This window comes from Jatropha curcas, chromosome 1, assembly GCF_041381405.1.
Source record: "Jatropha curcas cultivar XTBG-Jc1 chromosome 1, XTBG_Jcur_1.0, whole genome shotgun sequence".
NCBI classification, from domain to species: domain Eukaryota; kingdom Viridiplantae; phylum Streptophyta; class Magnoliopsida; order Malpighiales; family Euphorbiaceae; genus Jatropha; species Jatropha curcas.
Genome location: NC_143151.1, coordinates 11,045,079 through 11,109,071, shown reverse-complemented (window position 1 = coordinate 11,109,071; position 63,993 = coordinate 11,045,079). Strand labels below are relative to the sequence as shown.

General features: G+C 41.7%; 3 protein-coding genes across 4 annotated transcripts; all 3 read left to right on the top strand.

The window, feature by feature from the left end:
* Positions 1-7,547: 7,547 nt before the first annotated feature.
* Positions 7,548-10,425, top strand: LOC149498999 (uncharacterized). Of its 2 annotated transcripts, none has more exons than XM_089725995.1 (3): positions 7,548-7,985; positions 8,391-10,065; positions 10,147-10,425. In XM_089725995.1, exons 2-3 carry the CDS (start codon positions 9,418-9,420, stop codon positions 10,264-10,266), a joined length of 768 nt encoding a protein of 255 aa, XP_089582121.1. In that variant the 5' UTR covers positions 7,548-7,985; positions 8,391-9,417; the 3' UTR covers positions 10,267-10,425. Both variants share the same exon structure in this region; 1 of them encodes a protein (XP_089582121.1).
* Positions 10,426-11,048: 623 nt separating this feature from the next.
* LOC149498998 (uncharacterized) lies at positions 11,049-12,427 on the top strand. Its single transcript, XM_089715401.1, has 2 exons — positions 11,049-11,711; positions 11,788-12,427. The coding sequence occupies exons 1-2, from the start codon at positions 11,076-11,078 to the stop codon at positions 12,421-12,423; spliced, it is 1,272 nt and encodes a 423-aa protein (XP_089571527.1). The 5' UTR covers positions 11,049-11,075; the 3' UTR covers positions 12,424-12,427.
* Positions 12,428-25,924: 13,497 nt separating this feature from the next.
* LOC149498997 (uncharacterized) lies at positions 25,925-29,156 on the top strand. The gene is made up of 2 exons (XM_089721570.1): positions 25,925-26,302; positions 28,650-29,156. The coding sequence occupies exons 1-2, from the start codon at positions 25,925-25,927 to the stop codon at positions 29,154-29,156; spliced, it is 885 nt and encodes a 294-aa protein (XP_089577696.1).
* The last annotated feature ends 34,837 nt before the right edge of the window (positions 29,157-63,993 follow it).

Here is a 63,993-nt window from a genome sequence, read left to right as displayed (position 1 = left end):
CCGGTGTGGACACCGTGCCTCGCTCCGGGGGCCTTTGTGGGAGTTCCGGACCTCTGAAAAATATTCCGGGACCTGTTCCGCGATCCTCGCGATATTCCGGACGTTTTAAGTACCATATTGGCATACTTCCAGTAAATGTCCAAAATGGCCTTCGGTCCGGCCGGACTGTTTGCAGTCCGGCATTGACATTGTAGAAAAGTCAAATTTACTGTAGCAAGGTCAAAATTTGAGTATTCACAATATCCAGGACGACTACATCTACCCAACTCTCTATAGTCCCCGTCGAAATCTTTGCCCTGAAAGTGCCTCTAGCATTGCGCATGGTATTGTCATAGGCCTTCACTACCATGTTAGACGGTTCAAGTTCCGATTCCTCAATCTTGAATTTGGATAGCATTTTCAGTGGGCATACACACAAGGCCGACCCGTTGTCCACCATTACATTGCAGGTTTCTCGCCCGTTAACAGCAACCTGGATGTACAGAGGCTTATAGTGGTTCCTTCCTTCTGGAGGGAGATCGGAATCAAAGAAGGTAATCTCACCAATCCTGCGCTGTAACACATTGATCATGTCCACGCTCTGGATTCTGGCAGGCACCCTAACAAATGTCATAGCCTCTAATGAAGATTCTCTATGCTCCTTTGAGGCTATCAGTAGATCCCACAGTGAGATGTTAGCCCTAGTCCTCTGTAGCTGACTCAATGCTGAACTTGCTGTTACGCCGCTTGGTGTTTTGTTTTGAATACTTTCGCCCACTTCAGTAGTCTTCTTTTGCACTTTTCCCATTTCATCTTCTTTCTTCTTTTCCTTAGGCTGTTCTTCACCCTTGTCTATTGCCTTCTTTCCTATCCCCTCGACGACAACTCCCTTTCCTTTAGACTGAGCATTGTTATCTGGATTATACACACGTTCGCTTCGGGTTAAGCTCTGGATGCCAACTTCATTTACATCCTCATCACTGCTGTAGTACCATTGATCTTCCTGATCAGCCAAACTTTTCTGAATCGCAAGCTGAATCTGCTCATCTTCACTTTCTGGTACTTCGGCAACTTTAACTGTGATGCTCTTCTCAATTTCAATCTTCACAGGCCTCTTCTCTTCTTCCTCCTCATTGATGCAATCATCCCAGATGTTCAGCATGGCACACATCCTTTCCTCCCACTCGGCTTCTACCAATACCCGTTCTTCCGGCAGACCACTCCTAATTGCATTAACTGATCCACCCACTTGAGACTTGTGGGGTGGATAGTTATACTGGTATTGTGGCAGTGGATTATTCTTTGTGCTCGGCTTATTCCTTTCAGAGGGTTTGGTAATCTTTCCACTGTCTATCAGATCCTGTATATCGTGCCTTAACTTAAAGCAGTCATCAGTAGAATGCCCCTTACACTGGTGGTGCTCGCAGTCCCGATCTATAAACCTACCCCGAACAGGTTTAGCTAGATTAACAGGTAGTTTGGACAGCACGCCGTTCTTAATGCAAGATCTTATGACCGTGCTCAAAGGTTTGCCCAAGTCAGTAAACTCCCTTCTTACTTTCTCGTTAACAGCTCCCACCGTGTTACTATTCCCTGACTGGTTCGGGGTACTACTTCCGACATTTCTATCAGTGTAGGAGGACCGGTAGTTACCAAACCCTCGACTCTTCTTCTTCTCATCCTTGTACAGCTCTTCAATATTCAATCCAGCCCTTTGAACTAAAGCAAAATCAGTGAGAGGTTGGGCCAGCATTCTCTCTTTGAAGAAAGGTAACAGGCTTCTACAGAAAATCCTGATCAGTTCTTGGTCCTTTGGCCTTGTCTGGACCATGAACAGTTTTGTCCTCCACCTCCTGTAATAATCCGAGAAACTTTCATCCTTTTCCTGCCTTAAGCTCTCTAAGTCACGCAAGCCAAACTCATCACTATCATCCGTTTTGAAGTGCTTCAGAAAAGCGGTCTGTAGCTTGACCCAATCTCTCTGTGTCACTGTATCCAAGCCATCATACCATCTCCTGTAACTCTTGTGCAGTGTTTGAGGAAATGCCCGTAAGACATCTTCCTCGTTATATCGGTTCATTTGGGAGACCCAGAGGAATTTAGACAGATGGGATCGCGGGTCATTGTCTCCTTCGAATATGGTATGCTTGAAAGTCTTGAATGAAGTGGAACTTGAAGGATGCAAGACATACTCAGCTACGTGGAAATTAGTGACTGGGTCCTTTTCCTTTACAATAGACATTTTCTCCACTTTATCCCTCAGCTCTGCAAACTGTTTAGCTAGATCATTCTCAACTGGGACAACATTACCAGCGGAGGCTTGATTATCCGAAGTGGGTTCTGGAATTTCCCTTTCCTCGACCGTAGGCTGGTTGCTAGAAGCAGGAAGAACCTGGTTTTGTGCCCTCTCTTGGGCAAAGGCAACAACTATTATCTCAGTGATGGTCGTTATTTGGGCTGGAGAGAACCCGGTCTCATTCACAATGTTGTTAGCCATTTCTACCAAATCTAAATCAGAAACAAAATCCGATGAACTTGAACGAACCACAGGACTAACCGGAGCAGGTTCGGAGATTGGGGAAACTCTGACCAAACGTTGACCAGGGCGTCGGTGCCAAGCTCTTGAAGCGATTTCTCAGGAAGGATCAATTCTGACTAATAGATAGAAATACCTGAGTTAAAGTAGGTCCTGTATGTATGCATGAGAAATAACAGCACATAGGATGAGGAATGCAGTTCTAATGTGCTAATGATCGGTATGGAAATAAGATCTCGATTTCAACGACTGTACCCAAAATTCGGTGTGAATAACATGGCAATAACTTATTTTGTATTCAAACATTTCTAGCATTATCTGTCGTCGACCGTTCCTTTTGGATTTTACGGTCGACTATTTTCTCTCAAGTCCCTAATTTTTGCCTTGGAATGAAGGAATTTCCAAGCGAAACTTTTTTTTGTTATTTTTTGTTTTTGTATCCTTACTTTTTGCCTTGGAACATATGGTCCCAAGCAGGATCTCATTTTGTTTTGTTACAAATTTTGTAATCTCTCTCTTACTTTCAGATAATGCAAGAAATGTGAAAATACAAAGGAATCGCAACCCCCTTATAACTCCCTTTTCTTTTGGGCATAAATTCACTATAAATGATTGCATTATATTATTCAAAACGAATTTGAGGTCCAGTCTCAAAATCAAGGTCAAACGTCCATACCGAAAATTAGCTCTTAAATGTATGGCTGAAAAGAAAAATATTACGTGATGCATGAATGTCACAACATATGTACAGTTTATAACATACAGGGGAACGGGAGTTGGGAAATGTATGCCTTCCAACCTTATTTCTCCCACACACGGATTCCGTTGGTATAAGTTCCGACATCTGTTTCCTAGGATTTGGTCTAATCTCGACAACCAATAGGGGGTTTTGAGATTGACGATATAAACTCTCGGACATGAATGCAGCATAATAACAGTAAACAGAATCAGGTGTTCCTTAAGGGAAGTGACTAAGGCTTTTGACTACATGCATGGGCTTTAGTCCATTGGGTTTTACAAAGTCTGGGCTCCGCAAACAGGATTCGGGCTTTTTATGGGCCTACTCTTTTTGACGCACCTTTAAAGGTACTAGGCTTGCGGTTGGTAATTTTGCTAATTCTCGGATGGATGTGCTTAAAACGCGAGGTTTAGGCTGGATCCACCTTCAAAGTTAACAAAATTACCGAAGGGTAATATGGGTGGAAAGTGATGAGAAGAGAGAAATGCGGTATGAATGCAAGATCCTAGAAAGATAAAGGAAAGCAAATAAGCACATACGGACGATTTAAAGAATTTTCCATTGGCTTTCTAATCAAATTTTATTTAGAAAATGTAGGCTTTAGAGTCAATTCCTAATTGCAACCATTTAAAAATAACCGGGGATTAGTGGTTGCTTACTCCCCAGTGAAGTCGCCAATCTATTTTCGCACCGCCCCCGAGCGACCCGAAAAATGCTCGATTTTGATTTGTTTCTTGGAAATGTGATCCTTATTTTAACAAATGGTGATAAAACCTTTTTACTGCATGCGATGCCGATAAATCGGTCTTATAAAATATTTTTAATTGCCACCCATTTTTTCGACAATGGGACCGTTTCCAATTTTATTTTAAAAAGTGACTTCATTTTAAACCCAATTTTATTTAAGGCCAATTATTTTAAAAGACTGGTCATGTGCACCAAGTGCGATTCTGGATAAGGGAATTAGGTACATCGGCCCATTGGAAGCCGACGCCCGGAAAACCGGCCTCTTTTAACCTATAATTTCTAATTTATTTTAATTTAGAAAAGCCAACTTATTTATACAAACCCAACCCGAATAAATCGAACCGAGTTCCTATGTGGAAAATCATTTAATCGTCCCAAATAAATCCATTCATTGCATTCATAACCATTCAAACCACATCAACCATTCAACCCACAGCAGTTAAGTTAAAATAATCAAAAGACCCGCTCTTGCCTTATGGTTAAAGGCGGGTCACAAACTGAACCTAAAATATATTCTACCCAATATAAATTCCAGAAACCCTAATAAGCTCGAAATCATGCATAACAATAAATTAACCTACTTGATTTGATTAAACCGCAATCTGCCCACTATTGGTTGTTTCTTGAATTATAAAAAAGAATTGAACATTTATTTAATTGTACAGCATTATTATTTTTATTTATTTTTTTAAAAGAAAAGATAAAAATTATTCTGGAACCCTAGAACAGTCGCGTCACGCAACTGTTCTATGGAAGAACAGTTGCGTGACGGACCTAATAGTTGCGTGACGCAGCTGTTCGTGGCTTTGGAAAAATCTTCAGATTCATCAGTTGTTTATCTCAAATGTAAGATTAAACAAGAAAATAAAAGTGAAATAAAATCATGAACACGAACAGTTCCGTCACGCAACTAGTCGGGGTAATGTTAATATATTTTGGACATGAACAGTTCCGTCACGCAACTTGTAGTTGCGTGACGCAACTACTCTGGTCCGTAACTACCTTTCAAACAACCCTTTTTACCTTTTCTTTTTATCAAAACTTGTTTTAATATAACTCAGAAATATCCAATAATGGGCAGGGTACCGTTTTATCAATATCAAGCTACTCAAACATCAACAAAAATAAACAATAACGAATTAATAACTAAAAAAAAGCCAAGAAAAGTTTAGATAATTACCTAACCCTCAGATTGAGGATTGTACACAATCTGAACGTCTTAGGAGTAAGGTTTCAAGGTCCCAGAAATCTTTGTTCACCAAGTTTTAACAAAAATCTTTTTTTTTTCTTTTCTCTCTTTTTCTCTCTTTGTGTGATTTTTTTTTTTTTGTTTTCAACCTAATTAATTTCTAAGGCCGTTTTTCTTCAAGATGACTCAAAGGAGTTCTTGCAGAAAGCCTCAGCCGCCAGTGTATATTTCTTAGCCCTTAAAATTTCTCTCCTCTTCTCCAAGATCTGCCTGCTTAAGATAAAAACGCAGTATTTATATGGGTAGGGCAACAGAGGATAGCTGTGTCGCGCAGCTAGCAGTCGCGTGACGGACCCGAGAGCTGCGTGACGCGGCTCACTTTCTGGACCGTTGCCATGTACCCAAACAGAAAGCAAAACCGTTATTTGTCGGCTTTCAGGGTGACGTCACCTTAATTGGAGTTGCGTGACGCAACTACAGTGCTGTCACGCACCGTATAGCTGCGTGACGCAACTCTAATGCAAGTCAGACTTCCTTGAATTGGTTTAAATTGATCCTTGGTTTAAAGACTTCCAGATAACCATGATTCCTTATTCCGCGTCTGTGAACCCCTCCCCAAAATGCCATAGGCATGTGAATGCATGTGACTAAAGGAAGAAATGCACGTGAATGAATGAGTCGCCACCTTGTTTAATTGTTTTAGGGTAAACTAGGAAAAACCCTAAGTGACTCCAATTTTAATTAACCTAGTTACTAGATTAATTAGCCCAATGTCTAAGGCATGGTCTTCGAACCCGAGGTGGATCCCGAGACTATGTCATGCTGATGAAACTAGGTTATGTGATTCGACTTGCCGCCCGGGGTTAGATCCCGAACGTGCCTACGTACTTCCGTTTGAATGGAAGATCAAAGTCAACGTAGTTCGATAGGCCTCTTTTGGAGGGCTTTGAATGGGATGCTTTATGCATGAGTGTGTGTATGCTTTGTGCATTTTGTTTAGGCATTTTGCCAAAAAGGTTGAAGGATTTAGGCACTTGGTGCCAAAATGTTGATTTTGAGGCTTTTAGCCAAAAGAATTTAATTTGGGCTTATTCTTGCCAAAAGATTGATTTTTAAGGCATTTGTACCAAACGAATTGTTTTAAGGCTTTTAAAGCCAAAATATTGGTTTAGGCAATTAATTTGCCAAATGATGCTAATTGGGCGATTGTCGCCAAAGTTGATTGATTTAAGGCAGTTTATTTGCCAAAAAAAATTGTTTGAAGGCTTTTAGCCAAAGAAATTTAATTTAAGCGATTTGTCGCTAAAAAGGTTAATCTTCACTTATAGGCAATTTGTTTGCCTAAAGTGATTAATTAAATTGAAATATAGGCAATTTATTGCCATAATAAAAAAAGTGTTTAATTAGGGCCTTTTAGTCACAATTATTGATTAATTAGACTTAAGCCAAAACTTGTTCGAAATAAAGGCAATTTCACCATAGTTATTGATTAACTAGGCTTTTAGCCAATATTGTCGAATTTAAACTTTAATACCACGATCATTAATTAACCGGGCATTTAGCTTAAATTTATTTAATTGAGGCAATTTATTTGCCTAGTTAATGGTATGAATGCATTTATGCAGTTATAGAATTTAAGAGGAGTAGAAAAGAAGCATGCATGAAATGCTAAAATTAAAAAAAACAGAGTTTAGTTTTGCGTACCTGATTTAGTCGACGGCCACTTCTTAACTCCAGGTTAAGCTCCTCGTTAAGGGAAATTAATTAATTTAATTTTAATGACCACTTAACAAAGAAAGAAAGCAATAAAAGCTAAATTAAAATGCAAAAAAGCAGTAAAGAATTCGCAAGGAGCGAGAGGGAGAAGGAGCGTCCGTCAACACAGACTGAGTCAGGAAAAAAGGAGGCCCGAGGCCTGTATTTATAGGCGCAAAATGGACTGTTTCCGGTGGTTGGGTCGCCGGATGGACTGCCGGCTCGGCGGCCCGCCCGGCGGCCGGGCCGCCAAGTCTCGGCGGCCGGGCCGCCGGATCGGCGGCCCTCCCGGCGGCCGGGCCGCCGGTTCGTCGGCGGCCTGCCCGGCGGCTGGGCCGCCGGGATGGGCCGCCGGCTCGGCGGCTGGGCCGCCGACTCGGCGGCCTTCCCGCAGCCAAGCGCCGGTCTTTCGGCGGCTGGGCCGCCGGGTCGGCGGCCTTCCCGGCGGCTGAGACGCCGGGATGGGCCGCCGGCTCGGTGGCTGGCTCCGGTGGCTGAGCCACCGGGGCAGGCAGGTTTATTCCGGGGGCTTTTCCGGGAGTTCCGGACCTCCAAAAAATATTCCGAGACCAGTTCCGAGATCCTCGTAATTTTCCGGACGTTTCAAGTACCATATTGGCATATTTCCGATGAACTTTCCGAAAGGCCTCCGGTCCGGCCGGACTGTTCGCAGTCCGGAAGAAAACAGGCTTTTGAGCCTCAAAATTTGAGTGTTCACAGTTGCCCCCCACCGGCAACCATAAAAATGATTTATGGGCGTCGGTGGTTGTTTGAAGACCAAATTTTAGAGGCGAAAATCAGACGCGTCCGGAAGACCTGCCTTTTAGCCTTTTCCTTATAAATAGCTTAAGAATTCATTTTTCATTCATTCCAAACTTTCAAAAAAAACAAAGAGCTTCTCCAATTCTCTCAACTTTCTCACCATGGCAGGCTATAGCAGTGATGAAGACCTTCTGGAGTCTCTGGGGATCTCCCTTGATGATGCCAATCTGGCGGTGGAAGCTGATACCCACGCCTCCGTGACCGGCATCTTTGCCCAGGTAAGCTCATTTCTCATTTATTTATTTGGGCCTTGGGCTAAAATGTGAATTTTTATTGGGCCTTTAGGCCAAATTGTGATTTTTTGGGCCTTAGGCCAAAGGGGAATTTTATTGGGCCTTAGGCCAGATGTGATTTTTTTTGGGCCTTAGGCCAAAATGTGATTTTTTGGGCCTTAGGCCAAACAATGAATTTTATTGGGCCTTAGGCAAAATGTGAATTTTATTGGGCCTTAGGCCAAATGTGAATTTTTTGTTGGGCCTTAGGCCAAATTGTGATTTTTTGGGCCTTAGGCCAAAATTGTAATTTTGCTCATTATGTTTATCAGTATGCATGCTAGGAAAGCACTAAGATATTACCCTTAGTAAGGAACCGAGGAGTAACTCTTAGGTCATTTTACCTTTTAGGATTGCCGTATTAAGTTGGATGTCGGCGAGAGTTCAATAGCTGGAATTCCGCCCGAAATTCTTGATTACAGCCACCCGGTGGGTGCAATTATCCGCCCGTCTTATCTGGGTTATCTAAGACACCTTGACATGGCTCGGAACAATCACAAGGAATTATTGGGTGCTTTGGCCGAGAGGTGGTGGGACACTACCAACACCTTCCACTTTTCTTGGGGCGAGCTGACAATGACTCCTACGGATTTTTCTGTGATTTCCGGGATCCCTTTCGGAGTTCGACCGATTGAGCTGTATGATGATTGGAGGTCTGAGATCTCCTCTGACCGAATGTTGGAGTTGATTGGGCTGGACCTGCCCCGGATTGTCGAGCCTGGCACGGTTTCTCCCGCGTTGAGCATTTCTAGGCGCTGGTTATCCCTCCAGGCCCCTGACATCTATGCTAGATTTGGGCGGGGAGAGTTGACGGCTACTCAGGTAGCCAGATTTACCTTGCTGCTATTATTTGCTTCGACCTTCTGGTCCAACAGAAAAGAGAGATTTAACCCCTCTATCTTGAAGAGTTTGGAGAATCTGGCCCATTTAAAGGAGTATGACTGGGCTGGTGCTATTCTGAGCCGCACGTATGATGATATGTGTGCTCTGAGTCGAGGTCACTGCAAACTCAGCGGAACTTACTACTTCTGGGAGGTAATGTAAGGAACATTCTCCTTTTCCTACATCTGGATTTTTCTTTTTTCACTGACTCTTCTTTTTTTTTTCTTTCTTCTTTTACACAGACTTGGGCATTCGAATACTTTCCTTACACTCGCCCCGAGCTGCTTCAGCCTGACCTTGAATTGGGGCTGGCACCTTTGGCTTGGAGATGGTACAAATCACGTCTTCACGCTGTTCGGCGCAAGAAATCGCTGAAGGAACTGAGAGCCTTCTTTGATACATGCTCTTTGGAACTGGTATGTGCTTTAATGATTTTAGATATGTTAAATAAAAATGATTTATTAACATAAAAATCTTGTAGGCTGAAGTGGGGCCAATGACTGCCCGTCTACAGAGCTGGATTCAGGCTGATTCTGGCTTCCAGCGGTCAGACACTTTGACTCAGCGGAGGGTGGTTCTGTCGCATCCATTCTTACGCCGATATTACTTGGGCGAAAGAGTGGACATCCAAATAAGAGGCTGCCGTTCTGTCCCTTATCCCCCTCCCACTGACATGCGAGCGGGCAAACAGATGGTGCTCACTGCTACTCATACCGAGGGCATTCCATACTTGGAATTCGTTATGGAGGGAGATTATGATGAATTCTGCCGCATTACTTTAATGCAGCCCATTGGATCTCGTCTTGATGATTTCCAAGGACCGGCTCCTTCTCAGCCGTTCGGCACTCGTTCTTCCCGAGCTTCGGGTCCTTCAACTAGGACTCCAAGGAGGAGGCCTGTGACTGATCCTACTTCTTCTACTCCGGTTGGGGGTTCTTCGCAGGCCGGGCCTAGCCGACCGGCAGGCCCTTCTAGGGCTCCTCGGGCCATTCTGGAGGCTACCGGGCCGCTTCATCCGGATCTGGTTAATCTCCGCCTACCCTACAGTATTTCCCACTTTGTACCCGACGGCCCTCCAGCTACTCGAGAAGTCTCCCTGGAGGGTGTGGATCGCCTGGCTCTTCCTTCCGAGGACATTACTGAGGTAAAACCTGATACATCTCTCACAAAAAGGATTTGTAAGAGCTTTGATATTGACTCGTGTCTTTCTCTGTATAACTTTCAGGTTCCTGTCGGGTTGGTTAATCAGATGATGGAGCTGATTCTTGGATTGCAGCAAGAAGTGGCTGTGGCCTGGACTCAGATGGCCTTTGATGATCAGAGGAGGAGGAGGCCCCGCCGCTGATAGCTTCTGCTCTACCTTTTTATTGCTGTACTGAACTTTTGTCTGTACCTGCACTTGATATGTATCTTGTACTGAACTTTTGTACCTGCACTTGATATGTATCTTGTACTGAGCTTTATCTGTACCTGCACTTGATCAGTACTAACAAAACTTGACAAAAAAAAAAAAAAAAAACATGTATGCATGGTTTATTAGGTCTGAGAGGAAAAGAGAGAAAAAACAAAAAGGATTTTATTTCAGTTTCTCTCTCTCTTTTTTTTTTTTTTTTTTTTTTTTTTTTTTTTTTTGGGGCCGGCGGTTGGCCGCCGGGTGGGGCCGCCGGCTCGGCGGCCGGGTCCGGCGGCTGGCCGCCGGGCTGGGCCGCCGGCTCGGCGGCCGGTTTCGGCGGCTGGCCGCCGGGCTGGGCCGCTGGCCCTCGGCGGCTGGGCCGCCGTTCCGGGCCGCCGGCTCGCCGGCTCGGTCGCTGACTCGGCGGTCGGGCCGCCGGGTCGAGCCACCGGCTCGGCGGCTGGGTTGCTGACTCGGCGGTCGGGCCGCCGGGTCGAGCCACCGGCTCGGCGGCTGGGCCGCCGGGCCGGGCCACCGACTCTGAATTTCCTTCTATAAAAGCTGGATTTCAGCCCCTTTTTTTTCTCTTCTCGAATTCTGTGCCAGAAAAAGTCCAATTTCGGTCAGTTTTTATTATTTTTTTATTTTTTATTATTATACTTTTTTTATTTTTATTTTTATTTTTCAGTCTTTCATTATTTTTATTTATTTATCATTTTTCTTTTTAGGAAAGATAACATAAAACAAGAAAGAAAAGAACAATGAATCCCTTCTATAACCATAGCATGCACAGCTGGACTAGGAGTCTCTCCAAAGTTGAAAAGATCAATCTGGGGAGGTACGGTCTTTCTCCTGCCATTACTCTCAGAGGTGTGGTAATTGATTGGGATTTTTTGAGGGCCTGCATTAGATTTTGGGACCCCGAGGCCCACGTTTTCCGGTTCGGGGCCATGATGGAAGAGATGTGCCCTCTTTTTGAGGAGTTTTGTGCCATTGTGGGATGTGACCCTAATGCCCCTTTGGTCAGGCATGAGATAAAAGCTGGGTATATTAGATCGTTTGAGACCCTGTTTCGATTCAGCCGGCCCCAAGCTAGAGCTATGATCGTTAATGACCAGAAAGCGATCCTGCTGCCCCTGATTGATGAGTTCTCAGAGGCTCAACCAGATGACCCAAACCGGATGAGGCTGAGGATGCGGGCTTTAGTTTTCTGTTTGTTGGCTGGCTTCTTGTTTAACCGGGATCCAGGCTTCGGGGATCTGCGCCTTTGTCCCATGGTTTGGCAAATGGAAGACATGGGTTGCATCGGTGGTCTCGTACTGGCAGAGACTATTAGGAGCCTCGACAGGGCTGCTTTAGGGTTTGAGGAATGGACAGTCTCTCCCATCATTCTCCAGGTATTTCCCTTTACTACCTTTCCCATTTCCTTTTCCTTTTATTATTTCATTGTAATAGAAAGGATCCATTACTCAGGTATGGTTGAGGGACCATCTCCAAGTGGTTGCCGCTCCTACTCTTTTACCCTACAATCCTTCTCAGTATCGTACCCGGAGGATCTTAATCACACGCCCTTCTACTGATGCATGGACTTCATGGCTGATTGAGTTGGGCCCCGATGAGATATTGTGGTTCGTTCCTTGGTACAATGTTACCCGTTTCATCCAGGTCAGCTTTCGCCATTCTCGGGTTTATCTTCTGGGCCTCACCCATTGTACTTGGTACTGCGCTTTGCGCGTTTTAAGACAAATGGGGATAGATCAAACTGTTCCGGTTATAGATGACTTTTCAGCTGATTCGGCCATCACTCCAGGTGTTACCCGAGCTGTCCTTAGGGCTTGGGTAAGAGATCATCAAATGGTTAGGCCTTTGCCTAACCCTGCCAGTGTTCAGACTTCTCCTGAGTATCGGGCTTGGTTTATTACTACTGTCTGGCCAATTGAGAGACCAAGGAGGACTGCACTGCTGAGCGTACTCGAAGGTTGGGTTCAGGCTGATGCTGAGGATGAGGTTGGGACTGGTGAGGAGATTATGTTGGCTCCTCGGACCGGCGAGGCTGGGCAGATAGGAGACTCAGAGGATGCCGCCCCGCGGAGGCGACGGGATGCCTAGACTTCTATAGGCTTTTTGGACTTTCATTGTTGTTTGATCTTTATTTGGGATTTTGGATTTTTGGATGTATGTTTTATACTTTTGTCTTGGACTTAGCTTTATTTTGGATTCCTTCATTTTCTTGACTTTATTGCTTAAATTGAGAATGTTGTTTAGCTTTCCAAGCATTTTCCAACTTTATTTATTTAAGCTCTAATTTTTGCCTAAACCGCCCTTTCGGGTTTTCAGCTTAGCGAGCTACCCACTTTTGCCTAAGCTGCCCTTTCGGGTTTTCAGCTTAGCGGGCCCCGACTTTTGCCTAAGTCGCCCTTTCGGGTTTTCAACTTAGCGGGTTTTTTCTTATTTTCCTTTTTCTTTTTTTTTTTGGCAAAGAAGCATGAAATTTGTGAAATGACGATTTTTTTTTTACTAATGCTTAGACCGCACCCAATGAGGGTTGCCTACATATCTCCGATATATAATTTCTTTTTTCCAAAGAGAATCAGGCCTAATGTAGTTCATTTACATCATGCAATGATTACACATAATATCTTTTCAACTGATCTAAATTACATGGATTTGTAAATTCCAAACCATCTAAATCAGTCAAGACGACGGCTCCGCCGGATAATATCTTCTTCAACACATAGGGCCCGGCCCAATGAGGACGGAACTTCCCACGTGGGTCTATGATTGGCTGTCTAATTTCTTTCAGAACCAAACAACCTTCTTCGAGTTTCCGATTTTTAACCTTTTTATTAAAATGCCGCGCTATTCTCCTTTGATAAACTTGAGTCTGGTGGATTGCTCGCAATCGCTTTTCGTCCATACCCAAGAGTTGCATATGATAGTTCTCGGCCCAATCTGCTTCGCTGATCTGGCTTTCTCGGATAATTCTTGCCGACTGAACTTCCAGCTCAATAGGCAGCACTGCTTCCATACCATACACTAAGGAATACGGGGTTGCCCCGGTGGGCGCTCTGATGGAGGTCCTGTATCCCCACAAGGCAAATGGTAACTGTTCGTGCCATGCCCTATGCTTCTGCACCGTCTTCTGCAAAATGACTTTTATGGCCTTGTTTGCAGCCTCAACAGCCCCGTTTGTTTGTGGACGGTAGGGAGAGGATTTATGATGCTGGATCTTCTTTCGCTTCAGCAGGTCTGAAAACTCGTTTTGAAAATGAGATCCATTATCAGTGATAATCTCGAATGGTGTTCCATACCGACAAAGGATGTTGGTACGAACGAACTGTGCTGCCTTCTTGGCATTCAAAACCGAATAGGAGGCTGCCTCGATCCACTTTGTGAAATAATCAACAGCAACCAGGATAAATTGGTGGCCATTAGAGGCCTTCGGATGGATCTTTCCAATTATGTCTATGCCCCAAGTTGCGAAAGGCCATGGCGAGGCTATGGGATTCAGATTGATCGGAGGCTGCCTTTGCAGTTTAGCGAAGATTTGACACTCGTGGCATTTCCGTGTGTGCCTCACACAATCTTCGTTCATAGTTGACCAGTAATAACCCAGGTTCATAATTTTCCGAGCCAGGGCCATCCCATGCATGTGTGGACCAGATTCCCCATTATGTAAGGAATCCATGATGGTTTGAGCCTCTTCTTCGTCTACGCACTTCAGGTGCAAGCCATTCCAACTTCTTTTGTACAGAATTCCCTCAGTAAGGAAATATCCAGATGCTAACTGTCTCAATGTCCGTTGATCAGTTTTAGTGGATCCCTCCGGATAGGCTTCACTCTGAAGATAATTCTGTATATCCCAGTACCAAGGCTTGTCATCCACCAAATTCATAACGTGTGCTGGCTGTTTCTGTAGCCGGACTGTCAGAGGTCGAATGACTTGGTCTCCCTCTACATTAACCATGGAGGCCAAAGTAGCTAGGGCATCGGCAAACTGATTCTTGGCTCGCGGCAGGTAGTGGAACGATAACTCTTCAAACTGTTGAGCCAATTCGTCCAAACGTTGTAGGTAAGGAACCAAACGTTCTTCTTTAATCTTCCATTTCCTTAGGGCTTGGGAGACTATTAGGTTGGAATCTCCGAAAACCCTGAGGAATTTTATTCCCTTTTCAAGGGCCGCTTCTAACCCCTTGATGCAAGCTTCATATTCGGCTTCGTTGTTGGTGCAAGCGAAATCTAGTTTAACTGCAATTGGGATGTATTCTCCACAAGGAGTTTTGAATACAACTCCAACCCCATTTCCATGATAGTTCGAAGCTCCATCGAAGTACATCTCCCAGGCTTCGCTTTCCAAGCTTAACAAGTCCTCATCGGGAAATTCCACCTCCGGCATTTGGTCTTCGATCGGTAATTCCGCTAATTGATCAGCTAAAGCTCCGCCCTTCACTGCCTTTCTTTGTACAAATTTCAGGTCATAGGCTGCGAGCACTGACACCCACTTAGCCATCTTACAGTCTAGAACCGGCCTCTCCATAAGGAATTTCAAGGGGTTCGATTCAGAAATAACATGCGTAGTGTAAGATGAGAGGTAATGCTGCAGCTTTGTACGTGCCCAGACCAGAGCCAAACACAGCTTCTCTATTTTATTATATTTCAATTCGTATTCTAGCATCCTCTTGCTGAGGTAATACACGGCATTTTCTACCCTTGTATCTTCTGCTTGCTGAGCTAACATTGCACCCATAGCTTCCTCTGTCACTGATAGGTACAATAGCAAAGGCTTTCCTAGCCTTGGTGGTTGTAAAACAGGTGGGGATAGCAGGTATTGCTTGACTTGATCAAAAGCTTTCTGACAATCCTCGTTCCATTTGACCGCTACTCCTTTCCTGAGTAGTTTGAAAATAGGACCACAAGTATCAGCCAACTGATTGATGAACCGACTGATGTATTGTAGCCTACCCAGAAAACCTCGTACTTCCTTCTCGGTCCGTGGTGCTGGCATTCCTAAAATGGCCTTGGCTTTCGACGGATCAATTTCTATGCCCTTGTGACTGACCAAATGCCCCAGAAACACTCCAGATGTAGCTCCAAAGAGGCACTTTGCTGGATTGAGCTTTAGGTTGTACTTTCGAAGTCTAAAGAAGAACTTCTCAAGTGCTGTTGTATGTTCTTCAGTTGTTTTTGATTTAACCACCATATCATCCACATACACTTCTACCTCTTTGTGAATCATATCGTGGAAGATGGTCGTTGCCATTCTTTGGTAAGTTGCCCCGGCATTTTTGAGCCCAAAAGGCATAACCCTGTAACAGTAAGTTCCCCATTCTGTGATGAATGCCGTCTTCTCTTTGTCTGGCGGATGCATCATTATTTGGTTATATCCAACTGCGAGATCAGTCAAGGAGACCATCTCATGTCCAGCCATTCGGTCCACCAATAGATCGATATGTGGCAGGGGAAAATCGTCCTTCGGACATGCTTTGTTCAAGTCCCGGTAATCCACACACATTCGCACCTTTCCATCCTTCTTAGGAACCGGCACTATGTTTGCTAACCAAGTCGGGTAGGCAATGGGTTCTATGAACTTGTTTTCCAATTGCTTAGCTACTTCCTCCTTGATCTTTAAGGACCACTCCGTCTTTAGCCTCCTTAGCTTTTGCTTCACTGGCTTAGCCTCTGGATATACTGGAATTTTGTGCACCACTATTGCTGGGTCAATTCCCGTGATGTCACTTGCCCTCCACATAAAACAATCAGCAAATTTCTTCAAACATTCACTGACCTGTTCCCTGTTCATGCAATCAGATGCAATGTATGTGTGTTCATTTTCTTCTTTGCCGATTATTATTTTTACTTTTTCATTTTTTACTTCATTTATCTGATTATTTTTGCTTGGAAATGCTTGGAAAAATAAACACACGGGGTAATCAAGAATTTGCAGGCCTTTATTACATATGACGGAATCGTCTTCAAAGGTTACATCAAATTTGACATCTGGATCTTCTAGATCCGACACTGACGACTCAGAAGTGGAACTGGTTCTTGACTCGGTTTCCGACTCAGATTCAGACTCAATACAGGACTTGACAACGGACTCTGGTGCTAGGTTTGACTCGGGAAGGGGTTTATCAGCAGTGCGCTCCTCCTCGATGTACCAATTGGTAAGAGGCCCTCTGTTCGGCTTGATCAGGCTGAGCAGATCTTGATTCCCGTCATTTCCTGTGATGACTGCAACCTCATCAAGGAGACTAGGCTGCATGAAGTCTTCGATTTCCAGTTTAGTGATGGTTTCGGGCCCGTTGCCCCAGACATCGGCAAATACTTCTAACCCAGGCAGCATCTTCTTAGCAGTCGGGCAGGGGAATGGCTCCGGGAAGCCACAATAAGGAATTGTTTCTCCCGGTTTACAGAAATAGCTATTCAAAGTCAGATGATATGGCCGCATTTGTATGCCTCCCTTCTTCCTTCGCCTTATCCTTTCAGCGCGGTCTTCCTCGGTAGGCTCATAACCCAGTCCATAAGTTCCTTCATTTACCGGACATTCCCAGGCCTGCAGTACGGGGTATGTTTTTCCTGACCTTGCCATAATCATTCCTGGCAGGTAGGACATCTTCAGCATCAGAGGCACTATGCAGTTTATCTGTACTGTCCCGAAATCAAAGAGAATTCGAGAATTGGCAGGCTTTCCTTCTATGCATTGCACGGTGTCATACTGAAATCCTGAGAGAGGTAGGTTGGCAGTTTCAGGACTGACCTCAAAGAGAGGCTGGCCCTTTGGCTTTTTCAGCTGATTGTAGTCATCCCCTTGGATGGTGACAACTTTATCTTCATAGGGAAACTTGACCTTTTGGTGCAAGGACGAGGGTATTGCCTTGGTGTGGTGTATCCATGGTCTACCTAGAAGCAGATTAAAGCTGGTTGGTACATCAATTACCTGAAATGGAACTTCCATCACAGTTGGCCCAACTGTTAATTTCAGTGTGGCGACCCCCAATACTTCCCTCCGGGTACTGTCGTATGCTTTCACTATTTGATCTGATGGAGTGAAGTCTGTTTCCTCCAACCCTAAACAGCTGGCTACCCTTAGTGGACAGACATTCAGAGCTGACCCATTGTCAATGAGAACCATGGGCACCGTTTTGTCTCTGGTCTGGACTGTGACATACAGAGCATTATTATGACTGCCTCCCTCTTTAGGCAGGTCCTCATCAGAAAACCCGATGCTTTGTACTTTGGATGACTGGGTGAGGGTGGAGACTAGTACTTCAGGGCTAACCTCCACTGACGTCTGTAATTGGCTCAAAGCCTTGCAAAGAGCTTGGCGATGAGGAAAGGATGCTGCCAACAGTTCCCAGATTGATACCCTAGCTTGTGTCTTTTTCAATTGTAAGAGTACCGGGTCCTCTTTTGGCTCCTCTGCCTTCTGGTAGGGCTTGTTGTGGATTTTATCCAAAACCAGTGGCTCATACTGTCTCCCGCTTCTGGTAATAGCATCGACCTCTTCACTTAGGTCGTTCAGATCCAGGACACATATGTTATTCATCTCTAGGAACAGTTCGAAAGGATCGATCAGTTCCTGGTCATCTATAATAGCATTTACCCCATGATTTGGTAAGGGGTTAGTACTAATGTTTGGTTTACTTCTCGGGATGATTGAGCCATTGTCCACCAGATCTTGTATGCGGTTCCTAAGTGTCCAACACGCTTCAGTCTTATGCCCGTACCCCTGATGGTATTCACAGTATTCATCTGCTTTGTAATTCCTTGGTAAAGGATTTGGTGGGGGCCTTGCTTCCAAAGGCTTGATGTAATTTGCTTTGACAGCTTCTCGGAAAACCAAAAGGATTGGCATCCCGAGATCAGTGTATGTTCTTCTTGACTGGCTGCCATTTCTCATGTTCCCCACACGTAACGGGTTAGTGGGGGTAATGCTTGCCACTTCGTGGACTTTGCCAGCTTGGCTGGGTTTCTTGTACTTAGAGGTTCCTGCGTCGTCTTTCAGTTGCCCCATTTGGATCAGGTCTTCTACCTTCGTAGCAGTAGCAATGAGCGACTGAAACGTTGGCAAGTACTGGGTTTGTAACCGTTGTTGGTAGACAGGTTGCAGATTCTTTATTATTATGTCTACCTGTTCTTGTTCTGAAGGCCGGTTAATCATTTGGGCGGCCTTGGCCCTCCACCTCGTAAGGAACGAGGAAAAAGGTTCATTATTTTTCTGCTTAGTAGTCTCTAATTCCCTTCGGGTAACATCCACCTCCATGTTGTAGTGATACTGGGAATTAAATGCATTACAGATATCCTCCCAGGTCTTCATCTTAGACCGATCTAAGCTGACAAACCATCTCAATGCAGCACCGGTGAGAGATTGTTGGAACAACTGAGCAAGGAGCTCACTGCTCAATCCGAATGGGTTAAGGGCACCCACATACATCTTCAGGTGAGTTTTAGGACAAGTGGTTCCATCAAACTTGTCCATGTTGGGCATTTTGAACTTAGTTGGTAATCTGGCTTTAGGGAACAAAGACAAGGAGTCCATGTCCACCACTTCCTTATGGGTCTTGAGGGCAGTGATTGACCTTTCTAAAAGCTCTAGCTTCTCTCTCATTCTCTGAGCTTCCAGCTCAGAAGCAGTTTTGGAGGGTACGTCATCCAAGTTCAAGGCAGGGTTTGTAGGTTCAGCAGCAGCAGGACCCTGATTGGAAGCGGCAGGCCCACTTCCTCCGGCCGAGGCCCCATTTCCGTTACCATTACCATTCCCCAATTCAGCTATCAGGGCAGCCCTTTGAGCGGCCAATGCCTCATTCATTCTGGCCTCCATTCTAGCCTCCAGTTGTTCAATGAGGTTTTGGATGTCAGACAGTGATGCCATTGGTGAAGGTAAAATTGCAGGAGTCGTAGGTGTAACCGGTGTAGCTGGTGAAGCTGGTGAAGTTGGTGATAGCACTGTAGGTGTGATTGGCACTTGAGTAGGCACTCGGATTGTGGGCACCTGTAAGGATAAGGGTAGTTGGATTAGGTATAGTGTTTGGTGTATCATGGGAGTGATATGAGGTAGATTGACTCTTTGTCCAACTGTGCATGATTGAAGATAAAAGGTGTTTTCTGCTCTCTTTGTGTTTACCCAAATGTTTATGATATGCCATGAATGCGCACAACAACACACCATAATCTGTTTATGATATGATTTTCATCATTGGGTGCATACAGTCCTAAAGGATAGGTTCTATAGGCTATGACACAAATAGAGAATAGGCTTATAAAGGGACCCTTGAGCCTTGAGCATGGATATACCTAACCACATGTGAAACAAAGAGTTTCGCGTGGGTCCAACGGTACGCATGCCCATAGGCCATCCCCAAAAGGATTAGGGATGGTTTGCGGCAACAGGGAGGACGCTTTGGCTGTCCGTCGACATAATCAAGGAGACCTGCCGATCAGCGCTACTTGCTATCCAGACTCAGAAGTTTGAACAGAGAGAGAAGAAATTCATTTGAAATTCATTTTTTATGCAATGGAGAAAAGGATTCTCAATTCGTGCAAATAAATCAACAAATTAAAATGTCTTAATCAATTTGTACAACTTGAGTTTAAATTCCTCATCTCGTATTCTTAAAGAAAGAATACTTGATTTGTGCTAAGGTACCCTGCAAAACAAAGTATTGTAAAATAATGCCCTAAAGAAGGACAGGTTAGTTTACACAACAATAGTAGTCCACTTTATGCAAAATGATTGCATTACTCTCCCCAGTGAAGTCGCCAAACTGTGAACCCCTCCCCAAAATGCCATAGGCATGTGAATGCATGTGACTAAAGGAAGAAATGCACGTGAATGAATGAGTCGCCACCTTGTTTAATTGTTTTAGGGTAAACTAGGAAAAACCCTAAGTGACTCCAATTTTAATTAACCTAGTTACTAGATTAATTAGCCCAATGTCTAAGGCATGGTCTTCGAACCCGAGGTGGATCCCGAGACTATGTCATGCTGATGAAACTAGGTTATGTGATTCGACTTGCCGCCCGGGGTTAGATCCCGAACGTGCCTACGTACTTCCGTTTGAATGGAAGATCAAAGTCAACGTAGTTCGATAGGCCTCTTTTGGAGGGCTTTGAATGGGATGCTTTATGCATGAGTGTGTGTATGCTTTGTGCATTTTGTTTAGGCATTTTGCCAAAAAGGTTGAAGGATTTAGGCACTTGGTGCCAAAATGTTGATTTTGAGGCTTTTAGCCAAAAGAATTTAATTTGGGCTTATTCTTGCCAAAAGATTGATTTTTAAGGCATTTGTACCAAACGAATTGTTTTAAGGCTTTTAAAGCCAAAATATTGGTTTAGGCAATTAATTTGCCAAATGATGCTAATTGGGCGATTGTCGCCAAAGTTGATTGATTTAAGGCAGTTTATTTGCCAAAAAAAATTGTTTGAAGGCTTTTAGCCAAAGAAATTTAATTTAAGCGATTTGTCGCTAAAAAGGTTAATCTTCACTTATAGGCAATTTGTTTGCCTAAAGTGATTAATTAAATTGAAATATAGGCAATTTATTGCCATAATAAAAAAAGTGTTTAATTAGGGCCTTTTAGTCACAATTATTGATTAATTAGACTTAAGCCAAAACTTGTTCGAAATAAAGGCAATTTCACCATAGTTATTGATTAACTAGGCTTTTAGCCAATATTGTCGAATTTAAACTTTAATACCACGATCATTAATTAACCGGGCATTTAGCTTAAATTTATTTAATTGAGGCAATTTATTTGCCTAGTTAATGGTATGAATGCATTTATGCAGTTATAGAATTTAAGAGGAGTAGAAAAGAAGCATGCATGAAATGCTAAAATTAAAAAAAACAGAGTTTAGTTTTGCGTACCTGATTTAGTCGACGGCCACTTCTTAACTCCAGGTTAAGCTCCTCGTTAAGGGAAATTAATTAATTTAATTTTAATGACCACTTAACAAAGAAAGAAAGCAATAAAAGCTAAATTAAAATGCAAAAAAGCAGTAAAGAATTCGCAAGGAGCGAGAGGGAGAAGGAGCGTCCGTCAACACAGACTGAGTCAGGAAAAAAGGAGGCCCGAGGCCTGTATTTATAGGCGCAAAACGGACTGTTTCCGGTGGCTGGGTCGCCGGATGGACCGCCGGCTCGGCGGCCCGCCCGGCGGCCGGGCCGCCAAGTCTCGGCGGCCGGGCCGCCGGCTGAGCCGCCGGATCGGCGGCCCTCCCGGCGGCCGGGCCGCCGGGTCTCAGCGGTCGGGCCGCCGGGTCTCGGCGGCCCGCCCGGCGGCCTGCCCGGCGGCTGGGCCGCCGGGATGGGCCGCCGGCTCGGCGGCCTTCCCGCAGCCAAGCGCCGGTCTTTCGGCGGCTGGGCCGCCGGGTCGGCGGCCTTCCCGGCGGCTGAGACGCCGGGATGGGCCGCCGGCTCGGTGGCTGGCTCCGGTGGCTGAGCCACCGGGGCAGGCAGGTTTATTCCGGGGGCTTTTCCGGGAGTTCCGGACCTCCAAAAAATATTCCGAGACCAGTTCCGAGATCCTCGTAATTTTCCGGACGTTTCAAGTACCATATTGGCATATTTCCGATGAACTTTCCGAAAGGCCTCCGGTCCGGCCGGACTGTTCGCAGTCCGGAAGAAAACAGGCTTTTGAGCCTCAAAATTTGAGTGTTCACAGCGTCCTCGTATCCTCATTGGGTTAGATAGGGGCATAAAAACATGCGTCAATACTAATGAGTTTCATTTCTCTCGTGGCCTTTCTCATTCTTTTTTGTATGGTAATTGTAATGAGGTTGGTGAATCCCTTTTACACTTGTAGAGCACTTCTTTTTCAAATGACTGTTCATAAGTTTTTTTAGGCAGATGTAGTTTCTACAACCTGTGTTTTAATCAATCAAATGTATTTATTTGTTCTTAAAGGTGATATTTCACACTCTGTTCTCTTTCCATCTCAACCTTTATTTCATATTGAACCTCGAGTATTTGTTAGTACTTGTTTTGTCCATGATGTTCACCTTCAAGTTGCTAAACTTGATCCAAAATCTCTTAAGTTTGTTTTTTCTAGGATATTCTCGAGTTTTAAAAGGTTACATGTGTTTCTCTTCTGCACTTAATATGTACCTTATGTTTATAGATGTTACTTTCTTTTTCTTTCATATGTCTCCAACTTATGATAATTAGGGAGAAGATGACCTTTTAGTCTATACTGTTAGTCATAATAATCCACTTGTGTCTACTCCTCCTGAATCGGTTCTTGTGCCTTCTGCTCTTGCACCAGTTCGGCCACTACCTCCTATTGTTCATTTTTATTCAAAAGGCCTCAGAATACATACTCACACCCTTCATCAAACACTTCATCTTCAAATCCAGTTTCCACTACTCCTCCATCTAGCGATCTTCCCATTGCTCTTCGCACGCTACAAAAAAATACAGTTTAGCAACGGGTTTTCCATTGCTAAATTTAGAAAAATCATTGCTAAAATCAAAATAGCAATGAATTACTTCCCATGCTAAATATAGCGATGCTACTACTTTCACATCAGATTTTTTTATCTATTGCTAAATTAGCATCGGATATATCGGTTGCTAATTGATAAAACATCCGTTACTAAATGTTGTGCCTATTTGGGTAGCAATTTTATTGCAATTCATTGCTAATGTAGTTGCCAGTTCCGTTGCTACAACGTTGCTAAATCCATTGCTATATATTGCGATACTAATTCCGTTGCTAACATACATCAATGTATCATGAAAAATCATTATTAATCCGTTGCTATTCACATCTGTGGCTAAATCCATTACTCAATGGTATTAATTTCTTAAAAACATGTTGTTGCTAATCTATTGCGAAATATGTTGTCATTTAATTCCATTGCTAAATCAGTTGCTGGTAATTTTGACATGCTATAAGAGTCCGTGGCCAATCCGTTGCACCATCCGTTAGTATTTAACTTTGTTGCTATATACGTTGCTAAATTATAATAATGTAGAATAAAAATCCATTGCTAATTCATTGCTAAATCCAATACTATATAATTCCATTGCTAAATCTGTTGCTAAATCTATTGAAGTGTTATATACATCCATTGCTAGTTTGATGCTAAACTTGTTCCTAATGTTTTAATTTTACTCTTTTATATTTACTTTAGAATCAGCAAAGCAAAATATTTATACGATAATCAATTTTTTAATAGAGTTATTTAAGTTAAATATATTTAACATCTAATAAATTTGAAATTTATGTCTAATTAACAAAATAAAATATTTGTAATTGATAAGTGTTCTAATTAATACATTTATAACTAATAGAACTATGGTCAACCTAAATTAGTACCATCACCATCATCATCATCTTGATGAGTATCTGAAGAAGACTATGGTTTGGAAAGCTGTGAAGTATGAGTGGATGGAAAGAGTAAGCTATCTACCACTACTGGAAAATGAGCACGAAGTAGATCCGAAAGTTGCTTTTGGAGTTGATTTTGCATCTATCTCTATTATTGCTGGACTTGTTGTTATAACTTCTCTTGCTGTTGCTGATGACGCATCTACATCTCCTTCATATGTTGCTCTCTTTCTTAAATATGGGAATCAATATTCTTATTTTGTTGTTCATAAAGGCAAAATGTTGCAGAGGAGCTAGTAGTGCTAGAGTGTTACCGTTATAAACTTGCTGACTAAATTTAAATTGCTGCTGTTATTTTGTTTTTTTGTTTTTTGTTGACTGAGTTTTTGCTAGAAAGTAAGAGTAGTGGCTAATAAAACGTGGAACAGAAGCAGTCCACTTTGTAGCTATTCTTTAGCATAATAGTAGCCGATTTTGCTGTAACAAACTCCCTTTACAGACTATAAAGAGGAGAGTAGATTAGAGGTTTTTTCCACCTTGTCTAATAAAAATAGAATCAAGTTTTTCCTCTAAAAAGTGCGTACTCTATCTGCAGAATTTAAATGCAGCAGTAAGAGTTCTATTTTGTTTATCTTAAGTAGGTCTTCCCCTTGCTGTATTTCCAACATTTGGTATCAGAGCCTTAAGATCAAGGCCTACACAACACAATGTCTCACATAGAAATAGAGAGAGAACAAAGTGAAGAAGCCTCTAATGATGGAGACACCTCTACAGTTGAAGGCGCCTTGTTCCCCGAGAAAGAAGGTTCAGTAACGTTGAAATATCCTATGCTGACGAAAAGTAACTACGCAGCATGGGCTATAAAGATGGAGGTCTTCATGATGGCTCAAGGTGTGTGGGATGCAGTTGAGTCACCAGGGCCAGTTGATAAACGCAGAGACAGGATGGTGTTGGCTGCCATTTACCAAGGTATAGGAGAAGATACCTTGCTTCAACTGGGTGCTAAGAAGACTGCAAAGGAAGCATGGAACATGCTGAAAATGATGAACCAGGGGGCTGACAAGGTTAAAGAGGTACGAACTCAGATGTTATGGAGAGAGTTCAAAGCGTTGAGAATGAGTGATTCCGAGAATGTTGATGATTTCTCAGGAAGCTTACAATTATTTTCAACAAATTAAGGAGCCTTGGAAATACTGTAAAGGATGAAAAGGTGGTGAAAAAATTGTTGAGATCAGTCTCATCCAAGTTCCTACAGATCGTATCCACCATAGAAGAGTTTAGTGACCTATCAACCAAATCAGTTGAGGAGGTGATAGGTTCACTAAAAGCCCATGAAGAACGTCTACTCAGCTGTGGTGGTAAGTCTGAAGAAACACTTCTTCTCACGAAAGCCGAGTGGAAGGCAAGGGAGGAGGCAAAAAAAGAACAAGAAAGCTTCTGCCGATACAAGAGGTGGTAGAGGCAGAGGACGCGGTCGTGGCAGAGGAAGACACAGCGGTGAGGCAAGCAGAGGCGGCGATGATGAGTCGAAATCACAAAAGAAGAAATTTGAAAAATCAAAAATTAAATGTTACAGCTGTGGCAAAATGGGACATTTCACATCAGAATGTGTGTCAAATGAGAGAGATGAACAAGCTAATTTGACTGAAAAAAATGAGGTAGAACCGTCCCTTTTATTAATTGAAACTTGCGAGCTGAACATTTCACAAGGAGAAATTTATATTGAAGAACCTTCCTTGTTGATGATCAAAACCTATGAAGTCAATGAAGGGGAAGTATATGTAGCAGCTACAGGAGGAAGTGTTATGAAGGAAACCGGTTGGTATCTCGATACTGGAGCCAGCAACCACATGACAGGTGATGTAAATTGCTTTTCTGAAATTGATCAGTCAATTACTGGTAAAGTAAAATTTGGTGATGGGTCTATAATCAATATACATGGGTTAGGTTCAGTGTTGTTCCAATGCAAAAATGGAGAACACTTGACACTAACAAATGTATATTATATACCAAAATTGAAAAGCAATATCATCAGCCTAGGACAAATCGATGAAAATGGCGGACGTGTGATTATTGAAGGAGGAATCTTGAGGGTTTATGATGACTCAAATCGGCTCACAATCAAGGTGAAGAGACAACCTAACAGATTGTTTATTGCAAAGCTCTAGGTTGCCGAGAGAGTGTGTTTGATGACTCACATATCAGATCAGAATCGGCTATGGCACGCGAGATGCGGTCATCTGAATTTCCAAGCATTGATGAGGATGTCAAAACAAAGAATGGTGGAGGGACTGCTAGAGATTACACAAACTAATCAGGTGTGTGATGGTTGTGTAGTGGGAAAACAACACAGATTGCCATTCCCATATACTGCAACGTTTAGAGTAAAGGAACAGCTTGCGTTGATACATGGAGATCTCTGCGGTCCGATTTCACCAATTACACCAAGAGGTAACAAATATTTTATGCTCTTAGTTGATGATTACTCATGCTATATGTGGATTTTTCTATTAAAGTGGAAAGGTGAAGCATTCAAAGCTTTCAAAAGATTCAAGAAGCTGGTCGAATCTGAAAGTGGAAAAAGATTAAAGTGTTTCAGAACAGATCGTGGGGGTGAATTTAATTCATCTGATTCAAGAAATATTGCGAAGAAAAAGGTGTGAAGAGACATCTCACGGCACCATTTTCCCCCACAATAGAATGGCGTCGTGGAGAGAAGGAATCAAATTGTTCTTGAAATGACGAGGAGCATAATGAAAAGCAAATCGGTACCTGCAAATTTATGGGGTGAGGCTGTTAAAACTTCAGTTTGTGTTGAACAGGTGTCCGACGAAGAGTGTAGAGGGGATGACACCATATCAAGCTTGGTGTGGGAAGATCCCAAATATACACCATTTTCGTGTATTTGGTTGTCTTACTCACATCAAGACAACATCACCTCATCTCACCAAACTTGAAGACAGGAACATAAAAGGAGTCATGCTTGGATATGAGGAAGGATCAAAAGCTTACCGAATTTATGATCCAATAAAAAGAAGCTAATAATAAGTAGAGATGTCATTTTCGAAGAAGAAAAGAGTTGGTCATTGTTGACGCGTAGTTTTATGCCTCCATCTAACCCAATGATGATATGAGGACAAATGATGAGGTTTCACAATAAACCAAAAGTGCCTGAATCAAAAAAAATTGAATCAAACCACCCAAAGGAGTCTGACCCGTGTTAGGGCTGCGTCACGCAGCTAATACCTGCGTGACGGCACTCTCAGTTGCGTCACGCAGCTCCAACAGGGCTGACACCCCTGGCGCGCGCCCGTGCAACGGCCTGACTGTTTGTATGGATACGCGGCAACTGTACGAAAAGTAAGTCGCGTCACGCAGATTTGCGGGTGCATCACGCAGCTCATACCCGCGTGACGCGACTGCCCTGTTGCCCTAACCATATAAATACTGCATTACACAGCAAAAACGGGACTTTTTGAAACTTTTCTCATTTTCTCTCAAAAAAGACTAAGGCATTTTAGACTAAAAGAAAACGATCGCGGCTAGGGTTTTCCTAAAAGACTCCAGTGAGTAACTTTGAGGAAGATCAAGCCATTAGGCACATAGATTGAAAGCTTAAAAATATAAAAAGGACATAAAAAAAGAGGAAAAGATAAAAAAAGAAGGGTTTTATTATTAAGATTGGGCATTGAACATTTCTGGGATCGTGAAGCTTCATCCCTAGATCAACCATATCGTATGCAATCCTCAAATCTGAGGGTTAGGTAATCATCTAAACCATTCTTTTGCATTTTTAGTTACTTATTTGCGAAAGTCTCATTTTCTTAGTATTTTAGTTAGTTTGGTTTTGATTAAACTACATTTTGCCTATCTCTGAGTGTTTCTGAATTGTATTAAACCTCTGTTGATAAAAAGAACACGTAAAAAAGAGTAGTTTGAATGGTAGTTCCGGACCAGAGCAGCCGCGTCACGCAGCTCCTACCTGCGTGACGCGACTGTTCATGTCCAAAAGTCTTGGATTCAGACTGGACCACCTGCGTGACGCAGCTATTCGCATACCCAGGATACTTTTATATTTAATGTGATATTTTGGATGAATAATCAATAAAAGTAAGAATTTCAATAAGTCGCGAATAGTTCCGTCACGCGACTGTTCTTCGTAGAACAGCTGCGTGACGCAACTGTACCTATTTCCAGTAATATGAATAAGGGGAGCTGCGTCACGCGACTGTTCCTTATGGAACACCCGCGTGACGCAACTGTCCTAAAATTTCAGTATACATTCCTTATTTCGTCTTAATTTCATATTATTAAGCAGACTTTAATTTCAATTCAGAAAATGATCAAACATGGGCAAATTAAGATTTAATCAAATCAAATCGACTAATTATTAATGATTATGAGGTTTTAGGATTTATTTCTCTTTGTTTATTATTTATTATATTATCAAACTCGGTTTGTGGCCCGCCTTTAACCTTAAGGCAAGAGCAGGTCTTTTATTATACTTGATATGTGTTATGGATGAATGATGGATGTGATGATTTATTTATAATGAATGCAATGAATGGATGAAATTAATTGGGACGGTTAATTAATTTTCCACATAGGAACTCGGTTCGATTTATTCGGGTTGGGTTTAAATAATCGGTTTTTCTAAAATAAAGTCCAATTAGAAATCGCAGGTTAAAAGAGGCCGGTTTATCCGGGCGTCGGCTTCCAACGGGCCGACGTACCCAATTCCCTTACCTAGAATCGTACTTGGTACGCCTGACCAGTTTTTCCAAAATAAAAGGCCTTGAATAAAAAATGGGTTAAAATGGAGTCACTTTTACAAAATAAAAATCAAAACGATCCCATTGCCGAAATAATGGGTGGCGACTAAAAATGATTTATAAGACCGATTTATCGGCATCGTATATCCAAAGGTTTTGTCACCACTTTTCAAAAACAAACACCAAAACCAAAAATAAAAAAAACAACGATTTTTCTCCGGGGGGAAAACAGTCATGGCAGTCCGGAAAGAAAGAAGAGGAGGTGGAGAGTGTCGGCACCTTTGCTGTACAATTAAGAGATACAGGGGGTACTACAACGGTATTGGAGGAGGGGGAGGTGTCGCCTCTATCCTCGATACAAACCTCTCCTACCAATGCATCAGACTCAAATTCTAACAACTCTACTCAGCCACAAAAGTACAGGTTATTGCAGGAAATCTACAATGAAACCAGAGAAGTTGACACAGAGATAGGCATGTGCTTCTTGTCTATGGAGGAACCAACACAGTTCGAGGAAGCAAACGGCAATGAAAATTGGCGGCAAGCAATGGAGATGGAGATTGAATCAATCCAGAAGAACAGAACTTGGGAGCTTGCAGATTTGCCTAAGGATCATAAAGTTGTAGGGCTCAAGTGGATTTTCAAGCTGAAGAAAGATCCAAATGGGAAGATAATCAAGCATAAAGCCCGACTTGTAGCAAAGGGCTATGTGCAGAAATATGGAGGTGATTACAAATAGGTGTTTGCTCCAGTTGCGAGGATTGAGACGGTAAGAAAAATTCTTGCATATGCAGCACAAAGGCAATGGAAAGTTCACCATATGGACGTCAAAACAACATTTCTAAATGGTGAACTCGAAGAGGAGGTGTACGTGCTGCAGCCTGAAGGATTTATTGACAAGAATCATCCGCAGAAGGTGCTTAGACTTCATAAGGCCTTGTATGGCCTAAAGCAAGCCCCAAGAGCATGGAATATCACTAAATTTCAGAAAATGCCCATTCGAGCACGCGGTTTACATGAAGGAAACAGACAATGATGTTACTGTGGTGGGAGTATACGTAGATGATCTTATCCTCACAGGATCAAGTGCAACTTTGATTGATAAATTCAAGCATGAAATGAAGAAGGTGTTCGAGATGAGTGACTTGGGACTCCTAAGCTACTACATGGGAATCGAGGTGAAACAAAACTCAGAATCTATAACTTTATGCCAATCGAGTTATGCCAGCAAGATTCTTGAGAAAGCAAGGATGTCGGATTGTAATAGCTATCATATACCCATGGATCCGAGGTGCAAACTGAGTAAGCATGATGAGGAACCACCAGTTGACGCTACTGCATACAGAAGCTTATCGGGAGTCTTCGATATCTGGTAAATACCCGTCCTGATCTTGCTTATTTAGTTGGGGTGGTTAGCCGATATATGGAAACTCCAACAACATCACATATGAATGCTGTTAAGCAAATCCTTCGATATGTGAAAGGAACACTTGATCTCGAAATCGTGTGTAAGAAGAATTAGGAGTGTGAGGCGCTGATTGGGTATAGTGACAGCGATCTTGCAGGTGATACGGATGACAGGAAGAGCACAACTGGAATTATGTTTTTCCTTGGTGAAAGTCCAATTACTTGGGTTTCACAAAAACAAAGAATTGTTGCTCTTTCTTCGTGGGAAGCAGAGTACATTGCAGCAACAGGAGGTACCTGTCAAGGCATGTGGCTTACAAAGATAATTGCAAGTTTGAGAGGCAATAATCAAGTTAAGCCTATTCTAAGGATAGACAATAAATCAGCAATCTCTTTAGCCAACAATCCAGTTCATCACGAAAGAAGTAAACATATCGATACAAGGTTCCACTTTATTCGTGACTGTGTAAAAAATGGAGATGTCAAGCTGGATTACACCAGAACAGAAGTGCAGCTGGCAGATATTCTAACTAAACCACTGGGAAGACAAAGGTTTCTGGAGCTAAGGGACAAGATTGGAGTCAAGCAAGTTTAAGGGGGTTATTGTTACCGTTATAAACTTGCTGACTAAATTTAAATTGCTACTGTTATTTTGTTATTTTGTTTTTTGTTGACTGAGTTTTTGCTAGAAAGTAGGAGTAGTGGCTAATAAAACGTGGAACAGAAGCAGTCCACTTTGTAGCTATTCTTTAGCATAATAGTAGCTGATTTTCCTGTAACAAACTCCCTCTACAGACTATAAAGAGGAGAGTAGATTAGAGGTTTTTTCCACCTTGTCTAATAAAAATAGAATCAAGTTTTTCCTCTAAAAAGTGTGTACTCTATCTGTAGAATTTAAGTGCAGCAGTAAGAGTTCTATTTTGTTTATCTTAAGTAGGTCTTCCACTTGCTGTATTTCCAACATAGAGTGCCCAAAACAAATTGATGCCTGTGAACCAAGGCCATAAACTCGCTACTTCTTCACACTGCCTACTTCTTACAAATATATTTATGCAACGTCCATCGAGCGTGGCTCATTAGTTCCTTCCTGAGGCTGAGATTCCACTGGGACTCTAGATGAAATTGCCTCTTGAAAGTAAAAACACATATGGTAACCTTTAATGCCATGTTGAAAGTTTAATAATAAGCACAATGATGATAATTGGTTATGTTAATTACAAATGCGCTCTTTGATTTCTAGTCCACAAATTGCTTGTCCTTCTTCCTAGTATGTGTTGCCTCTAAAGCTCATATGGAATTATTGGTCGATATAGTTGAGCCTTCTAAAATAGAGATCATATTATAATGTATTTAATGGCAGAACAAATGAATTTGCATGATTTAATAACAATAATATTAATCTTAAAATGTACATAACAAGCATTTTGCAATAACTCTATATGGAATGGAGCTTCTAGTATGTACTGAGGGACTAGCTCCGACGCCACCGGTCTTGCTTAGCCAAATGGCATGGAATTTTGAATACACTCATACTGATATATAATTTGTCCCGCCAATATAGATAATCTAATTTAATAAGAGCCCTTCACCACTTTTATCTATGAACAGCTAACAAGAATAGCCTAAAAGTCAAAATTCTAAAGTTGTTTATTACATTGAAAATCGTAATCAACCAAGTAAGAAGAGGCAAAGAAGATTTAGGGAAGAAAGCAAAAAAGTTAGAATGTAAAAGGAAAAGACAACACAAACAAATTCACTATGTACTTAAACTCTTCTATAGTATCTCTTACCTTTTCTCTTGCACACAAGAAACAATCAGATGAGCTGGAAAATCTTCTAACTTCAATGTCTCAATTATCTGATCTGGGAAGGAGAGCAGAGCAATCCTGAAGTATCTGCACTAACAACTGAACTAATTAAGGCTAAACCATCAGCCTAAAATTACAAAGATTAAAAAGAAAAAAAAAGAAAGAAATAAACATAAACAGATACGGATTGAAAAATAAACATAAACAGACTCTCCCTCTCCCTCTTCCTCTCTCTCTCTCTCTCTCTCTTCAAAGATACCCACAAAAATAGAAAAAAATGAAATTTTCAATTGATAAACATAATCATATACAGATTGTCCCATTATCATTTACCATTCTAAAAAAACATTAGAAAACATAAACCATTTGATATTTTGTAAAACATTATAAAGTAATAAAAAACTGAAGATAATGCAAACACAAAGAATATACAAAAATACAGTGGAAAGATACCTTAGATTTCAGATTTTGGGAGAAGAAAAAGAGATGAGCAATCGTAAGAGTAGTAATGGCGTAGCTTAAATTCCATGCTCATCCATGTTTGATGGCAATAGAGAGGAGTATGTGAGAGGGAGAGTCTTGTTTGTGAGAGAAAAGCTGTAAATCTCTTCTAACCTAATTAACTCTAATTACCAAAACTCGTGGTTCCTTTTCTTTTTTTCCTTTTAGTTTTTTTTTTTTCTTTTTTCTTGTTTTAATTTAGAAGGGTTAAGTTCTTCAATACAAGCATTTTTTAAAATTAATTCTTCAATTTCCAAACCAGAAATAATTCTTAATTTAATTTTTAAATCTTTTAAAGAATAAAAATATTATTTTGGATTATAGATAATAAAACTTATTTTTATATAACTAGAGAATATTTATATTTTCGCTTTAATTAATAAAAATATTCAATAATTTTGAGAATTCTTACTATTTTATAAATAAAAACTATAAAATTAGTATTTTTATCTATTTTTAAAAAAATAATAAAAATTTAGATAATTTATAAATTTCATGGTCAATCCCTTGCTAATCCATTGCTCATAATTTCCCTTGCTAATCCGTTGCAAATATACAAACCAATTTTACCTTGCTAATCGGATGCTAATTTGTTGCAATCTTATGGAGTTTACCCTGAAATGTTTATCAACCGATATCAAATTTGATGCTACATATATTTGTTGCCAATTCATTACCAATTAGCGCGCCGTATTTTTTTCTCCAAAGTTAGCATCAGATTACAAATTGGGTGCTAAATTTCATTATCGATCCCTTGCTAATCCATTGCTCAATTACTCCCTATTATTTTCCACGTAAATTGGCAATGTATTAGCCACGGCTAAAATCCGTTGCTAATATTCTGTGGCTAATCTGTTATTGAATTCTGAATTTGTTTTTCACTTCTAAACTATTGCTGAGCCCTTGCTAAACAATTGCTAACTAGCATCGGATATCATTTGATGCTAAAATTCTATTGCTAAACTGTATTTTTCTTGTAGTGGCATAGGTAAGCATCAACATACTTATCATGTTCTTTCTTTTGTATGTTATGATCAATTGTCTCCTACATCTCATTGCTTTATAAGTTCCCTAGATTCCATTTCTACCAAATTATTTTTGAAGTCTTACCTCATCCTGGTTGGCATGCTGCAATGGAATAAGAAATGGTGGCTTTAGACACAAATGGTACTTGGGAACTGGTGCACTACCTCTAGACAAAAAAGCTATTGGCTGTAAATGAGTTTTTACTATAAAAATGAATCCTGATGGCTTTGTAACTCATCTTAAAGCTTGCCTTTTTGCTAAAGGGTATGTCAGGTTTATGGGATCAATTACTCAGATGCCTTCTCTCTAGTTTCCAAAATGGCTTTTTTTTTCATTTGTTTATTTCTCTAGCAACTTCTTTTGATTGGCCCTTATATGTGAACCCCTCCCCAAAACATCAAAGGCATATGGATGCATGTGACTAAGGAAGAAATGCACGTGATGTGTGAGTCGCCACCTTGTTTAATTATTTTAGGGTAAACTAGGAAAAAACCCTAAGTTGACTCCAATTTTAATTAACCTAATTACTAGATTAATTAACCCAAAGTTAAAGCATGGTCTACAAACCCGAGATGGATCCCGAGGCTATGTCGTGCTGATGAACTAACCTATGAATGAATGCTTTGCAGGGTGATTAATGTGATTTAGACCAATGAAATGTGATTTTGACTTGCCGCTCGGGGTTAAATCCCAAACGTGCCTATGTACTTCCGTTTGAATGGAAGATCAAAGTCGACGTAGTTCGATAGGCCTTCTTTGAAGGGCTTTGAATGGGTATGCTTAATGCATGAGTGTGTGCATGCTTTATGCATTTTGTTTAGGCATTTTGCCTGAAAATTGATTATTTTAGGCATTTGATGCCAAAAATGTTGATTTTAGTGGCTTTTAGCCAAAAAGATTTACTTTAGGCAATTGCTTGCCAAAAGATGATTATTTAGGCGATTGTTGCCAAAAATTGATTGATTTTAAGGCTTTTAGCCAAAAGATTGATTAATTTGAAGGCTTTTAGCCAAAAAGGTTGATTTAGGCAATCAGTTTGCCAAAAGATGATTTTTTTTAGGCGATTGTCGCCAAAATGATTGATTTAAGGCTTTTAGCCAAAATAAGTTGATTAATTTTAAGGCATTTTGCCAAAAGATTGATTTAAGCGATTTGTCGCTGAAAGTAGTTAATCTAATTTATAGGCAATGTATTTGCCGAAAATCGATTAACCGAATTGTAATGTAGGCAATTTATTGCGGGGAAAAAACGTGTTTGAATTAAAGCTTTTTTAGCCACAATTATTGATTAATTGGACTTAAGCCAGATTTGTTTGAAATAAAGGCGATTACACCATAGTTATTAATTAACTAGGTATTTTAAGCCAATATTGTCAGGTTTAGGCTTTAATACCACGATTATTTATTAACCGAGCATTTAGCCTAAATTTATTTAATTGAGGCAGTTTATTTGCCTAAAGATGTCATGAATGCATTTATGCAGTTATAGAATTATTAGGAGTAGAAGAGAAGAATGTATGACATGCTAAAATTAAATAGGCAGAGTTTTAGTTCATGTACCTGATTTAATCGACGGCCACTTCTTAACTCCAGGTTAAGCTCCTCGTTAAGGGAATATTAATTAATTTAATTTTAAATGACCAAAACAGGCTTTTTGAGCCTCAAAATTTGAGTATTCACAGTTGCCCCCCACCGGCGACCATAAAGATGATTTATGGGAGTCGGTGGTTGTCTGAAACACAAATTTTGGAGGCGAAAAACAGACGCGTCGAGAAGACCCGCCTTTTGGCCCCTTTTTTTTTTATAAATAGCTCAAATTTTTCATTTTTCATTCATTTCTATCTTTTTACTCTAAAGATCTTTCTTAAATTCTCTCATATTTCCTTCATCAATGACTTCTTCGAGTCATAGTAGCGATGAGGATTTTCTGGAATCCCTGGGGATTTCTCTTGACGAAATCCGTGTGATAGCAGACGCCGACACTCATGCTTCTGTCACCGGTGTCTATGCCCAGGTCAGTTCCCTGTCACTCTCATTTATTTATTATTTTGGCCTTAGGCCAAATGGTGAAAATTTTGGGCCTCTGTGGCCTGATTGTGAATTTTCGGGCCTTAGGCCAAATCGTGATTTCTTGGGCCTCTGTGGCCAAACTGTGAAGAGAAAGACAAATTTTATTTTCCTGCACTTACCGTCTTATTAGTATGCATGCTAGGAGAGAATTAAGACATTATCCTTAGTAAGGAACTAAAGAATAATCTTAAGCCACTTTACCTTGGAGAGAATTAAGACATTATCCTTAGTAAGGAACTAAAGAATAATCTTAAGCCACTTTACCTTTTAGGATTCATACATTAGGTTGGATGTAGGCGAGTCCTCTGTTGCTGAGATCCCAATTGACATACTTGACCACAACAACCCGGTCGGAGCCATCATCAGTCCCTCTCATCTGGACTTTTTAAGACATCTTGAGCTGGGGAGGCAGAATTACAAGAGCCTACTGGGTGCGCTGGCTGAGAGATGGTGGGACACCACCAACACTTTCCATTTCCCTTGGGGTGAGATGACGATGACCCCGACTGATTTTTCGGTGATCTCCGGGATTCCTTTTGGCACTCGGCCGATCGAGCTGTATGACGACTGGAGGACTGAGGTCACACCTGATCGGATGATGGAGCTGATAGGGATTGACCTGCCCCGAATTGTCAGACCTAGCTCTTCTGCCCCTATTTTGAGTATTTCGAGACACTGGCTATCTCTCTAGGCCCCCGACATTTATGCTAGACACAGGTAGGGAGAGCTAACGGCTACTCAGGTAGCTAGATTCACTCTGTTGCTGCTATTTGCTTCGACCTTCTGGTCTAACAGGAAAGAGAAGTTTAATCCTTCTATTCTGAAGAGTTTGGAAGACTTGGCCCATCTTACTGAGTACGACTGGGCCAGCGCTATTCTGAGCCGCATGTATGATGATATGTGCGATCTGAGTCGAGGCCACTTGACAGCGTTTTTCGCAAGTGTACGAAATCGCAACAAGTAGTATAGAGTAAGAAAGTATCGTATCCACAGGGATTGTTTATCAATTACCAAAATTATGTTAACCTATTATTATTTAGACGACGATAAAGGAGATTCGCTGTAAGGTAAATAAAATTTAAAGTAAAAATAGAAGAGATCAAACACAAAATTCTAGTGAAAAGAAATCAGAGGATTAAGCTACTAGGGAATTTGATTTCACTTAATTCTATCCAGCTTATTCTATTAGTTCATTAATCAATTTTAATTGTTCAAGTAGGAGAACAACCCTAAAGTCACTAACAAGCTCTCCCGATTTATTGTTAGTTATTCTAATCCAGTTCAATTACCTATCTTTAATAGTGAAATTAAACATAAATCAGATTATTAGGTTTTATGGTTGTTTTGTGAGTTCACAACTTAAAAATTTATTAACTTATGAAAACCTCCCTTGAGTCAAACCATATAGCTTCCGCATCAAGTTATTATTCTCAAGTAAATTATTATCTTTTTCATATCAATAACCCTTCTCCCGAATGTAATTATTGAAATAATTCAATCCAGGGGAAAATTTCTGCCTGGACGCCTTAAGCACAATAATAAGTTATAACAAGAGCAAGGAAGAATAAATCTAATATTATAAACTGGAATCGAATTAAGTTACATCAATTCCCTAGTATAAGAGTTTAGCTAGACATAGTAATTAAATTAAACTCAATCATACTTGAATCATTCATCATAATTAAAGACAATAAAGAAAGAAACAAGATGAAGGGTTTAGAATAAAAACTGTATCACAACTATGTTGATGGCTTCCTTGAATCTTGGCACAATTCTTTGATGCTTGAAATCTTGAGAGAAAGAAAGAATTATGTAAGGAAATTGCATAAAAAACGAGATCCCTTGTTAGGAGAAGTTCCTCTCTTTATATAGAGTTTTTTGAAGGCAAGTTTTACTCCTTTTAGGAAATAGAATCCTTATTTAGTGCAAAATCCTTTATAGGAGATCATGACTGTTTAGGTTCTTGATTTCTTCTTGATTAGGACTCCTTTTTCCTCAAGAATAGGTCCGGGTCTTGTTTAGTGTGTTTAGGAAACTCCCCGAGGTCGGCCCATGAGAAAAAAAGCTTGATTTGCGCATTAAATTCCCGCTGGTTCCGCCTGCGCAGCACGGGCGTGCTTCCTTGCACGGGCTGAGTGTGCTTTAGTCTGGAAGTCTGGCTAGTGAAGCACGGGGCGTGCTAGGTAGCACGGGCTAGCGAAGCATTGAGGCACGGGCGTGCCACTTAGCACGGCAAGGGCGTGCTTGTCTCTGGAAGTCTGCCTAGAGTTGTCACGGGAGTGCTATGCTTTGACACGCCCTGGTCCCATTATAGCACGGCCGTGCCTTTTGGCACACCCTGGCCGTGCTCTCTTCTGTCTCTCCTTTGGTTTCCTTGGCTGCTAGCACGGTTGTGCTTTTTAGCACGGCCTGGGCATGCTAGAAGCTAAGTGCCTTGTATTATAAAGTTCTTTTCTGCGCCAAATTTTTGCAATTTTTTCTTAGATCAAGCGGATTAAAGATCAAGGAAGCTTTTGAACATAATTATACTAAAAGTGATTTAAAATCAAATTAAAGCAATAAAACTTACTAAAATTCAAATAAAAACTATATTAAAACACTATAGAATTAACACCTATCACCACTGTAAGCTCAGCGGGACCTACTATTTCTGGGAGGTAATGTAAAGAACATATCCTCATTCTGTGTTGTCTCTCTTTTTTTTTTTCTTTTTTTTTCTTTTTTTTCACTGATTCTTTCCTTCGTTTTGCAGACTTGGGCTTTTGAGTATTTTCCCTACATCCGCCCAGAGCTGACTCATACTGATCTTGGATTAGGGTTGGTACCTTTGGCTTGGAGGTGGTACCGAGCAAATCACCGGTCTGTTCTACGCAAGAAGTCTTTAGGGGACCTGCGGACCTTCTTTGATACTTGTACCATGGAGCAGGTGAGTGCCTTTTAATTTTCCTTGAGTATGTGGAAATAAAAAAGATTTATTAACACATTTGCTTCTCTTACATAGGTTGAGGTGGGGGCGATGAATGCTCGACTCCAAAGTTTGATTGAGGCTGATCCCCATTTCCGTCGATCAGAGGCCTTGTCTCGGCGGCGGGTTATCTTGTCACATCCTGTCTTGAGATGCTATTATCTGGGTGAGAGAGTGGACTTCTAGATTAGGGGCTGCCGCTCCGTTCCTCATCCTCCTCCTGAGGATATGCGAGCGGGCAAACAGATGATTCTTACCGATGCCCATACTGAGGGTATTCCGCATATGGAATTTATCCGGAGTGGGGGTTATGATGAATTTTGCCAGATGTTTCTGATGCAGCCTATTGGATCTCGGCTTGACAGTCTTCCGAGGTCGACTCCTTCCCAGCCGCTTGGCACTTGTTCTTCTCGGGCTTCAGGCCCCTCGGCCAGGACTCCAAGGAGGAGGCCTACGACCCGTCCCTCTTCTTCCACTCTGGTGGAGGGTCCGTCTCGGGCTGGCCCTAGCCATTCGGTTGGCGCTTTCAGGGTTCCCCGGGCTATTTTAGAGGCTACCGGGTCAGTTCATCCGGGCTTGGCCAACTTGTACCTTCCATACAGCATTCCCTATTACACTCCTGATGGTACTTCGTCTCTTCGGGAGGTCTCTCTGGGAAATGTGAATCGCCTAGCTCTTCCTCCTGATGACATCACTGAGGTACAGATTAATAAAACTTTCCCAAAAAGGATTCATAAGAGACTTGATACTGACTTAAAAGAAAATTTTTTTTTTTAGGTTCCCGTCGGATTAGTCAGTCAGATGATGGAGCTAGTTCTCGGTATGCAGGAGGAACTAACTTCAGCCTGGACTCTGCGGGCCTTTGATGACCAGAGGAGGAGGAGACCTCGTCGCTGATACTTAGATTATACTTGTTTTCTTTGCTGTAATTTGTACTGAACTTTGACTGTACCTTCACTTGATTAGTACTTAACAACTTATGTGTATGCATGTTTATTTACTTCAGTCAAGAAAAAAAAATTAATTCTATTGCTGGCCCCCCCTTTTTTTTTTTTTTTTTTTGCGTGCCCGCCTCGGCTGGGCGGGCGTGCCCGCCTCAGCTGGGCGGGCGTGCCTGCCCTTGAGGTGGGTATGCCCACCTCAGAGGGCGGGTACAACCGCCCTCTGACGCGTCTTTCTATATAAAAAAGCTGTTTCAGTTTTTTTTTTATTCTTTCTCGCGATTCGTGCCAGAAAATAGTTTTCCATAATTTTTCTCTTTTCTCTCTCTTTTTTTCTCCTTTTTTTTTAAAAAAAAAAGAAACATGAATCCCTTTTACAACCATAGCATGCACAGCTAGACCAGGAGTCTTTCCAAAGTCGAAAAGATCAACCTAGGAAGGTACGGTCTTTCTCCTATTGTTACTCTTAGGGGTGTAGTAATTGATTGGGATTTTTTACGGGCCTGTATTAAACTTTGGGACCCTGAAACCCACGTTTTCCGATTTGGGGCGATGATGGAGGAAATGTGCCCTCTCTTTGAGGAGTTTTGTGCCATTATAGGGTGTGACCCCAATGCCCCTTTGGTCAAGCATGAGGTAAAAATTGGATATGTTAGGTCATTTGAAACCCTGTTTCAGTTTAGCCGACCCCAAGCTAAGGCTATGATCGTTGATGACCAAAAAGCAATTCTGCTACCTCTGATTGACGAATTCTTAGAGGCTTGCCCAGATGACCCAAACCGGATGAGGCTGAGGATGCGGGCCTTGGTTTTCTTTTTATTGGCTAGCTTCTTGTTTAACCAGGACCCAGGTTTTGGGGATTTGCGCCTCTGCCCCATGGTTCGGCAAATGGAGGATATGGGTTGTATTGGTAGCATTGTGCTGGCAGAGACTATTAGAAGTCTTGACAGGGCTGCTTTAGGGTTCGATGACTGGACAGTTTCTCCCATCATTCTCCAGGTATTTCCCTTTGTTATCTTTCTTATCTTTTCCTCTCTTTTTTACTTTATTCCCTTGTAATAGAAAGGATCCATTACTCAGGTCTGGTTGAAGGACCACCTTCAAGTGGTTGCTACTCCTACTCTCTTGCCCTATAATCCCACTCAGTATCGTATGCGGAGGATTTTGATCACCCACCCATCTACTGATTCATGGACTTCATGGCTAATTGAGTTGGGTCCAAATGAGATACTGTGGTTCATCTCATGGTACAACATCACCCGCTTCATCCAGGTCAGCTTTCCCCATTCTCGGGTTTACCTTTTAGGCCTCACACACTGTACTTGGTACTGCGCTTTGTGCGTTTTGAGGCAAATGGGGATAGATCAGACTGCTCCACTTATGGATGACATTTCGGCTGATTCTACCATTACCCCGGGTGTTACTTGAGCCGTCCTTAGGGCTTGGGTTAGAGATCATCACATGGTTAGGCCTTTACCTAACCCTGCCGGTGTTCAGACTTCTCCTGAATATCGGACCTGGTTCATTGCCACTGTCTGGCCGATTGAGAGACCAAGGAGGACTGCACTGCTGAGTGCACTCGAAGGTTGGGTTCAGACTGACGCTGATGATGAGGCTGGGACTGGGGAGGAGATTGTGTTGGCTCCTCGGACAGGCGAGGCTGGACAGAGTTTAACAGCTAAGGATGACTCAGAGCATGTTGCTCCACGGAGGAGACGGGACATCTAGACTCCTATAGGCTTTTGGACTTTTGTTGTCTTTTATTTTGACTTTTATTTGGCTTTTGGATTTTTTCCTTTGGATGTATTTTTTTTGCTTTAGACTTGGATTTAGACTTCATTATTTGTTTGGACTCTTTTGCTTTCCGCTTGACTTTGGGCTGCTATTGGAATGAGATTTGACTTTTTAGCTTAAATTGAGAAAATCATTTAGCTTTCCAAGCATTTTCCAACTTTATTTATTTCAAGCTCTAATTTTTGCCTAAGCTGCCCTTTCGGGTTTTCAACTTAGCGAGCTTACCCATTTTTGTCTAAGCCGCCCTTTTTGGGTTTTCAGCTTAGCGGGCCCCGACTTTTGCCTAAGCCGCCCTTTCGGGTTTTCGACTTAGCGGGTTTTTCTTTTTTTTCTTGTTTTCTTCTTTTTTTTATTTGGCAAAGAAGAATGAAATTATGAAATGTTTAGACCACGCCCAAAGAGGGCTGCCTACATATCTCCGATATATAATTTCTTTTTTCCAAAGAGAATCAGGTCTAATGTAGTTCATCTTACATTATGCAATGATTACAATTACACAAAATATCTTTTTAACTGATCTAAATTACATGGATTAGCAAATTCCAAACCATCCAAATCAGTCAAAATAACGGCTCCGCTTGACAATATCTTCTTTAACACATAGGGTCCAGCCCAATGAGGATGAAACTTCCCACGTGGATCTATGATTGGTTGTCTAATCTCCTTCAGAACCAAACAGCCTTCTTCCAGTTTCTGGTCTTTGACCTTCTTATTGAAATGCCACGCCATTCTTCTTTGATAAACTTGAGTCTGGTGGATTGCTCGCAATCGCTTTTCATCCATACCCAAGAGTTGCAAATGATAATTCTCAACCCAATTTGCTTCGCTGATCTGGCTTTCCCGGATAACCCTCGCCGACTGAACTTCCAGCTCAATAGGCAACACTGCTTCCATGCCATATACTAAGGAATACGAGGTTGCCCCAGCAGGCGTTTTGATTGAAGTCCTGTATCCCCACAAGGCATTTGGCAATTGTTCGTGCCAAGCTCTATGCTTTTGAACTGTCTTCTGTAAAATGACCTTTATAGCCTTGTTTGCAGCCTCTACGGCCCCATTTGTCTGTGGGCGATAGGGTGAAGACTTGTGATGCTGAATCTTCTTTTGCTTCAGTAGGTCTGAAAATTCACTTTGAAAGTGAGACCCGTTGTCAGTAATGATCTCAAATGGTGTTCCATACCGACAAAGGATGTTGGTACGAACGAACTGTGCAGCCTTCTTGGCATTCAAAACCGAATAAGAAGCTGCCTCAATCCACTTAGTGAAATAATCAACAGCAACCAGGATGAATTGATGGCCATTGGAAGCCTTTGGATGGATCTTTCCGATCACGTCTATGCCCCAAGTTGCGAAAGGCCAAGGCGAAGCGATGGGATTCAGATTGACCGGAGGCTGCTTTTGCAGCTTGGCAAAAATTTGACACTCATGGCACTTTCGCGCGTGCCTCACGCAATCTGCATTCATGGTCGACCAGTAATAACCCAAGTTCATAATTTTTCGAGCTAAGGCTATCCCGTGCATGTGCGGACCGGACTCCCCATTATGCAAGGAATCCATGATGGTTTGAGCTTCCCCCCCATCCACGCACCTTAGGTGCAGGTTATTCCAACTTTTCCTATACAGAACTCCCCTAGTAAGGAAATATCCAGATGCTAACTGTCTCAATGTCCGTTGATCAGTCTTAGTGGATCCCTCCGGGTAGGCTTCATTCTGAAGATAATTCTGTATATCCCAATACCAAGGCTTGTCATCTACCAAATGCATGACGTGTGTTGGCTGTTTCTGTAGCCGTACTGTCAAAGGTCGAATGACTTGGTCTCCCCCTACATTAACCATGGAAGCCAAGGTAGCTAAGGCATCTGCAAACTGATTTTTGGCGCGCGGCAGGTAGTGGAAAGATAGTTCCTCAAACTGTTGGGCCAATTCGTCCAAACGTTGTAGGTAAGGAACCAAACGCTCTTCCTTAATTTTCCATTTTCTCAAGGCTTGGGAGACTATTAAATTGGAATCCCCGAAAACCCTGAGGACTTTTATTTCCATTTCCAGGGCCGCTTCTAACCCCTTGATGCAAGCTTCATACTCGGCTTCATTGTCGGTGCAGTCGAAATCCAATTTGACTGCGATTGGGATGTATTCTCCACAAGGAGTTTTGAATACGACTCCAACCCCGTTTCCATGGTAATTTGAAGCTCCATCAAAGTACATTTCCCAGACTTCACTTTCCAAGCTCAATAAGTCTTCGTCAGGAAATTCTACCTCTGGCATTTGGTCTTCGACCGGTAATTCTGCTAACTGGTCAGCCAAGGCTCCACCTTTCACTGCCTTCCGTTGTACAAATTTTAAATCATACGCTGCGAGCACTGATACCCACTTAGCCATCTTACAGTCAAGAACCGACCTCTCCATAAGGAATTTCAAAGGGTTCGATTCAGAAATGACATAGGTTGTGTAAGACGAGAGGTAGTGCTGCAGCTTTGTACAGGCCCAAACTAGGGCCAGACACAACTTCTCTATCTTGTTGTGTTTTAGCTCGTATTCTAGCATCCTTTTGCTTAAGTAATACACGACATTTTCTATCCTTGTATCTTCTGCTTCTTGAGCTAGCATTGCACCCATCGCTTCTTCTGTCACTGATAGGTATAATAACAAAGGCTTTCCTAGCCTTGGTGGCTGTAAAATTGGTGGGGATAGCAGATATTGCTTGACTTGGTCGAAAGCTTTCTGGCAATCCTCATTCCATTTAACCGCTACTCCTTTCCTGAGTAATTTGAAGATCGGACCACAAGTATCGGCCAATTGATTAATGAACCGGCTGATGTACTGTAGCCTTCCCAGGAAACCCCGAACTTCTTTTTCCGTCCTTGGTGCTGGCATTTCCAAAATGGCCTTGGCTTTTGAAGGGTCAATCTCTATGCCCTTCCGACTGACCATGTGCCCCAGAAATACTCCGGATGTAGCTCCAAATAGACATTTCGCCGGGTTGAGCTTTAAGTTGTACTTTCGAAGTCTAAGGAAGAACTTCTCAAGTGCTGTTGTATGTTCTTCAGCTGTTTTTTATTTGACAACCATGTCGTCCACATACACTTCGACTTCTTTGTGAATCATGTCATGGAAGATGGTTGTCGCCATTCTTTGATAGGTCGCCCCGACATTTTTGAGCCCAAAAGGCATGACCCTGTAGCAGTAGGTTCCCCACTCTGTGATGAATGCCGTTTTCTCTTTGTCTGGCAAATGCATCATTATTTGATTGTATCCGACAGCAAGATCAGTCAAGGAGACCATCTCGTGTCCAGCCATTCGGTCAACCAGCAAGTCAATATGCGGCAGGGGGAAGTCGTCCTTCGGACATGCTTTATTCAAATCCCGATAATCCACACACATTCTGACTTTTCCATCCTTCTTAGGAACCGGCACAATGTTTGCTAACCATGTCGGGTAAGCAATGGGTTCTATGAACTTGTTCTCCAGTTGCTTGGCAACTTCCTCCTTGATTTTCAAGGACCATTCTGTCTTCAGTCTTCTAAGCTTCTGTTATACTGGCTTAGCCTCAGGGTATACCGGAATCTTGTGCACCACTATTGCTGGGTCGATTCCCGTGATGTCACTTGCCTTCCACATGAAACAATCGGTAAACTTCTTCAAACATTCACTGACCTGATCCCTGTTCATACAATCAGATGCAATGTATGTATGTTCATTTTCTTCTTTGCCAATTATTATTTTTTCCTTTTCATTTTTTATTTCATTTATTTGATTATTTTTGCTTAGAAATGCTTGGAAAGATAGACACGCAGGGTAGTCAAGAATTTGTAAGCCTTTATTGATTATGACGGAATCGTCTTCAAAAATTACATCGAATTTGAAATCTGGATCTTCTAGACCCGACACAGATGACTCAGAACTAGAACTGGACTCTAACTCGGTTTCAGACTCGGGGTCAGACTTGAACTCAGTACAGGACTTTGTTACTGATTTTGACTCTTGGTTTGACTCGGGAGGGGGTCTATCAGCAGTGCGATCCTCCTCGGCATACCAGTTGGTGAGAGATCCTCCGCTTGGCTTGATCAGGTTGAGCAAGTCTCGATTCTCGTCGCTTCCGGTGATAACCGCAACCTAGTCAAAGAGACTAGGCTGCATGAAGTCTTCCGCCTCCAGTTCAGTTATGGTTTCGGGCTTGTTGCCCCAGACATCCGAGAATATCTCTAACCCAGGCAGCATCTTCTTGGCAGCCGGGCAGCGGAATGGTTCCTAGAAGCCACGATAAGGAATCGGTTCTCCCGGTTTGCAGAAGTAACCATTCAGAGTCAAGAGGTAAGGCCGCATCTGTATACTCTCCTTCCTTCCCCTTCTACCTCTTTCAGCCCGGTCCTCGTTAGTAGGCTCGTAGCCTAGTCCATAGGTCCCCTCATTCACCGGACATTCCCAGGCTTGCAGTGCGGGGTATGTTTTTCCGGATCTTGCCATAATCATTCCTGGCAGATAGGACATTTTCAGCATCAGAGTGTATTCCCCCGGAGAAAAATCAAAAAGGGTTTTTGTCTTTTTTCGTTCTCTCATTTTTTATGTGTGTTTATTTTGGAAAAGTGGTGACAAAAATCTTTTTTTGATATACTATGCCGATAAATCGGTCTTATAAAACATTTGAGTTGCCACCCATTTTTTCGGCAATGGGACCGTTTCCATTTTTTTTTATTTCATAAAAGTGACTCCATTTTAACCCATTTTATTCAAGGCCTTTTATTTAGAAAAACTGCTCAGGCGAACCAATGAGGTTCTAAGTAAGGGAATCGGCCTCTTTTAACCTACGATTTCTAATTTGATTTTATTTTAGAACAAAACCGATTTATTTAAACCCAACCTGAATAAATCGAACCGAGTTCCTATGTGGAAAATTAATTAGTCGTCCCAATTAGATTCATTCATTGCATTCATCACAGATAAATCATATCATCCATCATCCATCCATAGTACATATCAAATAAAGTAAAAGACCCGCTCTTGCCTTATGGTTAAAGGCGGGCCACAAACCGAGTTTAGTAATGTAATTAATAATAAACGATAAGAAATAAAATCTTAAAAATCTCATAATCATCAATAATTAATTGACTTTGTTTGATTAAAACTTAATTTGCCCATAATTCATCATTTCCTGGATTAGGATTAAAATCTACTTAATGACGTGGAGTTAAAACAAAATAACAAAAGTGAATTAAAACTGGGAGACAGTTGCGTGACGCGACTGTCCTACGAAGAATAGGCGCGTGACGCAACTCTTGTCTCTTATTCTGGAACTTATAACAGTTGCGTCACGTAGCTGTTCTATGAAGAATAGTCGCGTGACGGAACTCTAGTTATGATCCTGTAGACTAGAATAGTCGCGTCACGCAGCTGTTCTATGAAGAACAGTCGCGTCACGGAACTTCTAGCTACGTGGCGGAGCTGTTCATAGTTTATTTAAAACATTCAGACATATTGATTATTTATTTATAATGAAACACTAAACAGAGTATAAAAATAAAATAAGAACTGAATGCGCGAACAGCTGCGTCACGCAGGTGGTCTAACCCAAAATAAAGGATTTCGGACACGAACAGTCGCGTCACGCAGGTAGTAGCTGCGTGACGCGGTTGCTCTGGTCCGCAACTACCTTTCAAACCTTCCCTTTTTTACGTGTTCTTTTTGTTTAAAGTGATTAAAATCAACCCAAAAGAGTTCAACAATGGGCAAACTTGCGTTTTATCAATAACAATTCAACCAAACAATGTGAAAATGAGATTTTAAGAGATAGAATACTAAAAAAACGAAAAAAGAAAAGTTAGAATCGTTACCTAGCCCTCAGATTCGAGGATTGCATACGCTGATATTGATTTTAGAGATAATGTTTCACAATCCCAGGAGCGCAATCACCAAGTTCTTTCACGAAAATAAAATTGTTTTCCCCTCTTTTCCTCTTTTTTTTATCTTTTTGTATTATCTTTCTTTGATCTTAAATCTAAATATCTATGACTTGATCTACCTCAAGTTTGCTTAGTGGAGTTCTTGAGAAAGAGCTTTAGTCGTTTTTTAGATACCTAAACTTAGAAAGTTGTATTTCTTAGAAGAAAATGAGAGCAAAGTGTCAAAAGTGCCAAAAGTCCCGTTTTTGCTGTAAAATGTTGTATTTATATGGCTAGGGCAACAGAGCAGTCGCGTCACGCGGGTAGAAGCTGCGTGACGCACCCGTAAACCTGCGTGACGCGACTTACTTTTCGTACAGTTGCCGCGTATCCATACAAACAGTGCAGGCCGTTGCACGGGCGCGCGCCAGAGGTGTCAGTCCTGTTAGAGCTGCGTGACGCAGCTAAGAGTGCCGTCACGCAGGTACTAGCTGCGTGACGCAGCCCTAACACGGGTCAGGCTCCTTTGGGCGGTTTGATTCAATTTTTGGTTCAAACACTTTCGGTTTATTGTGAAACATTATCCTTTGTCCTCATATCATCATCGGGTCAGGTGGAGGCATAAAATCACGCGTCAACAGTTTGCCCCCCCATTTTATCATTAATTGTATAAACGATTAGTGTTAAAGTGGTCCATTGACGCGCCTTCTATCAGGCAATCCTCTCGAAGCTCGGTTTGATCGGCTTGGAAAGATGCTGAATCAATCAACTGGTCACCTCCTAACCTCGGTTTGATTGGCTTCGTCGGTTTCCATCCAACATGTGAATGACTTCAAAGCTCAGTTTGATTGGCTTGGAAGACCCCTTCGGGGCTCGGTTTGATCGGCCTGAAGGGTTTTAAAGATTTGGTCACCTTCTCAGCTCGGTTTGATCGGCTTAGTCGGTTTCCACAGAATCTGAAGAGACATCTTCGAAGCTCGGTTTGATCGGCTCAAAAATGTTGATTTGGTGACAAAGTCTTCGAAGCTCGGTTTTATCGGCTCGAAAGGCTTTGATCTGGCCACCTCCTCAGCTCGGTTGGGTCGACTTTGTCGGCTCCAGTCGGTTTTGAAAAGGCATCCTCGAGGCTCAGTTTGATCGGCTCGAAAGATGTGGATTTTACCCTAGTCAACTTCGCAACCCAACATCATTGACTGGGGAAGAAATTTCAAACAGCTTCGCAATACATCATCACTGTTTTGAAATTGTTCTGACTAGCTTCGCAATGCACCATCACTAATCAGTAAGACCTATCGGCTTCGAAAAACCGTCACCGGTTGGCCTGAACAATTTGTTCACAAGAAAAATAGCAATTGTCCGTGTACGAACAGACCTTACCTTCTGTTAGAAACATATTGGAACATCACATGTTCCCACGCAAAAATTTTGGCATAAATGATTTAACAGAGGATTTGTTATCTGCATTTTCAAGTACACCTTTTATGATATAGTGGTCGAAAGAAAACTTACCTGAGGGTAATCTAGCAATTTGATGTTTCTGCCCCCTGTGTGGTGAGTAGATAAAAGTCGCTGAAGTGTACGTGCCGCGCATCGACGTTAAATTGCCGAAGCGGGCCATTGCAGGCCGTTGAAATGGGCCGTGTGGACTGCTGGTCCTAGCCGTAGGCGGCGATAGTCTTGCTGCACGTCTCCTCCATTTTTCGAACATTTTTTGAACATTTTGAACATTTAGCGGTGTTTTATTATTTATTTATTTATTTTTGAACAGTTGTACAGTTATATCATAATTTTTATGATATTATTTATATTTTCACAACTTTTATTTTTATTACTTTATCACAAGTGTTTATGTTTTATAACTGTGAAGTCTTATTCCTGCAAAAACAAAACACGAACACAACACCAAACACAAAATAGCGATGTCCCATTTGTTCATAAAAATGGTTCACCTTATTAGCAGTCAGTGAATCGATTTATTGTAAATAAATAAACGAAATGAAATGAATAAAGAATAAAATAATGAACTTAATACGGAATATGACCAAAAATCAATTTCCAAACAGGAAGCGTACCGTAGTACTTACCTGATAGGGCGGTCCACTCAGTGAATGCGGACGCAATGGCTCAACCATCCTTTCTCGATTAATGCGATCATAAAGACTCAACTTCCTTATTGTACAGGCCATCCTTTTTATTGATGCGAGTTTAAATGTTTACCAACCCGAGCGGTCCATACTTAACTGTTCTTCCAACTACCTCTGACAGTGGCTATTATGTCAGACATTGACAATGGTTCGTTCATTGGTCGCTTTATCCTTCTACAAATGGGGTTTCCTTCCACCTTTCTTTCACATCCAGGATTCAAAGCAGACCCGTTTCTTAAATAACCTTTTTCATGGCTTTCCGACACCAAGTCTCAACTTTCATCCAGTTCATTCCTGATGATCTATGGGGAGTTTCTCCTATGAACCAACTCACCTGGTTGAAATACTTTAAAGATTTGAAGCCTGATTATGGTTTCCTTTCTTGGCTCGTTGCTCATTTTAATCCTAGCACCATGGTTTTCCAGTTTGAAGACTCTGAAGTAACTCCGACTTATGAGGAAATGTGTGCTGTACTGGACCATCATCCTGAACAAGATGAAACTCCGGCCTTGCCCCCAGGTCCTAGGTATGATCTAACTGAGATCGTGGCCTTGTGCCCAGTTTACCTTCCTGATGGCATAAACGTGGATCAAGGTCTTCCCTTGGAACCTTTCTTGAACAAGGTTTTGTCCGCTGATCTAGATCTTCCTTGGATCCGAGCTTGCTGCTTCTTGCTGTTGAATGTGTATGCCATGAAGAATCGTCAACCCGGAATTGGAGATTTCCGACTTCTGACCGTTGTTCGTGACATGCAATTGTACCATCGTACCGTCTTCATGATGATCATGGGAGAAACGATGTGTTGGGTCAGGGATATTGCCCTTCACATCACTGACTTCAATGTTCATCATCATGGTTGTCCATTGCTATTGCAAACCTAGGCTCTGGACAAATTAAGCCTGATTCCTCCGGTTCCGGCTCACTTGATTCCAACTTATGGACCTGCCGTTTTTCAATCTCGGTCTCGGAGACGCTTCGATTTTGGTGGTAACCCTACTATTCGGTGGACTTGTCCTTGGTGGAGGATTAGATTGGTCACGACTGGAAGTATGACTCTCAACTATGTGTTGTATGCCAGTCTAGACCGTTCCATGGCCTATTTCCCAGATAGGATCAGTCGTCAGTATGGGATGATACAGCGTGTTCCCCGAGCCCACAACTTTGAAAGTGGTCTCATAACACCCCATCTGTTAACTAATTTGGCCGATCGTTGGCAAAATCGAAACACCATGTATTTAGATGAAGGAACAATGCAAGATTCTGTGACACCTGCATATGCCAACTGGTTCTTTACCCCACAATGATGTCACGTTCTGTGGAGGTTGACCTTTGCTGGTAGGCCTCATCGGAATAAACTGTCGTTTGTTGCTTTTCTTTTGTACTCAAGCCATGAGCTTTTATCTAAATGTATCTGCTTTCCTTTTAATCAATGATCTTGATGATTCTGTCTTTGTTAATTCCTGCACATATGAACAACGAGAGACAACAAAACTTTTCTTTCGAAATTATTTGTTAGTTATTTGGGCCTCCTGCCCTTGGGTCAATAAATAAAAACTCATACATAAAAAATTATTCTATAAAAACAAAAGCTTATGCTTGGAAACAGCAAAGAATGGAGTGACTGTTTTATTACCTGCACAAATCAAATAAAAATAACAAATGTAACTCCTGTTATGTATGCATGAACTTATGCAAGTGTCAAGGTTTATTCATGGTTTTATTGATCCTTCCAGGGAAATCATTGAGAAAATGGCGTTCATTCCTCTGATCAACGTCTTACAAGAATTCCTTGTTTAGGCAGGGGCCAGCAGCCAAGACATTTCACACCGAATGAGTCGATCTTTGTTTAAATAAGCAGAGAGGAAGGTTTTGCATTCTTCGACCACAACCCCAAAACAAGAAACCAAATTTTGAAATTCAAATCTTTTATTAATCTTACTTCTTTTCAACGCTATATAGAAGTAAAGAAAGTTTATTCTAGTACAATGGTCATTCGTTCTAACTACTTGATTTCCTATTCTCCTTTGAGTCAAGTTGATGGCGTTGAGCAACCGATCACTAATCTGTCACGAACGCATGGCATGAATTCTGCATTTAAGCTAAGCACCACGTGTTAATCCCAATATTTTATTTTATTATCATTATTTTGCATTTTTTTTTTTACGTGCTCTAACTTTTGCCTAGGCCGCCCTTGCGGGTTTTCAACCTAGCGAGCTCATTTCTTGCCTAAGCCGCCCTTTCGGGTTTTCAACTTAGCTCCTTTTTTTTTTTTTTAAATCATCATTTCAGACATAGAACCTTTTCATTTGATCTTAGTTGACAATCCGATTGACAGGCTCTCCTTCCATAGTGACTAATTCGACGGCGCCTTTAGATAGCAGCTTCTGAATTTTGAACGGCCCATGCCAGTTGGGTTTGAATTTCCCACCAGGATGATGTTGGGCTTCATGATCCAATAACCTTATCAACACTAAATCTCCATTCTTTAAAGCCCTTGGATGTACCCGCTTGTTGTAGAAACGAGCAATCCTCCTTTTTCTCATCTGATCCTGGAATCGAGCATTCAGTCTCCTTCCGTCTAAGAGTGCCAGATCTTCATACCTCTTCTTGACCCATTCTTCTTCGGTCAGACCAACTTCTACTATCACTCTGAGAGACTTCTTTTCAAGCTCTACCGGTAACACTGCCTCCATCCCGTATACCAATTCGAAGGGAGAAGCTCCATTTACTGCCTTGAAAGTAGTGCGATGCCCCCAGAGCGCGAAAGGAAGTTTCTCAGCCCAGCTTCTATGCCTTTCGCACATCTTTGACAGGATTCTTTTGATCTCCTTATTTGCTGCTTCTACTGCACCATTAGCTTGAGGGCGATAAGGAGAGGAATGGTGATGCTCAACCTTATATTTATAAAGCAATTGGCCAACCTGTGAACCCCTACCCCAAATATCATAGGCATGTGAATGCATGTGACTAAGGGCAGAAATGCACGTGATGTGTGAGTCGCCACCTTGTTTAATTATTTTAGGTAAACTAGGAAAAAACCCTAAGTGACTCCGATTTTAATTAACCTAGTTACTAGATTAATTAACCCAATGTTTAAGGCATGGTGTGCAAACCCGAGATGGATCCCGAGACTATGTCATGCTGATGAACTAACCATGAATGAATGCTTTGCAAGGTGAATGATGTAATTGGACCAAATGAAATGTTTATGTGATTTCGATGATTTCGACTTGCCGCCCGGGGTGAAATTCCGAACGTGCCTACATACTTCCGTTTGAATGGAAGATCAAAGTCAACGTAGTTCGATAGGCCTTTTTAAAAGGGCTTTGAATGGGATGCTTAATGCATGAGTGTGTGTATGCTTTGTGCATTTTTGTTTAGGCATTTTGCCAAAGAATCGATTGATTCGATTAGGCGTTCGTCGCCAAATGTGTTGGTTTTAAGGCATTTGTACCAAAATGATTCATTTAAGCGATTTGTCGCCAAAATTGTCGATTTTGAGACATTTGTGCCAAAATGGTTCATTTAAGCGATTTGTCGCTCAAAATTGTTGATTTTGAGGCATTTATGCCAAAATTGATCATTTAAGCGATTTGTCGCCAAAATTGTTGATTTTGAGGCATTTGTGCCAAAATGGTTCATTTAAGCGATTTGTTTGCTAAAATGTGTGATTTAAGCGATTTGTCGCTTAAAAGATTGATTTTAAGGCCTTTGGCCAAAATATATCGATTTAGGCAATTTGTTTGCCAAAAAGTGAGATTTAGGCGATTATCGCCAAAATGGTTGATTTTAAGGTCTTTGGCCGAAAAGTGTTGATTTAGGCTTTTAGCCACAATTATTGATCAATTGGACTTTAAACCATATTTATTCGAAATAAGGCAATTGAACCGTAGTTATTAATTAACTAGGCTCTTTGGCCAATATTGTCGGAGTTAAGCGTAACTGCCACGATTATTAATTAATCGGGCGGTAAGCTCAATCATGTTTTTTTTTTTCTCAAAGCAGTTTATTTGCTAAAATAATAACATGAATGCATTTATGCAATTTATAGAATTGTTAGGAGTAGAAGAGAAATATGCATGAAGTGCTGAAATTAAATAGGCAGAGTTTTGTTTACATACCTGATTTAATCGGCGGCCACTTCTTAATTCCAGATTTAAGCTCCTCGCTTGGGGAATATTAATTAATTTTAATTTATTTGATTTTAGTGTCCAAATATCACAACAAAATATAATAAAAATTAAATTAAAATGCAAAAAACGGTAAAAGAATCGCAAAGAGCGCGGGGGGAGAAAGATCGTCCGTCAACACAGACCGGGTGTCCCCAAAATGAAGGGGGAGAGGCCAATTTATAGGCCAAAACGGGCCTAGGGCGGCAGGTGCCGCCGGAGGCCGGGCGGCAGGTGCCGCCCTGGCCTGCCGGCAGGTGCCGCAGGAGGCCGGCGGCAGGTGCCGCAGGAGGCCGGCGGCAGGTGCCGCCGGAGGGCGGGCGGCAGGTGCCGCCCTGGCCGGCGGCCGGTGCCGCCGTGGACGGCGGCGACCCTCGAGTCTTTCACTCCGGAGGCATTTTCGGACGGCGACGACCCTCGAGTCTTTCACTCCGGAGGCATTTTCGGGAGTTCCAGACCTCAGAAAAATATTCCGGGACCTGTTTCGCGATCCTCGCGACATTCCGGACGTTTTAAGTACCATATTGGCATACTTTCGGTGAACTTCCAAAATGGCCTTCGGTCCGGCCGGACAGTTTGCAGTCCGGAAAAACATGCTTTTCGAGCCTCAAAATTTGAGTATTCACAGTTGCCCCCTGCCGGCGACCATAAAAATGATTTATGGGAGTCGGTGGTTGTCTGAAACACAAATTTTGGAGGCGAAAATCGGACGCGTCTTAAAGACCCGCGCCTCAGCCATTTGCTTATAAATAGCTTGAAATTCTCATTTTCATTCATTCTCAACTCTTTAGATCAAGGAACTTCCTTCAAGTTCTCTCAACTTTCAAGGCTTCAAAAACTCTCTCTATGGCTTCTTCGGATTTCAGTGATGAGGATTCTCTTGGATCTATAGAGATTTCTGTCGAGGAAGTCAATCTTACGCTGGACGCCGATACTCACGCCTCCGTAACCGGCATCTTTGCCCAGGTAAGCTACCCTTCGCTCCTATTTGTTTGCAAATGTATTATTATCATTACCTTTTCGGGCCTTAGACCGCACTAGGATTTTTTTTTTTTTTTTTTTTTGGCCTCTGTGGCTGAATTATGGTCCTTTGGGGCCTCCATGGCCAGGTAGTGAAATTTCGGACCTCCAAGGCTGGATCGTGATTTTTTTTGGGCCTCCGCGGTCGGATTGTGAACTTTCGGGCCTTAGTGGCCGAATTGTGATGTTTGTGGGCCTCCGTGGCCGGTTTGGCTTTTTTTTTTTTTTTTTTTTAAGGTCTTTGGCCGAAAAGTGTTGATTTAGGCTTTTAGCCACAATTATTGATCAATTGGACTTTAAACCATATTTATTCGAAATAAGGCAATTGAACCGTAGTTATTAATTAACTAGGCTGTTTGGCCAATATTGTCGGAGTTAAGCTTAACTGCCACGATTATTAATTAATCGGGTGGTAAGCTCAATCATGTTTTTTTTTTCTCAAAGCAGTTTATTTGCTAAAATAATAACATGAATGCATTTATGCAATTTATAGAATTGTTAGGAGTAGAAGAGAAATATGCATGAAGTGCTGAAATTAAATAGGCAGAGTTTTGTTTACATACCTGATTTAATCGGCGGCCACTTCTTAATTCCAGATTTAAGCTCCTCGCTTGGGGAATATTAATTAATTTTAATTTATTTGATTTTAGTGTCCAAATATCACAACAAAATATAATAAAAATTAAATTAAAATGCAAAAAACGGTAAAAGAATCGCAAAGAGCGCGGGGGGAGAAAGATCGTCCGTCAACACAGACCGGGTGTCCCCAAAATGAAGGGGGAGAGGCCAATTTATAGGCCAAAACGGGCCTAGGGCGGCAGGTGCCGCCCTCGCCGGCGGCAGGTGCCGCCGGAGGCCGGGCGACAGGTGCCGCCCTAGCCCGGCGGCAGGTGCCGTCGGAGGCCGGGTGGCAGGTACCGCCCTCACCGGCGGCAGGTGGCGCAGGAGGCCGGCGGCAGGTGCCGCCGGAGGCCGGGCGGCAGGTGCCGCAGGAGGCCGGCGGCAGGTGCCGCCGGAGGCCGGGCGGCAGGTGCCGCCCTGGACGGCGGCGACCCTCGGGTCTTTCACTCCGGAGGCATTTTCGAGAGTTCCATACCTCAGAAAAATATTCCGGGACCTGTTTTGCGATCCTCGCGACATTCCGGACGTTTTAAGTACCATATTGGCATACTTTCGGTGAACTTCCAAAATGGCCTTCGGTCCGGCCGGACAGTTTGCAGTCCGGAAAAACATGCTTTTCGAGCCTCAAAATTTGAGTATTCACACAACCTCTGCTTGAAAATGAGAACCATTATCTGTGACTATATGATGGGGAACACCATAGCGACAGAAAATGTTCTGTTCAATAAATCTTGCCACGTGCTTGGCAGTTAAGATTCTATAAGATTGAGCCTCGATCCATCTAGAGAAGTAGTCAACTGCAACCAATATATACTGATGGCCATTGGATGCTGCAGGTGAGATTTTGCCGATGATGTCTATGCCCCATGCAGAAAAAGGCCACGAAGGAGTTGTCGGATGGAGTTCAACCGCAGGTAAGTGGTTTTTATTATCATGGTATTGGTAAGCTTTGCAACGACGCACATACTGAACACAGTCGCCTTCCATCTGCATCCAAAAATGACCTTGCCTCATGATTTTTCTTGCTAAGCTCATGCCGCTTAGGTGAGTACCGCAAACTCCTTCATGAACTTTTCTCACAATGTCCTCTCCTTCTTTCTTACTCACACATCATAGCAACACCCCATCCCAAGCTCTCCTGTAAAGTTCATCATCGACTATAACATAATTCAGAGCCATTTTCCTGAGGACTGCACGGTCTTCCTTCGTAGCATCTTCAGAAAAAGTACCATCTTTCATATACCTCAGAATATCCGTGAACCATGGTTCTTCCTCCGGTTCTATCTGGTTCACAAAATGATCTTTATAACACGGGATATTGGCTGCGGTAATGATAAATGGCTTCTTCGGAACTTTAGTCAAGTCCTGCCAAGCCGATGCTAAGTTTGCCAAGGCGTCTGGAATCCTGTTATAGGTTCTTCCTATGTGAGTGAAAGTGATCTTGTCAAATAGTGCTGCTTTCTTCAATAAATACTCGACATAAGGCTTCAATCTGTCTTCTTCTACCTTCCATCTCTCGTTGGCGTGCTCAATAACCAATAAAGAATCTCCTATCACCTCAACTTCCTTAGCACTGGATGCAAGAAGGGCTTCCATTCCCATGATGCACGCTTCATATTCTGCCATGTTGTTAGTGACCGAGAACAGTAGTCTCTTGCACATGGTTGTGACTTCGCCGTTAGGTGCTTCTATAACAATACCAGCCCCAGCTCCGTTTCTGTTAGCTGATCCATCAAAGTATAACTTCCAAGCTCTTGTTTCAACGCACAGCAAGTGTTCATCAGGAAACTCCAATTCCCATGATTCGTCGTCTGTCACAGGGTTTTCTGCTAGGAATTCTGCCACGGCTCGGCCTTTGACCGTCTTCTTCGTTACGAACTCCGCATCCACACTAGACATCTGAATCAACCACTTAGACAGTCGTCCCTCTAGAGTAGGTGTTTTCTGCAAATACTTCAACGGATCAATTTTAGAGACGAAAGTGACCCTGAAGGAATCAAAATACGGCCTCAACTTCTTTATCGACCATACTACTGCCATGCACGTTTTCTCTATCAGATTGTATTTCTCTTCGATGGGCAGTAGTTTCTTGCTGATATAGTAGATAGCTTTTTCTACTCCAGCGGAGTCCAGCTGTACCAACATTGCTCCAACTCCTGTATCTTCTACAGATAGATACAAGATTAGAGGTTCTCCTGGTCTTGGTGAACTGAGCACCGGTGGATTCATCAGATATTTCTTTATGTGGTCAAAGGCCTTCTGGCAGTCCTCATTCCACTTGACTGGCTGATTCTTTTTCAGTAGCTTGAAAATTGGAGCACAAGTGATGGATAACCTTGAAATAAATCTGCTGATATACTGAATTTTACCCAGGAAGCTTCTCACCTGACGTTCTGTTCTTGGCGGTTCCATATCTTGAATGGCTTTTATTTTGTCTGGGTCAACCTCAATCCCGTTAGGTCCTACCACAAAACCTAAAAATTTTCCTTTCGTCACTCCAAATACACACTTCTTGGGATTGAGTCTCAAGTTGTACTGCTTGACCCGTGCAAAGAACTTCTCCAGTATCTCTGCGTGTTCCTCCTGTGTTTTTGTCATGATCACCATGTCATCTACGTACACTTCTAGTCCCTTATGGATCATATCATGAAATAACGTAGTAGCCATCCTCTGATATGTTGCCCCGGCATTCTTTAGTCCGAACGGCATCACTCTATAGCAAAATGTTCCAAAGTCTGTGGTGAAGGCAGTCTTATGCTTATCCACTAAGGCCATCAATATCTGATTATACCCTGAGAATCCGTCCATGATAGAATAACATCCCATTCCAGCGGCACTGTCTATCAAAACATCTATGTGTGGAAGTGGAAAGTCGTCCTTAGGCGAGGCTTTGTTCAGGTCCCTGTAGTCGACACAGACCCTTATCCTTCCATCCTTTTTTAGCACCGGGACTATATTTGCCAACCATTCCGGATAATGTACTACTTCTAAGAATCCTGCATCCAACTGCTTCTGGACTTCAGCTTTGATCTTGTCCTGCCATTCTGGTCTGACCCTTCTCCTTTTCTATTTCACTAGCTTGATATTCGGATCAGTAGGGATGAAGTGCTCTGCTATTGATCTGTCGATCCCTGGCATGTCCGCATAACTCCAAGCAAATACCTCCGAATTTCTTTTAATGCATTCTTGAAGATTCTGTCTGAGCTCAGGTTTGAAGTCTGATCCGATTTCAATTATTTTAGGATCTTCAGTGGTGCTTAAATTAAATGCAAAATGATGCAATGCATTTATGTCAAATATGCGAGCGGTATAATCAATGCCATGAACATGACAATCAGGAAAACAAGAAAACAAATAGTCAAAGTTCACTTCCATTGATTGAAATAAAAGAGGGAAACCATCCATATTGTTCTTAAAACAAGTATCAGAAAAGCAAAACATAGGATTAATTGCCTGTTCAATACATTCATTACAAGTATCTTTTATTGCCGAGATTACTTCATCTGGATCTGCATCTCCTTCATCTTCCGTGGTAGCTTCTTTCTCAGACTCTTCATGCTCTATCATCTTCTCCGCCTTCCTCTCTGCCTCTTCGGCATCTTCAGCAGCTAGAACAGACTGGAGGATCCTCGCCTTGGCTTTTTGCTCTTGTACTAACTTGGAAGTTTCATCCCCAATCCCCAAAAAGTCTTCAAACTCGGATATCTTCTCCAACCAATCAAATCCAGTGTTTGCTTCTGTCATACCCACCATAAACTCAGTTCCATCCATCAGCTGTTCCAAGGAAGGTTCGGGCGACTTGATCAGCTTCTCCTCATAATCAGTCATAAATATCTCCAAACCGGGATAGGTCTTCCCCCTACTTCGAAATTCTCCCTCGGCTTGTGGAACAAAGAAGATGTGATTCAAATTTGACCCTCTAACTGGAGACCGGATCTCATACTTCTCCTTCTTTCTATCTTCGGAATAGCCCAATCCACACTTGTCTTGTTGTCCAAATGCCGATGAGAGAGGCTCAAACCTTCCTTGTAGCTCCCGGCCCAAACCTCGACCATACTGCCATTGCATTCTCTTCATCATCTTCCTCGAGAAGGGACTCATCCGATTCACTGCACTCTTGCTCTCGGTGGTGGGCGCATCAATTACTGCCACCTGAAATCCTGATAAGGGCACTGCCAGCTCTAGTCCTTCCACTGTAGCCACACTCAGATCTTCCTGTGCATTGACCGTCACCACATCTGTACCCCACGGAATTTTCACTTTTCTGTGCAAAGTGGACGGGACTGCGCCTAAGGGATGGAGCCATGGTCTTCCTAACAAAAGAGCATAGTTGGCTAAGATGTCTAGCACAACTACGTCTACCCAGCTTTCCACTGTCCCTGTTGATATCTTCGCTTTGAAAGGGATTGGTTTAGTGAAATGATCTACAAGCATATCACTGGTAGGAATATTCTTAAGGAGTACTTGACCCTTCATAATGATATCTCAAATGAAATGATATCTGGTGTCAATATGTTTTGACTTTCCATGATACTTTGGATCCTTAGCATAAGCTATTGCGGCCGTGTTGTCGCAATAAATTTGAACGACATCACTAGCATAAGCTATAACATTTAAGCTACTAAGAATCGCCTTAACCAGATTGCTTCTTGAACTACACTAGTATATGCAACATAATCTGACTCCATCATTGATAAGGAGACACAAGCATGCTTTTTGCTACTTCATGAAATGGCACCTCCTCCCAAAATGAATGCATATCTAGAAGTGGATTTGCATTCATCTCGATCTGTGGACCCATCAACATCAGTATATCCTACTAGCTTAAGGCTCCCACCATGATAGCATAGAGTGAGGTTCTTAGTAACTCTTATATATCTCAAAATCCTTTTGACTGCTTGCCAATTCGCAATTCTAAGATTACTTTGATATCTACTTACTAATCCAACAACAAAGCAAATGTCAATTGGAGTACAAAATCATAGCAGACATCAAACTGCTAACTCAACTTGTATAAGGAACATTTTTCATCTACTTTTTTTGTTCTTTTGTCTTTGGGCATTGTTTAATATTAAGAATTTGCCCTTCTCAATTGGAGTATCAATAGGTTTGGAATTATGCATTCTGAAGCGCTCTAAGATTTTCTGTATATAAGTCTCTTAAGACAAGCTTATGAACTTCTTAGAACAATCCCTTTAGATCTTCACTCCTAATACATAATTAGCCTGACCTAAGTCCTTCATCTCAAAAGTAGAGGACAACCACTCTTAAATGGATTTAATAAACTCCAAATCATTTCTAGCTAAAAGAATATAGTTGACATATAATGATAAGATTAGAACATTTTTCTCTTCCTTTTTAATATACACACAATGATCTTCTTCGCTCATAATAAAGCCAATAGAGATGATTGCTTTATGAAACCGATGATACCATTACCAAGATGATTGCTTAGAGACCATAAATGGAACGTTTAAGGCGACACAATTTATGCTCTTGACTTTCGGCCACAAATCCGATTGGTTCTTCCATTACATCTCTTCATCTAGTTCTCCATTGAGAAATGCTATCTTCACATCCATTGGGAACAATTCCCAATCAAGATGTGTGACGATAGCTAGAATTAAGTGTATTGAGGCAATTCTCACCACTGGAAAGAATGTCTCATCATAGTTTATTCCCTCTCTTTAGGTACATCCATTAGGAATAATTCCCAATCAAGATGTGTGACGATAGCTAGAATTAAGTGTATTGAGGCAATTCTCACCATTGGAAAGAATGTCTCATCATAGTCTATTCCCTCTTTTTGGGTATAGCCTTTCGCTACTAGACGGACTTATATTTATCAATGATCCATTCGCTTGGCGTTTAATTTTGAAAACACACTTGTTTTTAATAGTCTTATGCCTTGAAGGAAGATCTAATTCCCATACATTATTCTTAGCCATTAAGCTCATTTTCATTGCATCAATTTATTGTTGTGAAGCATGGGAAGTTATAGTCATTTCATAAAAAATAGGCTCATCTTTATCCACAGTAGCACACATGAAGGATTCTCCTTCGATCTCAAAATGTCTGCGAGAAATCAATCCACGTTTGCTTTTACGTAGTTATGGATCTTAAGACTCTATCTCAAGTGGTTCACTCCTACTATCTCCAAAATCCATAGGAGAAGAATGCATTTCTTCAGCCTGATTCTGAGATACTGAGACATCATCTTGCAACTCATATAGTTGAATATCTTTTTTCAATTCACCAGTGCTCGAGAATCCTCTTCTATGAAATCCACATCACGGGAATCTATTTCTGTCATCCCCCCATCAAGATGTTTAACATACATCACATAATCCTTAGAATTCTCAAGATATCTAATAAAAATACTTTTATTAGCTCTAAAGCCTAATTTTCCATGTTTATGAGATATATTATGAACATATCCTGCTGATCCCATGGATGTAAACCATCTAAGTTAGGCTTATCGCCATTCCATAATTCATAGGGAGTAGAGGGAACGAATATAGAGGGCACTCTATTAAGTATATAGGCAGTTGTAAGAAGAGCATCCCTCCAAAACCTGATTGGAACGTTAGCTTGTGCCTGTTTTCATCCAATTGATTGAGATCCCCAAAACCCCGGAAGGGACCTCGGAAAACTTCTTTTTGGATTATTATTTGAATTGGTGATTTTTTTGTTGGAAAAACGGTGATAAAAAACTTTTGGGAATGCGATGCCGATAAATCGGTCTTATAAAATATTTGAGTCGCCACCCATTATTTCGGCAATGGGACCATTTCCAATTTTATTTTATTAAAATGACTCCATTTAACCCCAATTTTTATTTAAGGCCAATTATTTGAAAAACTGGTCAGGTGCACCGTGTGCGGTTCTAGGTAAGGGAATTGGGTACGTCGGCCCATTGGAAGCCGACGCCGGGAAAACCGGCCTCTTTTAACCTACAATTTCTAATTTATTTTTATTTTAGAAAAGCCAATTTATTTAATTAAACCCGACCCGAATAAATCGAACCGAGTTCCTATGTGGAAAACTAATCAATCGTCCCAAATAGATTCATTCATTGCATTCATAACCATTCACAATCACATTCATCATCCACCCATAGCAAAAATAATTAAAAGACCCGCTCTTGCCTTATGGTTAAAGGCGGGCCACAAACCGGATTTAATAATACAATTTAAATAATAATAAATCCTAAAATCTCACAATCATAGTAAATTAATTTGTTTGATTTGATTAGAATACAATGTGCCCATTATTGGTCATTTCTTGAATTAAAATTAAACATTTATTTAATGTCATGAAATTAAAATAAAAAATATCCTGGAACCCTAGAACAGTTGCGTCACGCAGCTGTTCTATGAAGAACAGTTGCGTGACAGAACTCCTAGTTGCGTGACGCATCTATTCGTGACCTTATCAAAATTTCCAGATTCATTGATTATTCATTTAAAACATGATGTTAAATAAAAATATAAAAACGAAATAAAAACTATGCGCACGAACAGTTCCGTCATGCAGGTGGTCCAAGCAAAGTCACCTCCTTTTGGACATGAACAGTTGCGTCACGCAGGTAGTAGCTGCGTCACGCAGCTGCTCTAGTCCGTAACTACCTTTCAAACTACTCTTTTTACGTGTTCTTTTTATTAACAGGTGTTTAACATAACCCAGAAATACTCAATAACAGGCAGAATGTTACTTAATCAAAACCAAACTAATCAAATACTAAGAAAATAAGATGTTCCACAAATAACAACTAAAAATGAAAAGGAAGGTTTAGATGGTTACCTAACCCTCAGATTCGAGGATTGCATACGGTTTAGATGATTTAGGAATGTAGCTCCACGATCCCAGAAGTGTTTGTTAACAAATTTTAACAATAAAAACTTTCTTTTCTTTCCTTTTCTCTCTTTTCTCTTTTTTATGACTTTTTTGCTTAGTGTTTTTAATCTATTATATCTAATAGCTTGATCTTCCTCAAAGAAACTCACTGGAGTTCTTGGGGAAAACCCTAGCCGTACAAAGCCCTAGAAATCTTTCTAAGTCCAAAATGCCAAAGTCTAGAGAAAAGTCCCGTTTAAAACACAAAATGTTGTATTTATATGGGTAAGGCAACAGAACAGAGCTGCGTCACGCAGGTAGCAGCTGCGTGATGGACCCGCGAGCTGCGTCACTTTTCGTATAGTTGCCGCGTATCCATACAAACAGTGCAGACTGTTACACGGTCCTGTCCAAATGATGTCATCCTGGTTAGAGTTGCTTGACACAACTACTAGTGCCGTCACGCAGGTGGTAGCTGCGTGACGCAACCCTAGCCCAGGTCAGACTCCTTGAACCGGTTTAAATCAATTTTTGGTTAAAAACACTTCTGGTTGACTCTGATTCCCTATTCCGCATCCTTATATCATCATTGGGTTAGGTGGGGGCATAAAAACACGCGTCAACAGTGCCATCATAGACCTAACCATCTTTCAAAGTATACGATTTTTTTCTTTTTGCTACACCATTTTATTACAGAGTATAGGGAATAATCAATTGCCTATGTATCCCCTTTTCCTCACAAAACATTTTAAATTTATCAAATAAATATTCTCGACCTCTATAAGTTCGAAGAGCCTTTATGCTCTTTTCTTTCTGATTCTCAACCTCAATCACAAAGAGTGTGAAGCACTCTAAAGCTTTTGATTGTTGAGATAATAGAAAGACTGAACCATACTGCGAATAATCATCAATAAATGTGAGAAAATTAGATGCACCATGGCAAGCCCTCACATTCATATGCCCGCATATGTCAGAATGGTTTAACTCTAATAAGGAAGAGACCCTCTTGGCCTTTCCAAAAGGCTTTCTACAGGCTTTACCCGCTAAACACGGTTCACGCATAGGTAGGCTTATTTTATTAAGTGACCTCAAAAGGCCTTCTTTGGCTAATCTAGCCATTCTATTTCATCCTATGTGTCCCAATCTCACATGCCATTTAATTGAATTTGAAGCAATTTCAGTAGAAGAAATAACAAAAGAAGCAGAATTACTATTTATATCAGAAACTAAATCCAACATAAAAAAATTCATCCTTATGAAACCATAACCACAAAGGTCTGAACTTAAATAAATCTCTAATTGAGTTCCATCAAAATGGAAAAAATATCTTAGTTTTAACATTGTTAAAACCAAAAATAGATTACATCGAACACTGGGTGCATGCAACACATCATGTAATATT

Coding starts and splice junctions, on each gene's coding strand:
- LOC149498999 (XM_089725995.1), top strand. CDS start 9,418: ATGACTGCCCGTCTACAGAGCTGGATTCAGGCTGATTCTGGCTTCCAG. Junction 10,066..10,146: donor CTTCCGAGGACATTACTGAG/GTAAAACCTGAT, acceptor TATAACTTTCAG/GTTCCTGTCGGGTTGGTTAA.
- LOC149498998 (XM_089715401.1), top strand. CDS start 11,076: ATGAATCCCTTCTATAACCATAGCATGCACAGCTGGACTAGGAGTCTC. Junction 11,712..11,787: donor TCTCTCCCATCATTCTCCAG/GTATTTCCCTTT, acceptor TCCATTACTCAG/GTATGGTTGAGGGACCATCT.
- LOC149498997 (XM_089721570.1), top strand. CDS start 25,925: ATGGTGGAGGGACTGCTAGAGATTACACAAACTAATCAGGTGTGTGAT. Junction 26,303..28,649: donor GAAATATTGCGAAGAAAAAG/GTGTGAAGAGAC, acceptor GGGGGAAAACAG/TCATGGCAGTCCGGAAAGAA.